The following is a 58522-nucleotide window of genomic DNA, read 5'->3' as shown; positions in this document are numbered from 1 at the left end:
AAAGGGTCGACAGTATGTTACCCAATATTTCAGAAGAAAAGGTGGGTTTGTAAGTAGGACTAAATTGTTAGTGTGACAATGATCGTAGCCTACGGTTTAAATATTTATTTACACAAATATTTAAACTAGTTTTAATGAAAATTCATGTAGTTTTAGTAAAAGTCAGGGAGCAGCAAGGCTTTGTGATTTATTTAGACAAAGTTATTGAATATGCAAATTTCAAAACGGTCAAAATGACGCCTTGTTCGTTCTAGTGTTAAAGATAATTACCCTAAGTTTAAATGTTGCGGTTAAAATGACTGCTGGTGGCCGTTCTAGTGTTAAAAGTGCATGATAAGGGAACTCAATTTTCTCCCCATGTTAGATCAAGAAAACGCTGGAAAAAATAACAATACACAGTTTTAATTAAACGTTCAATGCAATCAAACGCACTTTGTGAAAATCATGCCTCGTTCCAAACAGAGTCAAATGAACCAGCAGCAGCAACTAAAGACTCATTTATGTTATACGTTTATGCTATTCTTTGATATAATATACAGGTCCTTTTCAAAAAATTAGCATATTGTGAAAAAGTTCATTATTTTCTGTAATGTACTGATAAACATTAGACTTTCATATATTTTAGATTCATTACACATTGAAGCAGTCATTTCTGCAAAAGGATTCCCGACCAAGTATTGAGTGCATAACTGAACATAATTATTTGAAGGTTGACTTTTTTGGTATTAAAAACACTTTTCTTTTATTGGTCGGATGAAATATGCTATTTTTTTGAGACAGGAATTTTGGGTTTTTCATGAGCTGTATGCCAAAATCATCAATATTAAAACAATAAAAGGCTTGAACTACTTCAGTTGTGTGTAATGAATCTAAAATATATGAAAGTCTAATGTTTATCAGTACATTACAGAAAATAATGAACTTTTTCACAATATGCTAATTTTTTGAAAAGGACCTGTATTATGCAAGTTCTGCTTAAATTATTAGAAATTTTATATGGCCATTTTGTTTTATGTTGGTGTTTTCTTGTTGAGATTATTTTTTCCACCACTGTTTTTAAATTGAAGAGTTTTATTTTGAGATGTCAGTGTTCAATAATCAGTGTTGAAGCAAATAAATATTAATACATTTCATTGCATTAAGAGTGCTCAGTTTTTCCATTACATTTCAATTGTCATGTTAAAAATATTAGGTTAGATTAGATTAACTTTATTGTCATTGCCAGTGTACAGCACAAATATGTACAGTGCATACATACAAATATAAATATATGTGAATACACTATATGACACATGTACAGCTATGCACAGTATATACATTATACAGTACTGAAGTAGTGCAGTATTACAGAGGACAAATTACGGGTGTGGACATGGGATGGAGTTCAATTGTCTGATTGACTTAAATATATGAGAATGATAGTCAAAATACCATAAAAGTGCATGATTTTATGTAAATTAATATGAAAAAAGTCTCAGCTGTGTTGGGTGCCCTGTCAAGATTCTTTTCATGGGGCCCAAAATCCTCAGTAGTGCCCCTGCATGTATAGGTTCTGTCTTGCCATTCGTCTGGGACTACATTAAAGTCACCTGCAACATTTTCTGTCAACAACATTTTATGTGTGTTTCCATTTGTCAATATCAAATTTCAAATTGGGAAACCATATTTTGTTCCATGCCCTGTTGTTGAAACCATACACAGTTACCAAAATATATTTAGAAATATTTATGCCATAAACCACCATAAACCAATGTCCCTCATTGTCACCCTCATCAAATACCTTTCCATCCAGTTTATAAAATAGTGTCTGAATGTGAGGATCCATGACAAAAAAAAAGACTTCGCGACAACCCCACTGGGCCCTCCAAACATCAACATCATCATTCGTCGAGGACATCTCTTGCAGAAAAAATGATTAACCCTTGGTTGCTTCTTGCAGAAAATAAAAATTCCTTTGCGCTTAACAGAATTCCTCAAACCTCAAAAATTTAACAAGATAAAGATATGAATTAACTTGCTTGAAGATTTTGATCATTCATTAATGCAAATAAAATTTCTTCCTGCCGGACACATATAACCACTACCCTTCACATGTCATTAAAGTTGACAACCATCCATACTCAAATCAATCTGAACTAAATACTTTACCTGTCATGCCCGGCTCGTACGATCCTCGTGTGTGCCACGTCCTCCTGATTATCCACGTGTGCTTCCCTAACCATGCCCAGCTGTATCCTGTTGTTTTGCCCTGTCTTTGTTCTATACCAGACCACGTCTTGCCCTGCCTTTTGTCTGTCATTGATGTTACCTAATGTTAGTAATATTTGTTGGTTACCGTCTGCCCTGTCCACCCATTCCCGTATTAAATCCCGAATTCCCTGCCTGCCTGCCTGCTTGCCTCGTCTTTGCCCGCTTCCTGCTCGCCCGTCCAACCGGCAACCTGACATTACCTTGATTCAAAATGTATTAAACAAAAAGGTCCCTGAAAAACATGATCATAAAGTATCCATAATACTGAAAAAGAGTAGGAAAATTAACATTCAGAATTCCAAAAAAAAATAATTTTATCCACATTAGGGTACAACCCTACGACCGTCAATAACACATATCCATCTCAAACATAGACTTTTAACCACTTTTTTCTAGGTTCTTCTACCTTTGGACCAAAGATGGGTAGGGCCCCCTGGTCCTCCTTGCAAAAATCTTCCCTGAAGTGAATTTTACTGAATGCACAATATACCATTCTTGGAGATTTTCCAGATAAGATCATGAACTTGTTGCATAGAAAACTGGTCTGTTAGCCTCCACTTTCCACCCAAGCCGGTGAAAAGGGTCCACAGTATTATATAATTGTTCTAAGGGCAGGGGGACAACTTTGGCCAGGATCTGAATCGCTCCCTAATATTTTTTCCCTCCTGTTCAGGAACTCCATTAAGAAAAAGCTACCATCTCCTTTTATCTCCATTCTCTTTCTGTAATACACTCACTTGGTTTTTCAGAGCTTCCACATCAGTGGTAATGGCCTTCATAGCTGTTGTATTCGCCTCCACAGACTCCCTGTAAGACCTTGCAAACAGAGAATGAGGGAGAACAGGACTTTAATGAGGGAATCAGGTACACCAATAAACAAAGGGAGAGTCCAAAAGAGTGGTCGAGATGGAAGCTTGGGGTTGGGAATCGAGATGGGGTGACAACAAGACGGGAGAAACGATGAGGATGGGTCTGGAGGGCAGCACAGGGAAGGCAGGTCGGGTAGGCAGGGCAGGTGAGACAGGCACAAGACAAAATAACGGTCTGTAAGGCTCAAATACATGGCAACAATACTTCATAATATGTGAGACGTTACATCCGCTTTTTGTAGCAGAGCGATTAGTCGAAGATTGGTTGCAGCTGCCTTGCCCCGACCCTCTGCGCATGAGAGTACCCCCCCTGACGGCCGCCTCCCAGAGGCTGGGGAGGATGGCGTGGGCGACCCCGTGGCCGTGGTGCGGGCTTCTCAGTATCTAGGATTTCCTCCACCGGCACACATGATCGTTCCTCAGGACCGAATCCTTCCCAGTCCACAAGGTATTAGAGAGTCCTAGCATGTCGCCAGGAGTTGAAGAGTGCTCGAACCTGATAGACTTGACATCCACCCTGTAAGGTGCGAGGCGGCAGAATTGCCACATCTGGAGAGGGGTGTATAGGGCTGTACCGTATAGGTTTTAGGAGTGAGGTATGAAAGGTCAGGCAGTTACAGTCAGGTCCATAAATATTGGGACATCGACACAATTCTAATCTTTTTGGCTCTATACACCACCACAATGGAATTGAAGTGAAACGAACAAGATGTGCTTTAACTGCAGACTTTCAGCTTTAATTTGAGGGTACCTACATACAAATCAGGTGAACGGTGTAGGAATTACAGCAGTTTGTATATCTGCCACCCACTTTTTAAGGGACCAAAAGTAATGGGACAATTGGCTGCTCAGCTGTTCCATGGCCAAGTGTGTGTCATTCCCTCATTATCTAATTTACAAGGAGCAGATAAAAGGTCTAGAGTTCATTTCAAGTGTGCTATTTGCATTTGGAATCCGTTGCTGTCAACTCTCAATATGAGATGCAAAGACCTATCACTATCAGTGAAGCAAGCCGTCATTAGGCTGAAAAATAAAAACAAACCCATCAGCGAGATAGCAAATACATTAGGTGTAGCCAAATCAACTGTTTGGAACATTCTTAAAAAGAAAGATCGCACCGGTGAGCTCAGCAACACCAAAAGAGTTGCAAGACCACGGAAAACAACTGTGGTGGATGACCGAAGAAATCTTTCCCTGGTGAAGAAAAACCCCTTCAGAACAGTTGGCCAGATCAAGAACACTCTCCAGGAAGTAGGTGTATGTGTGTCAAGGTCAACAATCAAGAGAAGACTTCACCAGAGTGAATACAGAGGGTTCAACTAAAGATGTAAACCATTGGTGAGCCTCAAAAACAGGAAGGCCAGATTGCCAGTTTGCCAAACAATATCTAAAAAAGCCTTTGCAGTTCTGGAACAACATCCTATGGACAGATGAGACAAAGATCAACTTGTACCAGAGTGATGGGAAGAGAAGAGTATGGAGAAGGAAAGGAACTGCTCACGATCCAAAACATACCACATCATCAGTGAAGTATGGTGGTGGTTGTGTCATGGCGTGGGCATGTATGGCTGCCACTGGAACTGGTTCCCTTGTATTTATTGATCATGTGCCTGCTGACAAAAGCAGCAGGATGAATTCTGAACTGTTTCGGGCAATATTATCTGCTCATATTCAGCCAAATGCTTCAGAACTCATTGGACGGTGCTTCATAGTGCAGATGGACAATGACCTAAAGCATACTGCGAAAGCAACCAAAGAGTTTTTTAAGGCAAAGAAGTGGAATATTATGCAATGGCCAAGTCAATCACCTGACCTGAATCCGATTGAGTGTGTATTTCACTTGCTAAAGACAAAACTGAAGGGGAAATGCCCCAAGAACAAGCAGGAAAAGAAGACAGTTGCAGTAGAGGCCTGGCAGAGCATCACTAGGGATGTAACCCAGCGTTTGATGATGCCTGTGCATTCCGGACTTCAGGCTGTAATTGACTACAAAGGATTTGCAACCAAGTATTAAAAAGTGAAAGTTTGATTTATGATTGTTAATTTGTCCCATTACTTTTGGTCCCTTAAAAAGTGGGTGGCAGATATACAAACTGCTGTAATTCCTACACCGTTCACCTGATTTGTATGTAAATACCCTCAAATTAAAGCTGCAGTTAAAGCACATCTTGTTCATTCCATTTCAAATCCATTGAGGTGGTGTATAGAGCCAAAAAGATTAGAATTGTGTCGATGTCCCAATATTTATGGACCTGACTGTATATGCTTGGTAAAGAGAGACAAAAGGTGTTAGGACCCACTTGTCGAGATATCTTAAAAGGTCCAATGAACCGGGCAGACAACTTACAGCATGATGGGAATTTTAGATTATGGGTTGAGAGCCAGACCCGCTGACCCACTCGGAAATCCGGGGCAACTCGTCGATGTTTGTCCGCTTGGGTCTTCTGTCAGGACGTTTGGCCGTAGAGAGTGAGTTGCATCTTCGGCCAGACTTCTCTGGCCCTTTGGTACCTCCATGTGGGGAATGTCACACACCATCGAATCCCAGGGGAAAAGTTGAGATTGAAATCCTAAAACACACTGGAAGGGAGAAAGACGAGTGACAGGACTCACTCTGGTGTTACGTGCCGTAAAGTTAGGGGAGGGATTGCCCTGCAGATCCTGATCGTTGCCCAGCTCCCTTCGACTCCGCCTTCCGGACCTGGCCATGCCCCGAGCTTTGACGCTACTTCTGCATTTATGACTTAAAAAGCCGTGGCGGGAGAGTAGCGGCAGCTCTACTCTTGGTTGGTTTGTTGTTGGTTTGCTTGCGTTCTTTTGGTTTGATTGGTGTATGAGATTTTTGGTTTCCTGGTTTTCGTCTCTTGCTTTGCCCTTCTGTACCTTTGCTTTCTGGTTTTGATCTCTTGTCTTCTTACTGACTCCTCTCTTGCCTCGCCCCTCGGATACTGTGTTCGGCTTTGGTGTTTCCTGTATGTTCGTGTCTGTTAAATGTGTAAGGAGTGACTGCCCATTTGTTTATGCGTGTGGTTTACTGTATTGTTTGTTGAGGGAGTCAGAGTCAGTTTTGTCATTTTGTTTTCCCGTTTTCTTTTCGCTTAGAATTAGCTTAGTTTGGGACGTGTTCGGTAGTGCTGTTTTGTTTATTGTTTTGGCTGTGTCACTTCTGAAGTCTGTTGCCTTATTGTTTGTGAAAGTCTTTGTGAATAAATATTAAAAAAATACAAAAAAAGATCCCTTTGTTTCCCGTGTTCCCTTTTCCCATACCCTGGTTGTCTCATTTTCCCCTCTCCTTTCCCTTTACTGTACCTTTCTGACGGTCCTCAACCCTAGACTGAGGATCGTAACACTGGCGTTTAAAACGTATTCAGCCCAGACAAGATGCGTAGCCCATTCAGCAGGTTTGTCCTTGCAAAGCAATCAAAGTGCTTTAGACACCTCTTGATTGGTCCGTTCCGGGAGGCCATTTGACTAGGGATGATATGCCGAGGTGAGGCTGAGGTAGATACTGAGTTTCATACAGAATGACCTAAACTTAATTGTGGGCCCCAGTATGACACCACGTCCTCGAGGATGCCATAAAATCGAAATACCCATGTGATCAGAAGGTGCCAACTCTGTGGCACTCGGGAGTTTGGGAAGAGCAATCAGACGACATATTTTAGAAAATCGGTTTACAACAGTCAGGACAATGGTATTACCTCTGGGCAGGGGAAGATCAGTAATGAAATCCAGCGCTAAGTGGGACCAAGGGAGAGATGGGATTGGTAAGGGTTGGAGTAATCCAGCTGGAGGTTAGTGGGATGACTTGAGCTGCGAGCACACAGGGAAAGATGCGACATATTGTTCCACCTCCTCTCGCCAGCTGGGCCACCAGTATTGCTGCGACACCAACAGTGTGTCCCATGCTACGAGATGTATGTACCCATCGAATTACGGCAGATTGGAGTGGGTTGGGGACATACAACTTACCTGCGGGGCATCCGGCCTAGGGTGCAGTGCGTTCATTGGTGGTCTGGATCAGACCAGGAAATAGTGGCCGTGAAGCAGGCTGGTGCTAGGACAGATTCTGATCGGCCGATGGCTTCGGGGGGGATCATATTATCTAGATAGGGCATTGGCTTTCACATTCTTCTTTCCAGGTAGATAGGTTACCTTAAAATGAAAGCAGGCAAAGAACATAGCCCAGCAAGCTTGTCGGGAATGAAGTTGTTGTTTTGCGTTCTGCAAATACTCCAGGTTGTTGTGATCCGTGAACACCTGGAATGGACGGCGAGCCCCCTCGAGCCAGTGTCTCCATTCTTCAAGGGTTAGCTTAATGGCCAAGAGCTCCCAGTCCCCGACGTCAAAATTTCGCTCTGCGGAGGTAAGTTTTTTTAGGGAAATAGGCACACGGATGTCGGCGGCCAGTTACGTGATTCCTCTGAATGAGGATAGCTCCAACGCCTGCTTCTAGTCAGGATGTGGCTGTTGGAGAATAGGTGCTGCGGAGAAGGCTTGTTTTAAACATACAAATGCTGTCTCCGCTTCCGGGATCCAGCGTACTTGAGATCCTGATCCCCACATGAGGGAAGTCAGGGGTGCAGCTACGTGACTAAATTTCTTGATGAAGTGGTGGTAGAAATTAGCAAACTCCAGAAATCGTTGCAAACCCTTGGATATGCAGGGACAAAGCCACTGTTGGATCGCTGTCACCTTCTTCTCGTCCATCGCCACTGCCCCGGGTCGGATGACATAACCCAAAAACTGTACTTGGGTCAAATGAAACTAATATTTCTCCCCTTTCGCAAAAAGATGGAATTCACGTAGTCTCTGGAGTACTCGGCGAAAATGTTCCACATGTTGGGAAAGGGAAGGTGAGTAAATTAAAATGTCATCATTATAGACAATGATGAATCGGTTAATCATGTCACGGAACACAGAGTAAATGAAAGCCTGAAAGATAGAGGGGCTATTTGCCAAACCATAAGGCATAACCTAGTACTGGTATTGTCCGGTGCTGGTGATGAATGACGTTTTCTAGTCGTTCCCCCGTCTGATCCATACCAAATTGCAAGCACTGCAAAGGTCCAATTTGATGAAGAAATTTGCTTCCTGAAGTTGTTCTAGTGCTGACGGGATCATAGGTAAGGATTCACATCGTTTCACGGTGATGGCATTCAGGGCTCACCTCAATGTACATCTATACATGGGACAAAGAAGAATCCCGCTATCACCAGAGAGGTAGACAGACGGATGATACCTTGTGCGAGTCCCTCCTGAATGTATTTCTCAATAGCTGCTTCTTTGTTGATGGACAGAGGGTAGAGACGGCCCTTAGGGAGTGGCCCCCTCCAGGATTTTGATAGCACAATCGCACTCCTGGTGAGGGGGCAGCTGGACCGAAAGTTCTTTACTAAAAACATCCTGGAAGTCCGAATATTCAGGTGGAATGATGTATAGGTCCTCCAGATTCGGACTCTTCACTAGGGAAGCATAGCAAGGGATCGCCATACACAACTGAAAACACCGGGGCGGCCATGCAGTAAGCTCACCCGTTGACCAGTTGAATTGGGGGTTGTGAGTCTGCAGCCACAGGTGTCCCAAAATCACAGGATCCTTTGCGGTGGGTATTACTAGGAAATCTACTGATTCTGTATGAAGAACCCCTACTCGTAAAGTAACTGGTCTGGTTCGAAAGGTGACTTGTCCACCGGGTAGAGGCTCCCCATTAACGCCCAAGACAGCAATAGGCATGGACAGATTTTTCAGGGGGATCTGTAATTGTCTGGTGAGTAACATATCTATAAAAATCCCTGCTCCCCCCAGTTAATTAACCCTCTGTAGTCGACGGCATCGTCGGCAATACCGCATATCTTTCAGATCATAACTCACTGAAATCTAATTGTAGAAACATAAAAAATACCAACTAAATCCGTAATCTGTCTTCTTTTTAAAACGTCCATTGTCGGAAGTATTAAAGTCTTTAAAATTAGGTTAAATCGGCAAAAAACCATGTCACCTTTCTTTGTTTTACCTGTATCGGGGGCGTGTAGCACCGCCCCCACCTGAAGATCACTACTTGCATTATAAATAGTGGCATTCACATGGTAATTAGCTGAACAGCGTAGCGGTGAAAAGTGATCCAGATACATCCCCATCAGCACCATAAAAAGGGGGGGGATGTGGCCAGGTGTCAATGGCTCATTCATACACATAAAAGTTGCTACATATTCAATGAAAGGAGCCGAGAAATAGTGACATGAGTTCGGAGAGGAGCGTAGGACATGTCCCAAAGTTCCATAATAGAGACAGAGACCATGAGCTCAGTGGTGGTGTCATTCCTTGGTTGAGAGAGGGGAACGCACCTAACTGCATGGGCTCTGTTGGGTCCTCTGGTGCCGCTGGCTGAACAGGAGCAATGGTCGAGCGATGACATCTACAGATGTAGCCGCTTGAATTTTCCCCTGTTTCCATGATGGGACCTTGTCTGGTCCTTGGCTGGCCCCTGCTGGGTCCTGGATGGGACCTTGACTATAATGAGATCCCCCACGATGATGTAATGAACAAGGGGGCTGGCATGATCCTCCCCTTGCCTCTCTGTGTGTAAAGTACTTGTAATGATTTATCCATCCACCAGGGAGAGCAGTGATTATGAAAGCTGAAGTGACTTACCTGAAATCAGGTAGTACACCTGATTTCAGGTATGTTAACTTCACTACAAAAAAAAATGAAAATCTAAGTATAATTTTTTTATATGTAGATAAAATTCCAATTTCATTAATAAACTGACTACTGCAATAAATGGCCTGTGAAATTTAAGAAATGTTTCTGTTGTGAGGCAAAGATGGATCAAAATGTGTTTTAGTTAGTTTATTGATGAAATTAGGATTTTGTATTTTACTTCACCTTTTGGAGATGAGGCGGACCCAAGATGTGTGCAGTATAATTACAGACCTAAACAAAGTAATAAGATTGATATTGTCAAGCAATGAGGGACAGTGTGGTATATGAAAACTAAACATATTTAAAGCTTGTTTGGCACATGCTGAAATACTTCATCTGCAAGGAGGCCAAGCCAGGTACAAAGCAGCAGCGTGTCCAAGCAATAGAGTTATTTTGGGAGAGGAGAGTAACCCAAGATGTGTGTAACAGACTAATTACAGACCTAAACAAATTAATAATGTTAATTGTGGAGAATAAAGGTGGACAGCGTAGAAAATGAAAAATAAAAAAACATATGGTTCTGTACTATGCTTGAATAAAACAGACACATTCCTTGTGTTCTGTCTTTCTGTCTGGCTAACAGTCTGAAAGGCTGCTGATGGCTGCATATTCACAGGGTGGGGGTGGGGGGCAGTCACAATGACGTGTGAATGTGTCATTAACTTCTGTGCTTGGCCACAATGAAAAGAGATATGTTTGCAGGGGATCAGGGTGAGGTTGTTTTCTTAAGCTAAGAACACTGAACCAATGGTCAAACAGGGTGGTGTAGTATCATGCTGTTTTGCTGACAGTACTTTCCATCACTACATTGCACAAAGAGGATGAAATGATGAAGTAGTACTGGATAGATAGATTGGGAATTTTTTGTCATAGTACCAGACTCAAAAAGAGGAACATAAAAGAAACATAGCATAATAAGTATTTACTGTGACCCTTTGGAGTCTCTCACCCACTTTCAAAGTAGTCTGACATGCCTTAACATTTTACAGTTTTTCTGAATTGCTAAAACACATTTCCTAAAATCTCCTCTTCTTTAATCAAACCACTAAGCACAAACCCTACAATTCAAGCTAAACTTACAAAAAAATGAAAACACTACCAGTCAAAATATGTTTTGGCATGTAAATTAGAAACTGTAAGACTATAATAAAAAAAAGTATGGTCATCTACTATGACTGATAACTAATATGTAATGTTTGACGTATTCAGTACTCCAGAAAAGTTACTGTAAAGAACAAAGCCAAAAAATAAACAAATGAGAGGCATATTACAGTAAAATGTTGTGCAACTGCCTAAACAATATTTATCCCAAAGGGCTACAAATGCTTTTATTCAGCACAAACTCAGCACCAATAATCTGAGATCATTTTGAATGTGATTATTCTATTTTTTTGTTAAAATCTACTTTAAACATACACTTTTCGAAACCTATTTTCAGTGGTGCTGACAAATTGTAAAAAATCATATTATAAACATTTCTAGCTAAGACTTTTGAGCTCTGAAGCTTATAGACATAGGGGCTGGCTACACAAAGGTGAATGAGACATTCAAAGAATTGTGTGAGGTTTGATTACTAAAGTGTTACAACTTTGAAGTGACTTTGGAGTCACCACACCTTTGCATACTGTCAATGGCCCATCAGTCTGGAATGTCTGTCACTGCTCCTCACACTAATCAGTTTTGAAAGGCAATTACAAAAAATTACATATTTTTTCAATTTCTAAGACAGATACTGCAATACTGAAGTTGCTTTATCAAAACTCTTCATACAGTCACCACAACATCAGCTTATGTGGGCTTATGTTAAGCATTTTGCTTTGCTTTCATACAAAATGCAATCAATAACTACATGCTTCAAAAATCATTGTCTCACTCACAACAAAATTTTCAGAGGCCATTTTGCACATAAGTACATACTGACCCTAAAACTCCAAATAAAACAGTCAAAACTGAAATATGTCATTTTGCTGAATTACTATCAAGACCCTTTCTAAAATAGATAGCAAAAACCACATAAAATAAACAAATTATGTTAATTGACACAAGATCAAACAATGAATGCTGTATGCCAAGATATTTCTCCAGAGCAATGCAATGAGTATGTGAAGAGATAGTACCGTAGATTCTACTCTGTCTTAGCAATTGAAAAAAAACTGTAAGAAAAGACACAATACTAGCCTTTTTGCAGTTTATAACATGCAACAGATTAAATGATGATGTATAAAATGTGCAATCACATTATATTACAGGAATAATACAAAACAATAAATGAATGTTAGAACAACAAATTAGTTAGCTAGTAGTTGCTGAGCTATTAGTTAAGTTCTCCTCAAACGAGCTTGATGGGCCGAATGGCCTCCTCTCGTTTGTAAATTTCTTATGTTCTTGTGTTTTTATGTAAATTGTCACTCCTGATCAGGATGCCAAGCTTCAAAACAGTTGTGGGTTATGCTGAAAAGCCAGGTCCGTGCCAGGAACCCAACTAGTTTAAATTAACTAGAAATTCTGCAAAGAAGAGTGGTCAAATATTCAGCCAGAATTATGCCAGAGGCTTGCTAATGGCTACCAAAAGATTCTGGTTGATACCTGTTGTACTTGTGTATGTAAACTTGTGACCACAACTAAAATGTGTTTTTGTAAAGAAAGCGCCATCTCATGGTAACACCCTGCAAGTGAATAAATTGGCGGGTTTAGATGAGAATTTAGGCACACCCCCAGAAGGAGGGGGGCTACTCCCTTTGGCTGGCTTTTGGCAGGCAACGGGCAGGCAGCCGGCTTGCAGTTGGCTAGCAACCGGCAGGCAGCCGGCTGGGAGGGGAAAATTGAAGTGGCTGCATCTGTATGCTCAACCGTCGTAATGCCAGCTCTTTGTCTGCCTCAACTTCCACAGCCGTGAAACGGAGTAGCTGAGCCTGGTACTCTGGTCTCTTAATCTCAAGTTCGAGCTCCCTTAGCTTAATCGTAAGTAACAGGTCCTGGTTTAGCGTGGATCTCCAAGATCCATGTGGTGTCCAACCCCTAGATGTCCTCTGGCCTCTGGTGCAGCAGACAACCGAACCGGGGTGGCAGCAACACTCTGGGACCCACCCAACTCAGAAGATCGTCCTTACGGCACTCATTGAATTGTTCGAGTGTGGAGTAAAGGGTAAAAGCGGCGAGGTCGAACCGGGCCATCACTATAACTATGACCACTACAACATCCGCCCACACCAAAAAAATCCACCGGGCAGACCAGCGAAATTAAACAAGAACGAAGCTCCCAACTACCGGAAAGCAGCAGACAGAAAGACAACAGAAGCGAGGAAAGGAGGAGCCCAGAACTCTTGGAGTCACACGCACCGAAAAACAAAAAAGAAGAATGGACGAGCCCCCAATTTCTGCTACGATCCCCAGTCTAGGGTTGAGGACCAGCAGAGAGGTAAGGGAAAAGGAGAGGGGAAGATGAGACAACGAAGGGATGGGAAAAGGGAACATGGGAAACAAAGGGATCTTTTTTTGTATTTTTTTATATATGAGAAATTCTTCAGTAAAAGACTGCCATAGTGGTTCAAACACACCAAAGGACACTGTCCTCAAAACTGAAGATTGATGACTCTGTTGTTTGCCTCAAATTTGGTGGTAGTTCATTAGATTCAGGGTCTGCGTGCAGGCTCTGTAATGGGAAAATACAAGTCCAAGGAATAGTTGACAAACATAAGCACTAGGAAATTTGCATAAAATTAAGACTTGATAAAAATATAAAAGATGTGGCATATTGTATACAGGGTAAAAATAAGGCTTTGGTTAAATAAAAAAAAAAAACTAGGAAAGCAAACTAGTTTAAGTTTGAAGACATGAAAATCATATGTGAGATCATTGCCCTGTTAAAATTACTTATTGTAATGTCATCACTATCATGTACATCTTCAGATCTGTTGTCAAAGGAATCCTGATCCAGGTTCTGCTGTGTTAGAATAGAGAAGTCTTAAAGGACGTGCTGTCAGACATAGTCAAACACAGAAACCAGTAGATTAGTAGTAATAGTAGTTATTAGTAGCTTACTTAAACTAATCCCACCACCATCGTGTGCGTCTTCTGAGCCATTGTTAGAGTCAAGGTCAGAGGAATCCTGATCCAGGTTCTGTTGTGTAAGAACAGAGAACAGTTTTGTACAGTACGACAACCCTCCCAGATGGTGTTGTCCAGGGTGACAGACAGTCCGATGTAGTCCTCGAATGACAGTCTGGCTCTGCGAGACGTCAACTCATCTTGAATCTCGGGATGGAGTGCTGGGCGATTGAGGATCCTCAAATCTTCAGGCCAGCGTAGTCCTGCCGCTATTCCAACGAGAACTTGGTGACAGTTCGGGTTCTTGCTTGAGATCACAGAGACGCTCACCCAGACTACGCCCTACGGCGGGGTGATTGGAGATATCCTTGAACGCTTGCTGGAAGTCCCATGCCAAGTCCAGGAGGGGACTTTATTTCATCCACAATGCAGTTGCCCAATCATAGGCCCGGCAGGTGAGGAGAGAGATGACAAACCGCACCTGAGCAGTTTCTTCCATAAAGCGGTCCGGGTGGTCCTCGATGTACAGCCCGCACTGCATGAGAAATGCATGACAATGGTCAGGGTTCCCATCATATTTCTCAGGCATGGCTATGGGTACAGGAACTGACGTTCTGGGCGGAGAGGCTGAGAGGTTGCATCGGCCCTCTTGTCCCTCCCATCATCTGTGTGACGAGCGTAGTCAGCTGGTCTACTTGTTGTTGGAGTCTCTGGTTCTCTGCGGGGTCCATGTCACGCTGACGAAGTATTCTGTAAGACCTGATAAACAGAGAATGCGGGAGAATGGGACTTTAATGAGGGAATCAGGTATACCAATAACCAAGGGTACCACTCCAAAAGAGTGGTCGAGATGGAAGCTTGGGGTCGGGAACTGGTGAAGTCAGTCCTACGAACAATGAAGAGACGGGGCGACGACAAGATGGAAGAAACGATGAGGACGGGTCCGGAGGGCAGGATGGGGAAGGGAGGTCGGGTAGACAGGGCAGGCGAGACAGGTAGGGCAGGCGAGACAGGCACAAGACAAAATAACGCTCAGTAAGGCTCAAACACATGGCAACAATACTACGCAATATGTGAGGTGTCGCTACCGCTTTAAGCGGAGCGATTAGTCGAAGATTGGTTGTAGCTGGCGTGACACTCCCTGACTTTGACTATTGCCTCAGTGTTCTCTTTAAGTTGCCCTAAAAAGATTAGCCTGTTCATCAAATTTCCAAGTAAGGCTGTGAATGGTGTTTAGCAGGACACGGTTTGAAACTTCCTCCTTTGTCGTTCTTTTTGTCCTTTTCAGCGTCGGACTTTTCAAGGGAGTGTGCTGTGAGGCTGGCTTGACTCCGTGAATACGGGGAACACACCAGGCCACCAAGGAGCTACCGCCTCCCCTTGACGGGTACTCCTACCGGCCGGAGCAACTGGCCCACAAGGGGGCCAGCGCAGTGCGGGACGCTATTCAGCATGTGCTCCGGCCTCTTAAAGGGGCCACATCCGGTTCGCCTGCACTGGACTCGCCAGTCCCGCCACCTGCTGCAGCGCCCGAGCAGCCGCCTCTGCCTGCGGCTCCAGCGCCCGAGCAGCCGCACCTGCCTGCGGCTCCAGCGCCCACGCCCGAGGCGCTCCCTCTGCCTGCAGTTCCCGAGCAGCCGCACCTGCCTGCGGCTCCAGCACCCACGCCCGAAGCGCTCCCTCTGCCTGTAGCTCCCGAGCAGGCGCTCCCGCTGCCTGCAGCTCCTGCGCCCACGCCCAAGGCGCTCCCTCTGCCTGTAGCTCCCACGCCCACACCCGAGGCACTCCCTCCGCCTCTTCCCATGACTTTAGCCCCTGTGACTCCTGTCCCCAACTCCATCCCAGTCCCTTCCGCCCCAGTCCCCGAGAAGGTCCCAGACGACCCCACCACCGCTCCTCCCTTGGAGGTAGAGGAGCTTGAGTGGGACCCCTCGGGTGACCCCTCTGCCCTCACCCTGGTGAGCTGGACCCCGGCCAAGGACCCTCATGTCTGTATCCCGTAAGGGGAGAGGACACAGACGTAGGGCTGGGGTCCCTCCCACCCTGCCCCCTGGCTCGCCCTCCCTTGCCTGCGCAGGGGCTCAGTTGGCGCCTGCGGGTCCTGGCCCTCTGGGTCGGCTGTTGCCTATGGGTCCCCCTCCACAGCCTCGTCGCCCTGCCTCACTACATCCTCCGGCTCCTTGTCGGTCGCCTGTGGGCTCCCCGGACGCGGCTCCTCAGTCGCCTGTGGTTCCCCCCGCTCCAGCGCGTCGGAGGACGTCGCCACCTGCTGCAGCTCCCCCCCTCTCCTTGCCCTTGCCTGGGTCCCCTCCAGCTCCCTCGTCCCCTTTACCTGCTCTCCCATCTTTGTCCCTCCTCGTCCCTTTGTTCCTCCCGTTTCTGCTCCTCGTCCCCCAGTGTTCCACCCATTCACTCCTGGCCCTTTTGTTCCACCTGTTCCCTCTATGTCCCCATTCCTGATCTGTCTGTCTGCCTTCCCCGTTCTATGTCAGGTCCTGTCTTGGCTTATGCCCCTGTGCCTGTTCTGTCTGTCCGTCCTGTTCCTTGTGCCTCATTGATGGTTTTTTGTCTTGTTTTCCAGGTCCTGGTTCCCCAGTCTTGTCCTGTCCATCGCCTTCCCTGAGGCGCGCCCGGAGAGTGCGTCTTTGGGGGGGGGGGGGGGTTCTGTACTTCCCCGATCATACCAAACTGTGTCCACTTATTTTCGCCCAGTCCTGTCTATTTCAGTCCATGTCTTGCCTTCGTTCCTTGTCCGTCATTGATGTTAAGTCGATGTTCGTGCTTTTGTCCCATCCTGCCCTGCCCGTCCTGAATAAACCCCTAGTTTCCCCGACTTTTGCCTTCCTGCCTGATCCTTCCTGCCAGCCTGTCCGTGCTCTCACCGTTTCACCAGCGATACCCGCACGGATCGTGACAACAACAAAATTAAGGTTTTACTGGATTTAAGTTGAGCCACACAGTATATAGCCTTGCTTTAGACTGTCAAAATAGACCTAAATGTTCCACTGGGGGCTCCTGTGCAGATAATTTACATCAATCCCTGTCACAAGATTAAATGAGCTACAACATTAACCCTTTGAAGAAATCAGTAAACAGGAGTTAACAACTATAATAATTAAAACAAAACTGACCACTTGTCCACTGCACCCAATCCCCACTCAAATTCTTAAATAATCCCTTGGGTGTTCTGGGAAGACCTATAACTGCTATAATGAATATGTCCCTGTAATCAGGTGATGTGCCAGGCCAATTTAAAGTAGCAGTAATCAGACCACAACTGAAGAAACCAAGTTTGGATCCAGAGAAGCTCAGCAATTACTGACTTGTCTCTAATGTACTATTCTTGTCCAAAGTTCTGGTGAAGAAAGTCACTGCTCAACTTCAGGCATACTTGGAGGCACACAACATGCTGAATAGAATCCAGCTGGACTTCCACCCAAGACACAGCAGTAAAACTGCCTTAACTAAAGTTGTAAATGACATAACAATGGCAACTAATGCTGACAACATGACTGTGCTAATGCTTTGGGGCATTACAAAGACTTAAATTTGATGTTGGGTTATTTAGAATGGTATTGAAGTGGTTTAAATCCTATTTGACAAATCAATATCAATATGTTCAAGCGGAGAAAAACTGTACTCTAACGTCTGTCACCAGTCAAATATGGAGTACCACAGGGATCAGTTCTTGGTTTTTTATTCTTTTCTCTCTACATGCCACAATTGGGGTTAAATTATGAGAAAACATAATGTTAATTATCCCTCCTATGTCAACAACACCGAAATATATATTTATTTTACATATAATGACACTGCATCTATTGCCACTTTAGCTAATTGCTTTAACCTGGATGACTGAAAATGTTGTATCATTAAATATTCAGAAAAACGAAGTACTGTTGCTTGGAGGCATATCTGCAGAAAGTAATTATATAATCTCCTGACTCCACTCCAAGGAGCTGAATTTTTCGCTTGGCAGCTCAGCCCGTAACCTTAGCATCATCCTAGATACAATCCTCTCATTCAAATTGCATGTGGATGCAGTATCAAAGGTATGCCTTCTGCAGCTTCGTAACATTGCCAAACTACCATGATTCCTTACTATTCAAGACACTGAGAAATTGAGACATGCTTTTTTATACAGTAGGTTAGACAACTGTAGTCATACACCACACATTAAACACCTTGCAATGTGTTCAAAATGCAGCAGCTCGAATTATTCATACTCTTCACCAAGAGTATGAAGTCTGAACACATCCTGTTATTAATTCCCTGCTAGGTTTAGAACTGACTTCAAAGTTCTCCTACTTACATATAAGGCACTGAAATCAAAGGATGCGAGTTTCCTTGTTGTTCGTCATATAGATAAAGTGACAGTTCATGATAAAGCATTGTGCTACAGGACCCCTATATTGTGAAATGGTTTGCCAGCCTATGTTCTGGATGCCGATTCAGTCTCAGTCTTTAAATCTTGACGGAAGACCTATCATTTCAGTTTAGCCTACCCACAACTTAACATATAACACATCATTCACTATGGCTACTGGTGTAGTTGTACATGTCATTTTTATATACACTGTAAAAAATGACAGTAAATTTACAGCAAATATTCAACAGTATGGTACTGTAATATTGTTTTACGGTATTTTACAGTATTTTACAATGCATTGTGGGTATAAATGGTATTCAGAGTCCACTTACAGTAAAATCAGAGTTATACTGTAAAAATTGACAAGTACCTGTATTTTTCAAAATAGGTACGTATTCTTGCTAAATTCTGCATCACTTATTTTATTTAGTTTGAAATAAGACAAACATTTCAAACGTAATATTTCAACTGTTTTAACAGTTTTACATATTTTAAAATACAAATATTTTCATAGTGATCAGCTATATTTGATGCATTATCGTCAAGTAAGGTCAGTTTGGCGGTTAGAAGGCGTTGTGCTGTTTGAACTGAAACAGGCGCGAGGGAGCTATCTTTAGTTCGCCGTTGCTGGCACTGAGAAAAGCGACACAATTGGATGTCAAGGTGAGTAATACCATGTTTCTTGATTTATTTATTTTTTTGTCTGTTCAAGTGGTGGGCACTCAGTTATTTTTAAGAACTGAGTAGTGGTTATTATATATTTTAAGGTTTAAGGTATTGGAGCTTCATTGTTATTTGATAGTTATCGTTAGATGATATGATTAACATTATTATATTTTGGTCCTCTTGTTATCAGTATTACGTTAACTTGATATTGGTGCTTAATTAGTTTTTTGCTAGTGTGCTAGTTTTGCAAGTTAGGTGAAGCTAGCTGTGACCGCAGGAGAAAGAACATGTGATATTTGTGTAAAGTCTGTGTCATCAGATTTTGTCTCACAGTTGTTTTAACACAATCAGCTAAAAACGCGAAGAGTTTCAGTTTTCCTCGTTATTTCTTATAAGCAAATAAGCAAAATGCAGAAAATGCGAAATTATTTCAGGTGAATTCAGATTGTGGTGTGAAGTTTGATTCAGTTTTTAATAATCTCATTCATTTTCATGTCTGCCATGGGCTACCGCCTTGCATAAGGCATGATTTGTTTGAGGGCATTGTGTCTTCTGACCTTTCTTTATACATCAACCGGTTAGTTTCAGAGAAGAATTTTTCATACCAGCAGTTAAGTCGTCGCATTACTACCTTTAAGTATATAGTATTGTAGTTGAGTTGCTAATGGCACATTTTAAAGAAGAAAAACGGGACCTCATATTCCAGACAGAGGTAAGCATTTCAGTTTTAAAGATATGTATTTTCTTTAATGGTATATTACATTGCAAATGTATTCATTTACAACTGGACGTAGTTACCCTCTACTTTATTCTGAGTTTTATTTTTCTGTTTTGTACTTAAAGACAAAATATTTTTGTGTCTGACTAATTTTTGTCCACTGTGTTGTTATTTTACAGGAGACAATCACTGCAGCTGATATTGAGAGGACCTGCTGCCTGCCAGGGAGTCCAAGGCTGATAATTCTTGGTATAATCTTACTTTTCATCAGCTAAATTTCTTGTTCGGTAATACTTGTTAACATGTTTGAATAAATTTTGATGGTTGTAGGTGACGGCTCTAGTACACAGAAATGGATGATTGGAATTGAAGGCCAGGTGATTCGCCAAGGGGTGCAGCCAACCTTCATGTCTGGATTAGCAACACTCTTTGTGTGTTACTACAACTTCAACCTCCAATACCAAGATACACTCTTGAATACCTCTTGAATTTATACAAAGGTAACATTTTGTGACATTGACTTTTCAAAAGTGAATTACATTAGAAAATCCTTAGTTATAAAACTTATTAGCAACAACACTATGTTCATACTCACAGACACACTAAACTCAGACAAAACAACAGACACACATTCAAAGGCCTTCATAAATATACCACACACGTTTCCAGACCGACACAAATATACCATACACATTCACAAACAGAAAAACACTAACACACACAGACATACTAAGAAATACATTCACAGACCGACACAAATATATCACATACAGACACAATCATAGCATATACAGATAGAACAACACTTCACACCCACAGACTGACACACCAGGACATACATTCAGATAAACACAAAGATAAACAATTTTCCTTGTACAGACAGATTGATTGTGCATGTTTTTTTTCTTTCAGAAATTTCTTCAAAATCAGCCTAGAGAGAGGGTCAAAGGTAAGCAAAGGAAAAATGAAGAGCAAGAAGACGGGAAAGTTAGTCCAGAAGAAGTCTGTTGCCATCAACCCACACATTTGCTCACTAATTAGAAAGCTCACTGAGTTTGAATGGGACTTCATATAAGGTACCTGAAGCATTTTATTCATGCACATAAAGCACTATTTTAGGGTATTACATTCATTTATAGTTTTTTGTCTGTCTGAACTGATTTCAATAACTTGTTGAAATCTTAGAGTCGGAAGTGATGTGAAATTTACCTGTGAAACTAAAATGGTAAAATGGTAATGATACTGTTGATAACAGGGTTTATTTATTGCTTGTGTACTTCACTGTTTGTAGGGATTCTGCCGAACGTGACCACCTGGAATGATGGAATGTGAGGAAGTTTTTTTTTTTTTTTTTTTAAGACTTCAACCTGCTTCTGTTCCCTTCACATACTATTGCTCCTGTTAACTTTATGGTAGTTAGTTTATTCCTTATTTCGACAATTAGTTTTGCATTTTTGAAAATCACAATTTAAAAGATTTTAAAATTACATGATGGTGAAACGGGGCGGCATGGTGGTGCAGTGGTTAACACTGTCGCCTCACACCTTTAGGACCCGGGTTCGAGTCTCCACCTGGGTTACATGTGTGTGGAGTTTGCATGTTCTCCCCATGTCGTCGTGGGGTTTCCGCCCACAGTCCAAAGACATGCTGAGGCTAATTGGAGTTGCTAAATTGCCCTTAGGTGTGCATGTGTGAGTGAATGGTGTGTGAGTGTGCCCTACTATGGGCTGGCCCCCCATCCTGGGTTGTTCCCTGCCTCGTGCCCATTGCTTCCGGGATAGTCTCCAGACCCCCCCCCCCCCCCCCCCCCCGCGACCCAGTAGGATAAGCGGTTTTGAAAATGGATGGATGGATGATGGTGAAACATTGGAAATGTAAGAATTGTTGAACATTTTCCATTAACAATGTATGCATTGTTTCATTAATATGCCTTAACATAAGAAAACTATAGTAAATATAAACTGCACATAAAGGTATGCAAACTTTTACAATAAAAGGATCAAGTGTACTCTAGTATTACATTCATTCACATACTGTATATATACTGTATTGTTATATTGAAATATTACAGCAAATTACATTAAAATGAATACAGTAATGAACCGTAAATTAAATGTACATGAAAACATTACAGAAGTTTCTGTAGTTTTACAGTAATTTACAGTAGTTTAGGTATACTGTATTATACTGTGATTAAAGATATTACAGTAAATTACAATAAAAACAAAATGCAGTAATGAACTGTAAAATAAATATACAGTGGCCTACTGTAAAAAGTACTGGCGTCTGCTGCCAGTAATTTACTGTAAAATATATGGCAAAAATTTTTACAGTGTACAATACTTGTCTATAAATGTGTCAATGCATGTTCTGACCATCCATGCTCTCTACCTTCCTTCCCACATGTTCGGATGATGCCCGGGGCTGGCGTCCATAGAGAATTGACTCATTGATGGACATTGGCTTGAGTTAATTACAGTCTACACCTTGTTTTTAGCAAGCAAGTCCACTCTTCTTTTTCCAATAATGTTAGCATGTCCAGGGGGGTTGGGCAGCCAGTTGACATTAGACACCCAGAAATTTTTTATTCTCCCTACTTGGGAGTTTTTGGTTCTTCTCCTCTGTTGTCATCTGGCTTTCTTTTATTTCTTTGTCTTTCTATTCTTCTGTTTTTGTATAATTCTCAATCTATGACATTGCACTCATTACAACACACTCATGTAAAGCTTTGGGGCGACTCTGTTGTGAAAGGCACTATATAAATCCATCCATCCATTTTCCAATCCGCTTTTTCCTACTGGGTCGCGGGGGGTCCGGAGCCTATCCTGGAAGCAATGGGCACGAGGCAGGGAACAACCCAGGATGGGGGGCCCGCCCATCACAGGGCACACTCACACATGCACACCTATGGGCAATTTAGCAACTCCAATTAGCCTCAGCATGTTTTTGGACTGTGGGGGGAAAACGGAGTACCCGGAGGAAACCCCACGACGACATGGGGAGAACATGCAAACTCTGCACACATGTGACCCAGGCGGAGACTCGAACCTGGGTCCCAGAGGTGTGAGGCAACAGTGCTAACCACTGCACTATCATGCCGCCCCGCACTATATATATATTCAATTTATTATACTGAATTTGTATTTCATTATATAAAAGTATTACTAGTAAATTGTTATGCCCACAGTGTATAAAAGGTGCTATATCTCAAAGGAAATATATTTCATAGTTGTGGAAGGTATGTGCAATCCATCCATCCATTTTCCAAACCACTTATCCTACTGGGTCGCGGGGGGTCCGGAGCCTATCCCGGAAGCAATGGGCACGAGGCAGGGAACAACCCAGGATGGGGGGCCAGCCCATCGCAGGGGGTATGTGCAATTTACATGCTAAATAAAATCAAAAGCAAAAATGGTGACACAGAAGCCATTTCCATCTATCAATCCATTTTCCAAACCGCTTATCCTATTGGGTCGCGGGGAGTCCGGAGCCTATCCCGGTAGCAATGGGCACGAGGCAGGGAACAACCCAGGATGGGGGGCCAGCCCATCGCAGGGGGTATGTGCAATTTACATGCTAAATAAAATCAAAAGCAAAAATGGTGACACAGAAGCCATTTCCATCTATCAATCCATTTTCCAAACCGCTTATCCTATTGGGTCGCGGGGAGTCCGGAGCCTATCCCGGTAGCAATGGGCACGAGGCAGGGAACAACCCAGGATGGGGGGCCAGCCCATCGCAGGGGGTATGTGCAATTTACATGCTAAATAAAATCAAAAGCAAAAATGGTGATGCAGAAGCCATTTGTTAAACGAAAATGGGAGGACCCAGCACTTTTATTCATCAAAAGTCAGATTCCAAACCAAGCTAAGCTCCAGTATTTTTAAGTATGGCCTCATCATCATCTTCACTGATGGAAATGATCATTCCTTACCTTGTTGAAAGACAAGTTCAGATCTATTTTTCCTATCAAAAAAAATTACATTACCTTCAAAGTTACCCTCAGCATTTGAGTCATTTTCCACGCTTTCTACAATAGAATTCTAAATGTGTCACGTACAAGGCTGGAAATGGCTGTGTGCTTCAATGTGTGGAACAGGGATCACCAACATGGTGCCCCCAAGAACCATGAGTCCCCCGCGGACCTGTTCTAAAAATAGCACAACTCACGAGTTAGCAGCGTCTCACAAATTTTCATTTTTATCCTGTTTCTATTCTAGGGCCCTATGATTTTCAGGATGCGGAAAACACGGACGGAATCGCGGAATTCAACAAATATAATGGAATCCGTTGTAAAATGCGGAATGTCATATAATTCGCTGACATCAGTGTGGGACAAAGCGAAGCAATGGTTTCTAATAAATTTTGGCCACTGCAGCCCACTGTATGTGCTACCTGTTGAAGCAGGACTTTCCACACACACAAATGCACAGACAGGAAAAAAAAAGTCAATGGTCAACTATGGCGAAGCGGCTTGCTGAAACACTGAAATCCTCAAAAAAATTATGAAATTCTACTTAGTTCTAAGATTAGAGCAGAACAGTACCCAAACGATTTTTATGAATCGGGAGAATAACTCTTTCGTAAGTTTTGCCAGCACATGATGCACTGGACCCACAAAAACACATGTGACGACCACTTAAAGTCAAAGACTCAATTCTGAAAGAGACAAAAGGCAAAGTAGCGCTAGCCGCTCACTCCAGCAAAGTCTTGGTCATGCAAACAAATCAGCTGAAACAAGACGTGAGTTTACTGAAGATTTTGTTTCTCTGTGTGCCGAGTCAGACATTCCTTTAGAAAAAATGAAAAAGCTACATCCGTTTCTGGTCAAGCACTGTAAACAAGGAGGAGCGCTGCCAGAACATGAGAGTAGCCTCCGTCAAATCCACTTACCCCGTGTGTTCGAGCAGCATATGGATGCTGTGCGACAGAAGCTTTAAGGGAAAAAAATATCAGTCGTTGTCGACAAAACTACCGATGCAAGAGACTGCAGAGTTCTGAACATCGTCATTGGCGAGTGAATTAAGTACATAGCATTCACACCAGTAAATTAAAATGCATTATACTTATAAGAATGTAATGCGAATTACATGCATTACAATATTGCAATGCGTTTTAGTTATACCAATAAGTAAAAATGTGCATATTTCTTGTGAAATATTTTTTGTAAAAATGAACTGTATCTGAATGACTAATAATTATTAGGTGATTACTGGTGATTATCAATTGTTATTCTGATGCCAATTAAAATAAAGTTAACTAAAAATTCTTCATGTTTCTCTTATTTGTGCAGGTTTTGAAGGCCAGTACTTTCTGGTAGATGTAATTTTCATGGAGTGATGCAACTACTCAACCTTTGCCCAAGCAGTAATAGGCTCCCTCCACAACAAACTGGGCAGTGGTCACAGACTACGCTAATGTGAAATTCATAAGTTTCTTTTTTTGCATGAAAAATTAATGTTTATTTGTTATTTACAGGTAAATGTTTTACCAAAGCAGTAAAAGTTTTGCTGAAACCAGCACTTTGTTGAATAACAGTCATTAAATGTGAGATTTTTTCATATTGCATTGTTCTCTTTTCCCACCCATTCCATAATTAGACACTTTTAGGTAAATTAATATGATAATAACATAAAACATGGAATTCAGAAGAATAAAAATGGAAAAAAACAGAATTTAGGGAAAAACAAAACAGATTTCATAGGGCCCTACTATTCTTCTTCAATCACATTTGCATTCATATAGATTTGAAAATGACAATATTTAAAAAAGTATTTAAAACATGTTTATTATACATGATTTAAGAAGAGTGTATGAAACTGGTAGCCCTTCGTATGGCCCAGTACCCATGAAGTAGCTATCAGTTTCTAAAAGGTTGGTGATCCTTCGTGTAGAATCTCTTTGTCCTGTAGATTCCTTAACCTAATGGGCACCTGCCTCCTGAAGAAACTGGTCATGTGGTGTAGTGGGTAGCAGGCAGTCAACTGGCTCCAAGTAGCACGTCATCATTTTCAAGAAGACATGCAACATTGCCGGCATACAAATAACATATTTTCCTTCAATTGCATCATTATGTCCAGCCCATGGCAATCAAGAACAAAAACAAGACGTGCAATTTTAACAATACTGACTTCATACCAAGATTATAAACACAGGTCTCCGTATAACAATTAAGATAAAGTAGCAAGTGTCAATCTCTCATACGCGAGAGACTGCCCACCTCCCAGAAAACATAGTCAGGCTCCTCCAAAGATACAAAACACATTTAATCTTGGCCAGTGTACTCCATAGTAATTTTTCATAGAAACACATTTTATCTACTGAATGAGAGTCAAGCATTAAATCTCTACTCCAGCACCCTATGAGGATCTCCTACTTAACCCACTCATATTCTAATTTCCAAATAAAGCTAGAAACCTTAACACCCATGCTATTGTACACTCCCTCCAGATTAACACTGAAGAGGAACTGCAACCACGTAACTCCAGCCTTACCCATTAAATGGAATCACTGCACAAACCCCAGTTAGAAAAACCAGAATAGATATTGATATTTTTATCTCAATGGTATCTCGTTATATTACATTATTAATACCTTACTCGTAAAAACCTTACGATTTTTAAAATAATATTTTACCAATTCTTCAAAACAAATCGTACCACGTGTGAGAAAATGTGTTCAGTGTTTTCTGCTTCATTCTTAGTCACGTGACTTTTCTACCAGCCGCGTATTAGTAGAAATTACTGTATGGGCAGAAAAATGTTGCATTGTTTAACTTTCAACTTACAAATAAGCCTATCGTAGTGGTGACGTGCGGAAGAGGAAACGCAAGGTCTCCTGAGCGACCAGTCATGTTAACCATTGAAGCCTGCTAACGTACGCGCGTTACCAATCACGCGCCGGCGGGCGGGGCTCCAGGACATCCGCGTAACAGCTGAGGAGGGGGGATGTTCCTGGCGGCCATCTTGGATGTGAAGAGTGATTGTTTGGCGTAAAGAAATAATAAAATAAAAATTATTACTTGAAGATTTGTGGAATTAGTATACCAAAAGACGGATAATAAGACGAAGGAAAATCCAGAAAATTCAGGTAGCTTAACTGCTTTTCCGTTTAGAAAAACCACAATGAACTTCGAGTATTTTTTCTTTACCTATGTTTTGGCTTGCTTGGCTGATGCTAGCTGGCTAACTGTGTATATGGCTAGCTGGTTGAAAAGCCCAGCCAGGCATCACTCGTACCTTGCAAAAATACAGTGCCTACCTGCCAAGTCAGACAATAAGGGGCAAATAGTTATAACGGTAGATGTCGAATAATAATTGGAAGAAAACTGGAGCTGGAGCTCACAGTTTATAAGCACCCGTTCTGGCTGAACTGGCGCCGTATAGTTTCCAGTAACGTGGGGATTTGTTTTTACCGCTGAATGGCTTGCAAAATCTGGCCATTTTCAAACTACAATACGTACATTATTCATATTCTCACTTCAATGCAATGTACTTTACACAACTTTAGATACATAATATAAGGGAATCAGTTACGACGTAGCGAGCGATTTAAATACAGAATATGTCTATCGTCCATATCAGTAAACTAAGGTAATTCGGAACTTGTCAAATTAGTGCTTTGAGTGAATCTGCTCTTGCTTATTCGCGCTGAACTGATTATAAGCAGAATCTTTATTTCTAGATGTAACCACTAGACATGCTTGTCGATCAGAGTTATTCCTTTAATGTTTGAGCCCTGTCTGAAGCTCTATATGAAATCTTCAGCTGATTCCATATCTTAGTAGATGTGGTGATGTGAAAACGGATTTCCCGTGTACTGTTTATACGGTGAACATGCGGGATGATTTGCTTTTCATTTGTCTATTTAGCCTGACGTATCCTTTTGATCCCGGGCCCCTGATTTAATTAAGGCGAACGTAAGACTCGGGTGTTTGCCTGCAATATGCTTTACTTTTTATTTAAGTAAAGCCAAAGTCAAAAATATTTGATACGAACATTAAAAAGCTTATTTGATATAAACGTAAGCTTCATTTTTAAACTGTCATACATTTAAGTCTACATTTTTAGGAGTTAGTTTTGAAATGTTAAGAGTCTTGTGTCATGTCTTAGGGTATTATTTTATGTGGAACTTGTATGTTTCAGAATTTTGTGTGTATGCTGTGTTATGATGTGTTCTGTGTGTTATGATGTGTTCTGTGTGTTATGTCTGATTGACACATTAACACTACTTCAATGTTTTTGCTTGCGGAACTCATATTGCTCTGGTCATATCCCAACTGTCACTGAACCTACACTGTTGAAAACTCTTTTCATCTCACAGTGAAAGACGGTATGAAGACAGTATCATAGTCCTCAAGTCATGGCTGATAAAAGAAAATTACAAGGTAAATTCCATTTCAAGTATGTTCTTTTCTCTGAAATAACCAGTGCAATCTTACAATTTATTCCCTCTACTTTTTACTATGGTTAACCACTGTGTGGTTTGGTGCATCCATTGTATTTTACTCTTTGCCTCAGTAAAAGCCTGTTCCATGGAACTGAAACCTGTAATGCAGTTTTATTTAGTCATAAAATCAAGCTTATTGGCTAACATAAAAAGGTCTTTAGGTAGTAGAATTTTTCTTGTATTAAAGAATCTGAGGTTTGATGCAGAAAAGTTTGATTCCCCAGAATTAAATATACATCTTATTAATGTAAAAACTCATATTTAAGTGTAGCAGACATTTTTAAAGAAATTAAATTTACAATCAAAATTTTGTGAAGTTGGAATATAGTTCCTGCTTTATTAGTATAGCATTAGAAGTTCTAAACGGATGCTGTACAGTAGTATAATGTATAACTAGGTAGCTTTTTGAGTCTGCAAACAGATTAACTGACATTAGCCCTAATTTAACAAATATGATACAGATAAGTATTGGAGCTGGCTATGTTAAAGCTAATACTAGCCTCTGATATTGAGATGCACCTGAAGGGCCTGATTATCTGTATCAGGTGTGTTAAATTAGGGCTGCTCCTAAGCTCTGAAGGGTGGTAGATCTCCAGGAACAGGGTTAGTGACCACTGCCTTAAACTGAATCCAAATAAACTGTGACATGCAAATGAGAAAAAAGCAATTTTTTTTGCTACCATCCATCCCATCCAACCATCAGTTTTCTATTCCACTTATTCATTCAAGCATCATAGCAACAACCTAATATGAAAGTAATAAGCAAAACTGTATGAGTTGCATAACCAGTTAGCGTTATGTAGGTCAAACAGCAGTACAGATTCCTTTCAGCAAGAAAGAACAAACTTTGCAAGTAAAACATGACTAAATTGAAGATATTCGGAATTATTTGAGTCAAGTTGATGCAGCTGTATGTAACCATCATTAGATCATGCGACTGGTTTTCATTGGTTGTTGAGTCTTGAATGAGAGGAGTAATGCGAAGGAAATTGATCTGGAAATGCAACCAAAGCCTTTTCCAGAACAAACTTAGTTTTAGGACTCTGTCTCTATCATGGATAAAAAATGAATAGGGAAGTGAGATTCATGACACACAAGGGGATTACTGTATAAAAAATAAACAGCCAGAAAATATTTGACAGGTACAGCACTTCAGGGCTGTGAGGTATGATGGTTTTAGCTTTATTTTACCACAGTAAGTCAGTATGCTTGTTTTGCAGGTTGGATATTTAAAATATGTTCTGGAACTTGGTAGTTGTTACCCAGTGTATGGAAAAAATGTAGAAATGCATGATGGTTGTTTCAGTTGTATTGGTGTCTCATAAATTTATCAAAAATGTGTTTAAAGTTATTTAGTAATGACTTGCACACAGTTTTATTCTTAATGGTCCTGGAGTGTCCAAAATGCTGAAATTAACGTCGCAAGTCTTGCAAGACACTTGACTCCTTATTCCATGGTGATGAGCCAAGTCTCATTAAGATTGGACCATAAGGTCGAACACCTGCAAACAATATATTTGAAGATATTCACTTTAACCATGGTATCAGGATTTGGAGAGCAAATATTTGACCAAATCGTCTTGTAATCCTTCCTTGCTTTATTGTATGACTTGCCTCATTAAGGTAGTAATGAGCAGGTATGACAAGCGAATAATGCTTCTGTTATTCATTGGTTTTGGGGCCTATATGAAATTGTGACACCCTCCCCCTCCCCTTTTCTTCCCTGCCAGGTGAAATAGATCGATGTTTGAAAAAAGTAGGGGAGGGTGTAGAGCAGTTTGAAGACATCTGGCAGAAGGTGAGGAAAATAACTTTTACGTTGTTATTCATGTGTACGAACACCCAAAGCTGACAGTTAATACATGTATCATAACAGCATTGTGTGGAGACCTGTTTTATCCTTGATATTCCTAAATAATTTTTAGTCTTTAGTTGGAAAATCCTTTTTGGCTTACAATAGGGTTACATTTTCTGGGAACCTTTAACTCAGGCAATGTCTTTGTTTTGGTAGTATTTACAGATAATTCAGTGGCCAGTGCATTGCGTTTTACAATTTGAAAACATTATGCAATATGTCACTGTTAGATTTTGTGCAGTGGTATTGTCAAGCAATTGTTTTCAGCTCAGCCTTCATTGCAGTCGTCAGATTCTCAATGCTTTGGTCAAGCTTTTGAGATGCATACATGAGGGGAAGATGGCGCAGGAGGTAGTGCTATCGTTCGGCAACCGGAGGCTTGCATGTTCGAGCCCTGGTTCCTCCTGCCCCCATCAAAGTGTCCTTGAGCAAGACACTGAACCCTAAATTGCTCCTGGTGTGCAGCTTGGTGCCTTGCATGGCAGCCTCCACCACCGGTGTATGAATGTGTGTCTGGATGGGTGAATGTGAGGCATGAAATGTAAAGCGCTTTCAGTGCTCGTACGAGTAGAAAAGCGCTATATAAATGCAGTCCATTTACCATTTGTCTAAACAAATTAAATTTTTTCCTCCCCAAGTTAAGTTCTTACCTGACAGTCATTTCTTGTTGTTGTCCCTAGCTTCATAATGCAGCTAATGCAAATCAGAAAGAAAAATATGAAGCGGACCTCAAGAAAGAGATAAAAAAGTTGCAGGTGAGAAGCTGTTCTTGTGTCATTTCACCTTGCAAGCCACACTTTACTTAGGAAATGCTCTGCACAGAATTTCATGTGTTTTGAAGTTCATGAATGAAATCTGTTACCTTGGGACCTAATCTTTCACATACATATAAAATGACTGACTCTCCTCCTCTACCAGCGTCTTCGTGACCAAATAAAGACATGGGTTGCCTCCAATGAAATCAAAGACAAAAGGCAGTTGATTGAGAATAGAAAACTCATTGAGACGGTAAGCATGTATGGAGCATCTTTTAAATTCAGTGCTTAGGATAACAGGTCATTAACTGTATTTGCATCGGTCAGTGTAAGCAGAATTTGTACATTATGCTTGAGCAAGGCTGACACTTGATAAATGTATTCTTTGAAATGCATGCCATGCTCTCTGTCAAGTTGTTGAGTATTTTAATAATACAGATGTAGCTAGGCTGAGTTAACCTAATGATGCGTTCCATTTGAATTTGTAACTCAGACTTCCTAGTTGGAAATTTCAACTGGAATACCCACTGAAGTTGGAATTACGATTTAAACTCTTAGGAATCTACACAACCATGATCTCAGAAGTAAAGATGGCTGCACCCTTTATGAACAGATGTTAAAGCTGTAGTTTTATACTGTTTTTATTAGCACATGCTTTTTATTTTTGACTCATCTGTTGTACGTACAGTACTGCCCAGTCCCTAACTTGTTGCTATGATGTTTTATGTGCAAAATACAGCATGTGTTAACTGATATTGTTAGACCTGGGGCCTGCTATAGTTATCTGGTAAAGCAGGAAATCTTGCTTATTGAAATGGGTCCCTGGTATTGCTAAATGGCTTTCTGACTTGCTTCCTTGGAATACGGTTAACTGGTGTGTGACGACATTCACAATTCCAAGTACCGACCTCAGGAAGATAATGGCATGCAGAATAAGACCTGGTTCATAATTCCTGCAAACCGTGTCACGGCACGTGCTATAGTTTTCAACTGTCAGCAGTCTTGAATTTTCCTGCTACTTGTGTCAATACATCAGGCCAACCATGTATTTTGATGACAGTCGGGGGTAGCGCTGTAGTGCAAAGCTGTGTTAATGAAGTGCGGATGCAGGTTACATTTAAAATTTAAGAATGTTCCTAAAACTGAACATGTACTGTGTACTTACAGTCCGGGAGGCAGGGTAATCCATAATGGAAACATTTCTGCAAGCTGAAATTAAGATGTGAAAATCAACTATAAATCTAGAAATATTGAAAACTAACCAGATAATATTAACTATAGACAATTAAGAACATAAGAACTATACAAACGAGAGGAGGCCATTCGGCCCATCAAGCTCGCTTGGGGAGAACTAAACTAATAGCCGAGTCGTTAAAATCTTATCTAGCTCTGATTTAAAGGAACCCAAGGATTCAGCTTGCACTACATTATCAGGAAGACTATTCCATACTCTGACTACGCGCTGTGTAAAGAAGTGCTTCGTTAAATCCAGCTTGAAATGTTCTCCCGCTAATTTCCACCTATGGCCACGAGTTTGTGTATTTAAACTAATGCTGAAGTAACTATTTGGTTGGACAGCATCCAAACCTGTTAGAATCTTATATATCTGGATCATGTCCCCCCTCAGTCTCCTTTGCTTGAGACTGAACAGATTTAGCTCAAGTAAACCAGGAATCATTTTTGTGTCCCTACGCTGCACCTTTTCTAAGGCCACAATGTCCTTTGTAAGATATGGTGACCAAACCTGCACACAATATTCTAGGTGAGGTCTCACCAAGGAATTGTATAATCTTAGCATTACCTCCCTTGACTTAAACTCCACACACCTGGAGATATACCCCAACATCCTATTGGCCTTTTTTATTGCTTCCCCACACTGGCGAGAATGGGACATGGAAGCATCAACATACACACCAAGGTCTTTCTCATGATCAGCTACCTTTATTTCAGTGACACCCATGAAATACCTGTACTTTATATTTCTGCTCCCTAGATGGAGTACCTTACATTTATCGACGTTAAATTTCATCTGCCAGGTATCGGCCCAGTCACTAATTAAATCAAGATCCCGCTGTAGCTGCTGATCCGCTAATTCAGTATCTGCTACACCACCCACCTTGGTGTCATCTGCAAATTTCATCAGTTTACTGTATATATTGGTATCCATATTATTTATGTAAATTAGGAACAATAGTGGTCCTAAAATTGGCGGGGGGGGATAAAAGGCAAACGTCAAATCATTTTCATACTGTTTTTATACTATTCAGGCAAATTAATGATTTATCATCGGGCCTTTTTCGTGCAATGCACCTGAACCAATAACAAGCAGCACTACATTAAGATATTTTGTAGTAGTTGGCAAAGTCCTGCAAATTTGTCTATCCCTAGAATCTAACTTACTAAAACATATGTCTGTTTAGTTTATATCTTTCTGACTTTATCTAAATGAAAAATAAAGCTAAATCTTCAAATGAAAAGATTTGACAAAAATAACACTGACGCATTATAACGGGCCATCTGCGTGGTTTCTGTGAGTGGTACATGCTCTTGCTCACAGCCCCCTCTGTGGTTTCTGAGGCTGGCCCCTATAATGAAAATTCAGTGTGAAGTATGAACCAGGCTTAAACCTCAGTGTGTCTGTGCAGAAATTAAGGATTACCTGCAATTCACCTTTGAGTGATGTGGTGGAGGGTTGTAGTGGCTTGTTGTGAAGGAAATTTGTTCCCTCTGTTATTCCAAAATTTCATTCTCCCCATTAATGTAAGCCTTCCACAATTTTTAGGTATGTCCTTTGTAATGTTACTTGTGTGTGTGTGTGTGTGTGTGTGTGTGTGTGTTTTGAACGGGGGAATATTGTCCTAAGTTGTCACATTTACTAATTAGATGTCCCTAACAAGCTGGGAAAAGGCATATGCATTGTTACAACATATATGCTGTGGTTTCTTTTGTCACCGTCAAGTTTTAAAGTGGTGGATTACCTGTGTTGTAAATGTTTTTTAATTTTAACTTGCAGCAAATGGAGCGATTTAAGATTGTTGAGCGAGAGACAAAGACAAAGGCCTACTCCAAGGAGGGTTTGGGACTAGCACAGAAAGTGGACCCTGCTCAGCGGGAGAAGGAGGAGGTGGGACAGTGGCTTACGGTAAGTGTGTCCAGCCCTGCATCTTCTGTCAGATCCTGTCTAGGGTCATCACATACAGTTTTTATTGAGAGGTGTGATTTGGTAAGTGTTTTTTCTTACCTAGATTCTGCCTAACTTAATCCTCCTCATGTGGCTTAAGGTGTTTTAGATGGACATACTAAAACGTGGTGTTGTAAATCCTTAAACCCTTTTCTCCCTCATTGCTCTGTGCCCCTAAACAGAACACAATAGATACACTAAACATGCAGGTGGACCAGTTCGAGAGTGAGGTGGAGAGTCTTTCAGTCCAAACTCGAAAGAAGAAAGGAGACAAAGAGGTGAGTCTGTGCACTTGGCACTTGCTTTGAAGAGAGCTCTCACAGTACTGGCAGTAATGTCTCTTTCTCTGTTCCACAGAAGCAGGACCGCATTGAAGAGCTGAAGCGTTTTATTGAGAAGCACAGGTACCACATACGCATGTTGGAGACCATCCTGCGAATGCTGGACAATGATTCGGTGCAGGTGGATTCAATACGCAAGATCAAGGATGATGTGGAGTACTACCTCGACTCCTCTCAGGATCCCGATTTTGAGGAGAATGAGTTCCTCTATGACGATCTGGACCTCGAAGACATCCGTAAGTAGAGTACTGCTTATCCAAGAAGGTTGTTGGCCTCTGAATTGTACACTGGCATTTTATGGGGCTGTTTTGCTCTGTGTGTGTGTGGTTTTTAAATCACTGCCTGTCACATTGGTCCTCCAGTATTTCACATGGACCGCATGCATGATATGCAAGTGCAGTCATAACAAAATCAGTCTTCGACTTGTTTATGATTGCATTGTGTTGCCTAGGATCTGTTCGTAAGTCAGTGGTCGGGGAGCGCTTTTGACCTGAGGTGTGTGTGTGTGTGTGTGTGTGTGTGTGTGTGTGTGTGTGTGTGTGTGTGTGTGTGTGTGTGTGTGTGTGTGTGTGAGATTTTTTATTTTTTTTTTCCCTTCCATTTCTCCACTTATGCATTGCATAATGCATTAATTACTGTTTTTGTATCGTCACTACTGATTAAAACATACTTAGAAATGATTTAGTTTTTGGTGCAGAAGCCTTTTCTGTTACACTAAGGGCATTATAGGGTAAGAGGATGGGAGTCAAACTACACTTTGACAGCCACATAGGGGCAAGTCTGCCTCTACAGCTGGTAATTTGTGCAATACTTTAATTTGAAAAGCATTTACAACAGCTGTACTGTGTTTTGAGTCAATTCAGTCACTAAATAGCATCGCTGTCTTATCACCTTCATGTAATAAATATATACAAAAATCAATTGGATGGTAATGAATGGTGTGTGAGTGTGCCCTGCGATGGGCTGGCCCCCCATCCAGGGTTGTTCCCTGCCTCATGCCCATTGCTTCCGGGATAGGCTCCGGGCCCCCCGCGACCCAGTAGGATAAGCGGTTTGGAAAATGGATGGATGGAATTGGATGGTAATCTGCCTCAGGCGTAAAAGGAAAAAAGTTATGATCATCCGCTTATAAGGATCAATTTCACCAAGACAGACCTGATCACTCCAGTGCGAATGGTTTATGTTGTTTGCAAGAAATGGAAACACTTTTTCTGCTTTTCTTTACGAACTTGCTTTTTTCATTAAAACTGAAATGTGCCCTTTTTCTTAAGACATTTTCATTTCAAGTGATTTGTGCTTTGATTTCAACTGTTTGAAATGAATAACCATAAATGGTTCATCAGTGTGTTTCCTTCAATTATTTTAAAATCATACAGATAAAATATTCGTCATTATAAAAAAATTGCAGCTTTAATAGTTGAGCATATTTACAGTACAAACTTCGTCCATGAAATATGGACAATATAAAAATAAAATAGTTCATTAATTGAGGTAAAATGTTCAATTGTGAAACTGATTTGAGGTTGTATCACCCAGACCTAACAATAGCTTTTTTTTATTGGCAGACTTTTTAAAAATCATTCTGAACGTACTTGTAATGAATATAACAGAAAATCCGTCTGATGGAGGTGACTTCTCAGTGATGGACTTGATCAGAAGGCCGCCGGTTCGAGCTCAGCCTTGCCCTGTCTGTGGGTCCTTGAGCAAGGCCTTTAACCTCCAGCTCCCTGGGCGCCACAACAGGTGGCTGCCCTTTACGGCCAGCTCGCTCTCACTTAGAGAGCAAGTTGGAGGCGTAAAGAGAATTTTCCCACGGGGATCAATAAAGTATCTATCTAAGAAAAAAAAAAACATGATTACAAGATATTATTTCAAACATGAATCTATTTTTGGTTGTTTCAGATTTTAACAGAACCCTATATCAAAACCTTCAAAATATCTGATGGAGCTGGCATGTTGGAGTTCTCTTAATGCTAATGAAGCATTTTTAAACCGTAATTATTTAGTTAACAGGTAAACTGTGTAGCCCTTCTATGGTTGAGGGACACCTGGTTCAGTACTTCATGCATGTATCAAAAAACATGAATTTATTTAAATCACAAAAATCATATGATTTGTTGCACACCCCCACAATTCAGCAAGACCACTAGATCATACGACGTATTTCTTACATTGGTTGTGACACAATTGATATGTGATCAGGTGAATTTGCCAGTCTGTATAAAAATAGGAACAGGACTTTGAGGTCTTTCTGGCACCGTCCGAGCTTCATTGCAGAAGTGGTCACCTCTCTCTCTCTGTGTTCCTGTAGCCCCATCGTTAGTGGCCACCTCTCCACCTGGTCACTCCCACATGGAGGATGAGATCTTCCACCACTCCAGCAGCACTCCCACCTCTACCACCTCATCTTCCCCTATCCCTCCTTCTCCTGCCACTGGCACCACGGTAAACGGCTCTAACTCGCTTTGTCCATGAATGACATTTTCAAGTTGCTCTCATGATAGGACAGATATATGAACACAAAATAATTCACAGATTTTACTGTCTTTTCCAATCATTCGCCATTAGTGACATGATTATCTCCCATTCTGTTCCTCTTTACTGTAATACGTGTGGCATCAATGGCAAATCCATGATTTCCATGTGCATTCTGAGTTTACCCATACCCTATGGAGGTGCTTGATGGTGTCCATTTCTTCAGCATAATCCATTTTTGTGTTAACCCAACAATGTTGCATCCAATTTATTTGGTCTATGGATGGTTGACGTCCTGATTCAGGGCCGAGTCATGCCTCTTCTTTCCAAGCATAGTAACTATGGGAAAGTCATGCAGATTTAATCCTTTCCCATCTCCTGTGTGTCTGCAGCTTGATTTGAGCCACTAGTACGCAGTTTGTCATTAGCTTTCCAGCAGAGTATGAGGATGGGCAGGGCCCAAAGCTGCATTCAATCAGGGGGAGTCTGTTCTGTGTTAAGCCTTCAAACTAACTTTTGACCCTCAAGGACTGCAATGCCAGCCTGCTGTCATGCCTGTAGCAGAGAAGAATTGGTTTCCCTCTACAGCTTGGCTTGAAAGTCCATGAATATAAGTAATATATTTTGAATTGCCTTGGTCTTTATAGGAGACTTCAGAGGATGATAAGAAACGTGGAAGGTCTACAGACAGTGAGGTCAGCCAGGTAAGTTCAGAATCCCCCAGGCACCTGTTTTGACTGACCAGCGGGCTTATGACTGACGTACTGCAAGGAAATTTCCATGAACCATTTTCATGGGTGTGAGTAATTCGGTATGTGATCTTAAAGTAAGACATTCAGCCAGTAGATGCTTTTGAAGAGTCTTGTCTTTCTAAGAGTAGAGAAAACAATTCATTGCCTGATTTCCGTCCATCCTCAGTCTACATGATCGGAATGTGCACCATATTAACTCTGCTTTCTCTTTTACAGTCACCTGTAAAGAATGGAAACCCTTCGTCCTCCTTGTCCTCCTCATCATCATCATCTTCTTCTGGAACCTCTTCCTCCTCTCTTGTCTCCATGGCCAGCACTGCAGCAGGCAGCAGTAGCATGGCTGGGGGAAACTCTCTCTTGGGCAGTATGGGAGGCCTCCTGCCCAGCTCTGGCAGCTACAGCACAGTGACTCAGCAGCAGCAGTCAGCACAGCAGGCCCAGCAGCAGAATCAATCCCAGGCCAAGAACTCTGTCAGTTCTGTTTCTTCCAACAGCAACCCCAGTCCATCGAACCTCCTGCTTCCCACGTCTTCTGCCACTTCGCCTCCCAGTTCTAGTGCACCTGTTCCCCTTACACCAAATTCACAGTCCCAGGCTCCGTCAGGGCCTACCTCTGTTTCTGGCTTGGGACTTGGGCTTGGTCTGGGTTTAGGAAAAGCAGTGACAGGGGTTAGTGGAAGCAGCCAAGTCTCTGGCCTGGGGCTGTCTGGAATGCCATCTTCCCTCAGCATGGCTGGGATGCTCTCAGCTTCCACCCCTGCCCCGTATGCACAGGCTGCTGCTTCAGGGGCAGTAGGAAGTGGTCTGGGGGGTTCTGGTGGAAGTAGCACCAATAGCACTAGTACTAGTGGAGTTGGATCGGGCAGCAGTAACAATGGAAGTGGGTCATCTGCAAGTTTGCTGGGCTCCAGTCCTGCAGTCGCTGGTGTCAGCGGTGGGATCCTGGGCTTAGGTACAAATCACACTGTAGCCCAAGGCCCTCCACAGGGAGGTTCAAGTCCAGCAGGTGGGCTGGCACCTGGGAGTGGCTTGGGGGTGATTGGTGGCAATGGTGGAACCTCAGGTACTTCTGGAAATAGTGGAGTCGGAACAGGAAGTGGGATTACTGCCAGACCACCCAGTGGGCAGAAGCAGAATGGGACCACTAGTGAGTTTATATTGAAATTTAACGTGTTATGTTTGCATTCTTACTTGCTGTTTAACTGTTTCCTCTGTGTCTGCAGTGTAACTGAAATGTGGGCTTCAGCCTTGACTGAATGTATGGTTTTAGTTCTTGGAGGTTGGAAACCAATTCCATGTCTTCCTTAGGTTACAGTTCTGTAGTGGCTGACAGCAGTACAGACTCGCATAGTGCAGCCAACCAATCGCAAAGTGGACAGCCTTCGTCTGTCAATTCCACTGCAAATCCTCCGTAAGTTCTGTTGTAGCTGAATTTTGTTTTGTTGTAAATGAATCATTCTGGTTCTCTTCGCAGTATAGTTCTTGGTGGATCTGGGAACTGACTGCTTGTATGTTAAGGAAGTTCACTCTTCTCTTCAGTAAGGACAGTGGCTCAAGTCTGCTGGGGTCGATGACTTTGCCGCCCAGTTCCCCTTCGCCCTCCTATAGTGAGAACAAGTCAAACAGTGGAAATCTTCTGAACGGACCTCATTCCTATACACCAAGCTCAGAAGGCATGAAGGTTAGTTGTAGTACAAGTTAATTACAGTCAGTTCTTTGGCATCTGTATGTTTACTGTAACACTGCCATGGTGAGCTTGGGGATGGGCTAGTAAGTTGTCATGTTTGCTGGTCACATCTTGAGTAATAGCGTTTTAATACTATAAAGAGATGTAACAGGCTAGCTTTCTTGGTGACCTTCCTTGTTAAGTCCACCTTAGTCAAGTCTGAATAAAAGTCAAATCCAAGGGGGTAAGTCTGACACGAGATGGTTGTTACCAAATTCATTTATATATAAATTTTAAATTGAGTAATTATCAATGTTAGTATGACTGTGTATCCTGCTGAACACATTTACAGTTGATTACAATTTAGAGTTGTTTCTGGAACCAAATCATATGCATAAATCCCCCAGCTCCATGGGCAGCACCACTGCAGGTGGTTGCCAAGCTTGCCCTCTCTTACATGTGTGTCATGGAGTGCAAGATGGGATAGGTGAAAAGAATTTCCCCACAGGGATCGGTAATGTGTCCATTCATTCATTCATTCATTCTTTCATGCTTCTCAGAAAAACAAGTAGTGTGAACATTTTATGCCTTAAACATGCAATATGGGGTATCATGATAATGGGGTCACATTTTTACAGCTGTGTAGCTAGTACCTACCATCAGCAAGCATAACATCATTGATTTTAAATCTGCTCCAGTAACTTAATTGAAGCATATATATGACAATATGTAGCTGCCCAGTTTGTGTTTTAGTTGGAAGGTTTGGTGTTATTCAGTGGGTTAAAAGTATGGTCACACTGGAGTGAAAAGTTTCTAGTGTCTTTGCAAGAATTGAGTGAATTTTTATATTGAGTGTAACCCACCCCCACTAATATACTGCAATAACTTTGGTTTTGAAAATACTGTAAGGCAACATGCATGAGAAGCGATGTGCTAGAGACATACACACGCATGTTTTTCTTCCACAGTATTGTTAGGAAAACTTTCATAGCCATGCAAATGTGCCTAAAATATTCATCTGCACTGTTAACAGAAATTACAGCTAATACGAACTTGAGTACTGATTTAGGTAAAAAAAAAAATAATAAGTTATCGGAATTTTGTTTTGAGTCCTGTTTGAATTACTGCCAGCCAGGCCATGTTTCTCTGAAATTTTTATATGTAGGCACTTGCAGTCAAAAAGGACAGGGTACCCAGATAAAGCTACGATAATGAGGGAACTGAGGGGTCAACCCTGCCCATGCCACACCAAATTAGTTTAACTATGAGAATTGAACTGCAAGTGAAAACATTCTGCAAATTCACTTCACTACAGGAAGCAAATTTTCTGATGGTCACATTGAGCGGTTAGAATGGAACTGAATGAAAGGCATGCTAGTGCAATCGTACCATACAACTCCTGTGTATGAAATTGCTGGTTTGATTCTGCTCCCAGTAGATCAGTCATGCCACCATTAGGGCCTTGAGGGGCAGACTGGAGATAATTGTTGAACATGGTTGGTTGTGAAATGGACTTTTTGTTTTCGCAATAGCCCCTTTATTTACATGTGGACCCCATACTGAACTTGAGTAACTGTGTTGACCTCCTGATGCAATTTTTGCTGTCTGTCTGTCATCCCCTATCCCCCAGGCTCCAGAGCCACTCAGCTCTCTGAAGTCCATGGCAGAGCGTGCAGCCTTGACATCGGGACTGGATGGGGAGGTACCCACCTTGCATCTTACAGAAAGAGGTAAGAGTAGACAATGGGTTATTTAGAATGGTATCGACTGTTAGACATCATGTTAGTATGGTACTGTAGGGAATCGGAGTAAATGAACAGAGTTATTCTTAGATGTCCTGTCATACCTACCTTCCCTGTTTTTGATAGATATTTTCCCTGGTTCTACCACCTCGTCTGGCCCCCCTGCAGCCCCTCAGCCTTCTTTATCTGAGGTCAGCATCCCACCCTCGTTGGGTGTCTGCCCTCTGGGGCCTGTGCCCCTGTCCAAAGACCAGCTGTACCAACAAGCCATGCAGGAGTCTGCCTGGGCTCATATGCCTCACCCATCTGACTCGGAGAGGATCAGGTATTCCTTTACGGATTCTCTTTGTGCCTCTGTTTTGTTCACGTTAAATCTTTCAGACTTTGTGTTTTGAGCTTTTGGTTTCTGTCTGTCTTCATGTGTTTTGATGAAAGTTCTTCTTGGTTTCCTTCTTCCACCAGGCAGTATCTAATGAGGAATCCAAGTCCCACCTTGCCTTTCCACCACCAGGTGCCCCCTCCACATTCAGACTCTGTGGAGTTCTACCAGAGGCTTTCCACTGAGACACTGTTTTTCATATTCTACTACCTTGAGGTAACACTGGCCATATGTGCATATTCAGAGAACATGTGGGTGTGTTTGAGGGAGTTGCAGTTGTACTAACATTTGCGTTTCACCCTCCGTCAGGGAACCAAGGCTCAATATCTTGCAGCCAAAGCATTGAAGAAGCAGTCATGGCGATTCCATACGAAGTATATGATGTGGTTCCAGAGGCATGAGGAACCGAAGACGATCACAGATGAGTTTGAACAGGTACACATGGTAATCATGAGGATTACAGACCAAAGCAGACCCGTTGCTTTTAATTCCCATTTACAGGTCCTTTTAGTATGCTGTGAAAACTCTTTTGCCCATTGCCCATCCTATGGGCCTAGGTTTAATTTTGTAATTAAGTTCCTCAGTGGTACATTTAGTGTAAGATGGCAGACGTATTATTTAGCTTGTTTACTCTTGAGTTTTTTCTGCAGTTTGAGTTATAGCAGGAGGGGGCACCATAGCAGGAGGGGGGCGGCATGGTGGTGCAGTGGTTAGCACTGTTACCTCACACTTCTGGGACCCAGGTTCGAGTCTCCGCCTGGGTCTCACGTGTGTGGAGTTTTCATGTTCTCCCCACGTCATCGTGGGGTGTGGGGGGGTTTCCCCCACAGTCCAAAAACATGCTGAGGCTGATTGGACTTGCTAAATTGCCCGTAGGTGTGCATGCATGAGTGAATGGTGTGTGAGTGTGCCCTGCAATGGGCTGGCCCCCCATCCTGGGTTGTTCCCTGCCTCGTGCCCATTGCTTCCGGGATAGGCTCCGGCCACCCCGCGACCCAGTAGGATAAGCAGTTTGGAAAATGGATGGATTGAGTTGCAGCAGGAATAATTTTCTTTTTCTTTTTCTTTTTCTTTTTTTTTTTTTTTTAGGGGACATACATCTACTTTGACTATGAGAAATGGGGCCAAAGAAAGAAAGAAGGGTTCACATTTGAGTATAGGTACCTTGAAGACCGGGATCTACAGTGAGAGACTAATGATGGAAAAGGGTTTGATACTGTTGACATTCCTGGACTGAGCTGAGTACAGCAAGAAGACAGGTGCTGAATGGACTTTAATGCTTCATAAGAATGCATCTGAACCTTCTTCCTGGCCTGAGGCCCCCTCACCACCACACACCCACCATGTGAATGCATTTGAACCTCCTTCCTAGTTCAGTGCCCCCGCCCTCTCTCAACCTCAATCATTAGTTTGAAGCTCTTTGGGGACGAAATGAGCTAGAGGTCTGTATCGGAAATGAGTGTCTCTCTATGTATTTTGGTGTAGCTTGCAGCTCTGAGAACCAAAGATAATTGGGCATCGCTTCCATTTGGAAGTGTGGCAGTCGATAAAGTGTCAGGAGAAAAGTCAAGACAAAACTGTGGAGACATCCAGGACCATGACATTTGACAGCTCTTTTTTTTCTCCAGTTTTCAGTTTCCGAAGATGCAGCCTAAAAGCAAGCTTGTCTAAATTAGCACTCTTGCCAAAAGAACATTTGTAGACCTGCTCTATCACAGCCCATAAGACATCTCATATCTCTGTCAAACCTGCACAGAGCCAACAACTATGCAACAAAGCCCAGCTTCATCGCTGTTACCAAATCTAAACTATGGGGGTTACTGTGAAATTTGAGCAGTGCTGAGGCTTAAGTGCGACAGGATTCTGCTAAGCTCAGGAGTTGACAGCGTTTCCCATTTTGGCAAGCGTAAAACTGCATTCTGAGTAATACATTCAGAGTAGCACTTCAATAAGACACTAAAATCAGGGCCCCTTATGAATTAACACTTTGAAGCACCTTCTTCTGGAATAGAAGAAGTAATAATAATAATGGGTATTATAAAAAATAGTGGGTATTAGCCAAAATTTTTTTATATGAATACTTTCTGGCTTTGCAAGAACGCAAAATTTGGTAAACACTCATTCTTCTGTCTGAGGTCCCTTTTTTCTTAGTCATGCTTTAATTTTTTATGTGGGAGTGCATTCTTGAATGAAGTAAAAGTATTACATTATCTGAGGGATGGAGCGGAATCAAAATCAAGACTTTATGCCCCATTAATTGAATGCCCAGTTTCATTATTATGTTTACTTTTGGTGAGAGAAGGGAATTGAAGAATACAGAGATAAAATGTGAAATTCTCTCATAGTGTTGTATAGACTTTACATGCTTATTTGTTGTCATCTAGACAGCATGGTAATTAACACTTCAAGTGAAGCAGAAAAATATCCATGAAAAGAATTGTAAAATATTAATAAAATTACTTTTCAGAAAAGTTGTCTGCACATGGTATGCCTTAATGCATTTATGTATGATTAATTTACAAAGTTCTGGTTTTACGTTCATGGAACGCGTATACATTAAAATGAGTCTGGGCTTATTTGTGTTTCTGTGTAAGTGGAGAATGTGCACAGTGGGAGCCTTTTAGCTGTCACTGTCTCCACTTTGCTTTGCTAAAGGGATGTTCAGTGGTTTTTATACTGTTAAGTCTGTTACTGTATGAGTCATTAATTTACAGCTAAACATATTTCTCTTGTAAAAGGCCATAACTTACAATGTTAAACTTTTCTGATTTACATTCAATTTCATTTGTGCATTTTCACACCATTAACTTAATGAATATAATGTCACCAAAATGTGACATTAAACATGACAATCAAAATGCTAATGAATAGTCAATGGGATAGGATACCCTTGTTTTCTTTACCTCATCTTTCGTGACACTGATAAAATTACCCCCATAATCATAATACCATATAATATCCCTGTAAAATACATTTTAAATGTGTATATATAGCTAACTGAATAGTATCAGTGTCAACTCATGCCACACGAACACCAATCTCAACAAAATGCAAAACAAAAAAAAACTGGCATTACATGATATAACCTTGAAGTACATTAGGAAGTAGAGAACAAAAAAAATAGCAAATTAACTCAGTGAATGTATGCTGACTCCAATCTGGCTACGGAAGTTCATCCACCTCACACCTGATATTAAATTTTGCTATCCCGCGAGGCAAATATTTTATTGGCCTGATTTTCATTGGAGCCACTCCTTGAGGTACGGAGACTGGACAGTGGCCAGATCTCTGTTGATGGGTATACCTATTCGTCTAGTTGCTCTAATGGCTTCTATACTCTGAGTCATTGCTGTGGCTAGATCCTGGTTTCAGCATCCTAAGTTGCATCATTGCCCTTGGTACTTCAATAATGGTAGTGCGGTGAAGGAGATAAATTACATTCTTGTGAGCATGTGCAGGAGGTTTCTACAGAACTGCAGGGTCTACAGAAGTGCCCAGTTTGTGAATTCTGACCACGGACTTGTTTCTGCTCTGAAGATTCTGCTTAGTTCCAGTACACTACCACTTATTAGAATATGGCTGGACCAAGCCAGACTCCAAGATCAGGCTGATTCTTAAGATTTTTTGCAGTGTGTATGTGGATCTTGCAAACTTGGGTGCAACTGCTGAGTCTAATGTGATGTGGGATACCTTCTGTGATAACGCTTTGAAGGTGTTTTAGGGTTAAGTTGATGTTGCTGCTGTTTCCAGAAGAAGGCGCTTCATCTCGCAGGGCACCCTGGATATTATCGAGACAAGTTAGTGTGTGGTTCGATGGCAGCTCTGGTCTGTAATGGGAACTGAGAGGTACGGCTGTGTGGGCTCTTAGAGCAGATGAGGCATTTGTTAGAGGAATCTGAGCAAGTGGAACAGGAACGATCCTTACAATTGACACTGAAGTTGTGACCCAGTGGGCTGGCTTTGAGCAGCTGCTTAAGGCTGATGATAAGATGTTGATATCTCTGGGTTCACGGTTCTTGAGGCTGATTTTCCAACTAGTTATGAACCACCCAGAGGGGGGGACTAGACCACATGTTGGCCTGGGGGGGTCACCAACCAGGATCCTGAAATGTTTCGTCATGTGGTGGGTACACCGACATGCTGTACAAGTGCATGCCCCCTGACCAGACCTGACCTAATGATTAATGATCTGAGTTGCAGTGAATTTTTTGAGTCTCATAATGGGATTGCTGTAAGCTCCATTCATCCATTCATGCATCAATCCATCCATACATCTACACTCTCAGAAAAAAAGGGTAAAAAATGTACCTTTGCTTGTGACTGGGGCTGTACACTGAATGATCTACCAATTGTACCCTTAGCTGTTGGTAATTGAACCTTTTAAGGTGCAGAAATGGACTCGGGTACATTGATGATACATTAATGCTGTTTGTACCTTTGGGTTTTGCTCTAGGGTTGTTAGACAAAGAGGAGCCTTGTCAAGGCAGTGTCTGGGTGACTCTACGTTAAAATATTAACAAGACATGACAGGCACAACCACAATCGTCGCAAATGCAGTTGAAAATATGACACTGAAACTATAACCCCATCAATAGAGATATGAAGACATATTTATTGCTTACTTTTTTGATTGAAATTAAAAATTTGTAATATCTAATTGAAAAAGCTTTAACTGTAAGATTTAATGAAATAATGTATACAAGAATTCAAATGCTTTTGAAGTCAACATACTGTATATATGATTGTGTTCTTAAGCTAATTCTCTAAAAGCAACAGTTTTCCAGTTTAGTGACTTACTTAGCCTGAATAACTGTGTATTTGGTTTTTATCTCATACAGTTAAGAAGTCTCTGCTTAGAATGGTGTGGAGAGCGATATCTGCAGGGGACCAAGGACATATAGGGAGGCTCTGTGTGTACCAAAGTTAACCTATTGACGCAGGCTGTAGTGACAGTTGCTAGGCAAAAGAGAACAACATGATGTACCAGATAAGGCGAAATTGCCAGAAAGTGGAAAAGTACGGACAGGGGCGGGGGCTGCTTGTAGAGGGGTATAAGACACACATGAATACAGTCGAACCTCGTTACTACGTACACCGGATACAACGTTTTCACCTTTTCAACGTACAGGTTTCTAATTCCCGTTTTTAGCCTATGCATTATTCCAATAGCAGCCATTGTTTACAGCGTACACCCTTACAGCGTAAACTTCGATACAACATCCAAATTTCTAGAGAAAATACGAAAACTAACCACCGTTACAACTCTCCCCGCCCACCACAACTTGTGTCCCTACATCTACCTGTATCTACCTGATCTTCGCCCGACAATGCACATTTGTCTATTGCGTTGCTTGGCTATTGCGTTGATTTAATTTGACCAATATTTCATTAATATTTTCAGGCCAAATGCCAATTTGGATGCGAATGTTTATTTTAAAAATCCATTTTGACCAGCCGTTGTGTATTTTCGCTGCCGTTTATCGCCGGCCGGCACTAAGTAATCGTGAGTAATTTAAGGAAAATTTCAAGGATCCAAATGAGCTTTGTTGAATTATTTAACAAGTAATAATGTATTCGTTTGTTTGTAGTCAACTTAAGGGTCTGTTCTATTAAAGTTTTATCATTTACATGGCTATTTCGTGAGTTCTTTCATCCATCTTGCACTAAGTGGTTACAACGTTCTATGCTTATAACGTACATGTTTTTGATATCCCGTCTTGTACGTAGTAACGAAGTTCGACTGTATTAAGGAAGTCGAATTCTGCTGGGATACGGTGTGTCGCAGGGTTCCCAGATCGATCTGATGGAATAAAAAATGGAATAAAAGATGGAGTAAAAGGTTATTGGACAACTCATCCACGCCTCCGGGTGATCTATTCTCATCTAAGGACCCGGTGGAGTCGGCGTACTCCAACAATGGTAAACTATGTTAAGTTCTCACCTTGCATTTTATAACCACTCTTCACAAATTTTCTAAAATAAAACTCCAGGTTACCACTGTTTATCAGATATATATTTCAGCTAGATGTCACAGAAGGGTGCACATTTATCAACATAGTGTGCTGCATCACAGACTCATAACTAAATTTCATGTGTGCCTTGACATTTTCATTTTATTTATCAGATGCTTATTCAAATTGACCATCCATCCAACCATCCAGCTACCATCTAGGGTCAAATAGTCCCTGGAGCAATTGGGGTTAAGGATTTTGTTCAAGTTTTCTCCAGGTTCCCCCAACAGTCCAAAAACATGCTGAGATGAATTGGAATTACTAAATTGCCCATAAGTGTGAAAGTGTAAGTAACTGGTATGCAGGGGCGCCGCTAAGGGGGGGAAAGTTGGGACAATTCTAAGGGCCCACGCCCTTTAGGGGCCCCCAGAGATCTGAATGGGAACCTCATATTTTGTCATAGGGCCCAAAATTGCTAGCGGCGCCCCTGCTGGTATGTGTGCCCTGTGAGCCCCTCCTGGGTTAATCCCTGCCTTGCATCCACTTCTGGGATAGGATCCAAACCCCAAGCTAGCCTGCATAAAACTTTTAGGTATAGAAAATATATGGATGGATTTTGGTCAAGGGCCCACTGGTGATATAATTCTGCTGAACCTGGGATTTAAATTAGCAATTGCAAGCACATCAACCCAGCCCAGTGAGAAACAAACCCCATGGATTTGGTCAACTTGAAACTCAAACTTGGGTCCTAAGGCCCACCAGTAGTTGATCTTAAAGCTGCTGAGTTATCCAGCTAATATCACACATTTAGAGTTTATTGTAGGACAAAAAAACATAATAGTCACAATGTTATAACCTATGCAGTGCATACTGAGAACAAATTTAGAAGTCAAAGAAGGACAATACGAGCTGCCGAATGCATTTATCCAACATCCACTTTTGAACTTTGTCTTAAATGAATAGGACTTTCATTATTTTGGTCTCACGTTAAAAGTATTTTGTCTAATGCTGCTGAGTTTGGCTGTGTAGGCAAACTGTCCTAATTGGCAGTACTGTCTGCTATATACCAAAAAAGCAGTACATTACCTGGTCAGCCAATAGGAACAAAGGTTCATAATCATTTAAAATATATATATGAAGAGTACTCGGGTCATGTTCCAATTATTTTTAAGTATATAAGCTATTCCATTAAAATATTATAATAAGAGTCAGGTAAAGTAGGACACCAAGTTAACTGGGACAGTGTTAATGGGACAGTTGCAAAAAACTGAATCTGTTTCTGACACCTGTTTTAAACCTAAACATTAGTCCACTGCATTGATGTTAATAATCAAGGTAATTTGGTGCATCAGTTACTTTATGTTAAATTTAGTTAAAAAATAAAAATTTTGTTCATTCAATACTGCATCCGTCTTACACTTGCTTATCCTAGTGATGGACATGGACTGATGCTAGGGCACTTACACTCTATGTGCAATTCAGAGACGTTGACTTCACTGCATGTCTTTAGATTGTGAGAGGAGCCCAAGGTACCCAGAGGAACCCTGAATTGCACATGGGGATCTGCAATCTCCACACAGACAGAGCGGAGGTGCAATTCACAATCCCAGCCCTACAGATTTAGGGCAATACACAGAGCTACCTTCCTTCAAAATTCTATAATTCTTGAGATCCCCATATCAATTATACCTAGCCTGAACAGTCATCATTATTGTAAAACTTGACCAGCACAGATCATATGCAGATCTGGGGGTGGCAATGGGTGACTGTGGTCACCCCATTGGCCACCGCTGTCATATCTGTATTTTGGTGAAATTAGACTCTGATTTAAAAAAAAAAAACTCCTTTTATTACATAACTGTTTCTCTGTGTCCCTGATAATACACTGATAAAGAATGAGCTCATTGTGCATCTGATGTGAACATGTGCTATCAGCACAGTAGTAATGCAAAAGTTTGGGTATCTTGTACTTGGTGTAAGCTTGATACCATAGCTGTGAGAAATTGATACATTGAATATGTACTTGATAATGCACCACTGCCTGAATTATAAACAATGTAGAGTTATAGCATTTAGGTGCCTTAAACATTGCCTTATTTCCTAAATGACTTATTTTCATATAATTTACTTTTACTTTGGTCCCCCCACTGAAAACATTTCTATCACTGGCACAAATGCATGAAGTACTTCTGTGACTCAAGCTACACATTATATTACACATACATACTGTATGCATAAATTAAATTAAATTACTTCTACTAGAAGGGTGGCATGGTGGTGCAGTGGTTAGCACTATTGCCTCACACCTCTGGGTCCCAGGTTCGAGTCTCCGCCTGGGTTACATGTGTGCAGAGTTTGCATGTTCTCCCCATGTCATTGTGATGTTTCCTCCGGGTACTCTGGTTTCCCCCCACAGTCCAAAGACATGCTGAAGCTAATTGGAGTTCCTAAATTGCCCGTGTGAGTGAATGGTATGTGAGTGTGCCCTGCAATGGGCTGGCCCCCCATCCTGGGTTGTTCCCTGCCTCGTGCTCATTGCTTCCGGGATAGGCTCCGGACTCCCCACGACCCAACGGGATAAGTGGTTTGGAAAATGGATGGATGGACTTCTACTGGGTAATATGTAATAGGTTATAAGTACTGAGTAAGGTGTATCAGTTTATAAGTATAAAATTAGAATAAAATGGATTTATAGATATAATGGAGATATTTATTATATATACTCAGCAAAAAGGGGTGGCATGGTGGTGCAGTGGTTAGCACTGTTGCCTCACACCTCTGGGACCCGGGTTCAAATCTCCGCCTGGGTCACATGTGTGTGGAGTTTGCATGTTCTCCCCATGCCGTCGTGGGGTTTCCTCCGGGTACTCCGGTTTCCCCCCACAGTCCAAAAACATGCTGAGGCTACTTGGAGTTACAAAAAATTGCCCATAGGTGTGCATGTGTGAGTGAATGGTGTGTGAGTGTGCCCTGCGATGGGCTGGCCCCCCATCCTGGGTTGTTCCCTGCCTCGTGCCCATTGCTTCCGGGATAGGCTCCGGACCCCCCGCGACCCAGTCGGATAAGCGGTTAAGAAAATGGATGGATGGATGGATACTCAGCAAAAAAAGAAACGTCCCTTTTTCAGGACTGTGTATTTCAACAATAATGTTGTAAAAATCCAAATAACTTTACAGCTCTTCATTGTAAAGGGTTTAAACAATGTTTTCCATGCATGTTCAATTAACCATAATCAATTAATTAACATGCACCTGTGGAATGGTCGTTAAGACCTTAACAGCTTACAGAAAGTAGGCATTTAAGGTCACAGTTCTAAAAACGCAGGACACTAAAGAGACTTGTCTACCGACTGTGAAAAACACCCAAAGAAAGATGCCCAGGGTCCCTGCTCATCTGCGTGAACGTGCATTAGGCATGCTGCAGGGAGGCATGAGGACTGCTGATGTGGCTAGGGCAAGAAATTGCAATGTGCGCACTGTGAGACGCCTAAGACAGCGCTACAGGGAGACAGGAAGGACAGCTGATCATCCTCGCAGTGGAAGACCACATGTAACAACACCTGCACAGGATCGGTACATCCGAATATCACACCTGCGTGACAGGTACAGGATGGCCACAACAACTGCCCGAGTCACACCAGGAACACACAATCCCTCTATCAGTGCTCAGACTGTCCGCAATAGGCTGAGAGAGGCTGTACTGAGGGCTTGTAGGCCTGTTGTAAGGCAGGTCCTTACCAGACATCACCAGCAACAACGCCGCCTATGGGCACAAACCCACCTTCGCTGGACCAGAGAGGAGTGGCAAAAAGTGCTCTTCACTGATGAGTCACGGTTTTGTCTCACCAGGGGTGATGGATGGATTCGTGTTTATCGTCGAAGGAATGAGCGTTACACCGAGGCCTGTACCCTGGAGCGGGATAGATTTGGAGGTGGGGGGTCTGTCATGGTCTGGGGCGGTATATCACATCACCATCGGACTGAGCTTGTTGTCATTGCAGGCAATCTCAATGCCTTGCGGTACAGGGAAGACATCCTCCTCCCTCATGTGGTACCCTTCATGCATGCTCATCCGGACATGATCCTCCAGCAGGACAATGCCACCAGCCATACTGCTCGTTCTGTGCGTGAGTTTCAGCATGACAGCAATGTCAGTGTTCTGCCATGGCCAGCGAAGAGCCCGGATCTCAATCCCATTGAGCATGTCTGGGACCTGTTGGATCGCAGGGTGAGGGCTAGGGCCATTCCCCCCAGAAATGTCCAGGAACTTGCAGGTGCCTTGGTGGAAGAATGGGGTAACATCTCACAGCAAGAACTGACAAATCTGGTCCAGTCCATGAGGAGGAGATGCACTGCAATACTTCAAGCAGCTGGTGGCCACACCAGATACTGACTGGTGCTTTTGATTTTTGAGCCTCCCTTCATTCAGGGACACATTGTGAAACATTTTTAGTTTATGTCTTATGGTGTTGACTCTTTTAGTGTTCATACAAATAAATTTATTTACACATTAAGTTTACTGAAAGTAAAAACAGTTGAAAGTTGGACGTTTCTTTTTTTGCTGAGTTTATATCCGTAGATTCAAAGTGGGGATTTATTTTTATTTCAGGAAACTCTGATGCATCTGGAACTGCAACTGAACCACAGTATATCATTAAGGGAGAAGGGAACCAGAAATGCAATGAATAGTGGCAGTGGAGGTGAGATAAATGTGCAGCAGCAAATGTGTAATTTGCTAAAACGGGTTAGAGGAGTTGGCCACAAGTGAGTATCTATAGAAATACGACTGAGATTAATGAATTCCCACAGCCATTTTTAAATGCTGCAAAGAAAGGAGTGATTTCTGAGATGTACTCAAGGCAGTTAGATTAATCGAAGCCCTAAAAGTTGGCAGCGCCTGTTTTTGCTGTGCAGCTTGGATAATTCTGTTTCCATCAATGTCCGCCAGGAACCAGGGGATAGATGACCAGCTATCCTCTGCTGATCACATAGCACTCTCCCGATCTTGCTAAAATCAGCTAAATATGGTCTTATGTTTCACCCCAGTCCTTGTCTCTCTTCACTGGCTCTCTATAGGCACTCGCATCATATTGAAGTACATGGTGCTGTCTTTCATAGCTGTTAACGAACAGGCACCGGTCTCCATCAAAAGGCTCCTCAAGATGTCCCATCTTGGTCTTTTCAGTCAGCAAACCAATGCTACTTGGAGAGCCCTCTGCAATGTGAACAGTCTTATTCTAGACATTTCTCATGTGTGGCTGAACCACATCTAGTTATCAGATTCCCATTCTGCCTTGAAGAAACGCCTCAAGACCCATCTGTTCCATGAATTCCTTTACTAGCCTGATGCCACTCTGTTTCCTGAGTTTGCTAAATGTTAAACTTCTTGTGCCGTAAGTGTTTGCAGGAGGTCCTGGCAGATTCTCCGGACCCTCGTCGCCATTCGCCGGTTGCTCCTTTCGGCTCCGCCTCCCGGACCTGGCCTCGCCCCTTGCCTTCGGCGCCACTTCCGGGTCCTGCGAAGCTAGTAGCCTCGAGAGCTTTTGCTCGTTGCTTGGATTTATTATTGGATTGTTTGGTTTAATTACGTCTGTATGACTATTCTTTTGGTTTTCAGATTCTAATTTCTCGCGTTGCCCTCTTGTACTTTCGCTCTGGTTTGATTTCCTGGTTTCTTTGATCTCTCGCGTGACTCCTGACTACTCTTTTGCTCGCCCCTTTGGACACTGTCGTTTTGGCTTTTGTGTTTTCTGTGTGTTTGTGCTGTGGTGCGTACGGAGTGGCTGCTATTTTTGTTCTGCGTGACGGGTTGCTTAATAGTTGGTTTGTTTAGGGAGATAGGACTTAATATGATCGTTTTTGTTTTTTTTTTTTTCACGTAGGATTAGCTTAGATTGGGGGATCGTTCGGTAGTGGTGTTTTAATGCTTTGGCCCATGTAACACCCAATGTCTGTTGCACCTATTGTTGTGAAAGTGTGTATAAAATATAAAAACTAAAAAAAGATCCCTTTCTGTGCCGTGTTCCCTTTTCTCCTCCCCTGGTTGTCCTGTCCATTTCCTTTCTGCTACGCTCCAACCCTATACTGCACCGTAACATCTTGTCATTGTAAAGTTTTAAATTCTCGCTTTGTTTGAAGATATTTTTGTAGTTTTCTCCATTACTATGGAAGATTATAAGCACAAAAATTCAAATGGCAATTCATTTTGCAATTGTCAATTCAATATTCAACCAGAGCATGCATTTGTCATTTCAATATTTAATCTGTGCATGTAATTTGAAAATACATTTTGCAATCGGCAATTCAATGTGCAAAGTGCTTATGCAATCCTTAATTCATTTCATAATGTTTTGAATAAAAAATAGAATGACAATTCACTGAATTGCATTTCGTTTTGCCATGGGCTTTTTGCCTCTTTATTCAAATGGCAATTCATTTGGCAATTGTCAATTCAATATTCAATCAGAGCATGCATTTGTCATTTCAATATTTAATCTGTGCATGTAATTTGAAAATACATTTTGCAATCGGCAATTCAATGTGCAAAGTGCTTATGCAATCCTTAATTCATTTCATAATGTTTTGAATAAAAAATAGAATGACAATTCACTGAATTGCATTTCGTTTTGCCATGGGCTTTTTGCCTCTTTATTCAAATGGCAATGGCGTCCCCGGGAATTGCATTGCATGTTGGGGAGAAAACTCAATTTGCAATTCCCAACTGTCAGACCGCTCATCAAGGTGGACCTTCATTAACGACGTCACTTCCTTGTTAATGGTATTAACTTTGCCCTTTGACCGCTCTGTCATGCTTTGTTTTGACTGAACTGGTGTCAGATTCTGCTACACTTTCATCTCTCATATCTTCATCACTACCATCTGATCCCTCTTCATTAGCCACTCCCCTGGGACTCCTTTCTTCACTACTGTCATCATCTTCCTCCCCTAACTGCTCCAGGTCACTTGAATTTCCATCAATTAGTATATTCAAGACATCTTCTACACTGTACGTTTTTGCCATCTAAATGTGTAAATCAAAATAATACACACAATACAGCGTTACATTTACAAACATATTGACTATTTGGGCAGCATAGTGGTGCAGTGGTTAGCACTGTTGTCTAGGTTCTCTGGGACCCAGGTTCGAGTCTCCACCTGGGTTACATGTGTGCGGAGTTTGCATGTCTTCCTCATGTTCTCGTGGGGTTTCCTCTGATTTCTTTACATAGTCCAAAAACAGGCTGAGTCTAATTGGAGTTATTAAATTGCCCGTAGGTGTGCATGTATGAGTGAATGGTGTGTGAGTGTGCCCTGCAATGGGCTTTGTACCCATTGCTTCCGGAATAGTCTCTGGACTCCCTGACGGATAAGCGGTTTGGGAAATGGATGGATGGATATTGACTATTCACAATTGGCATAAATTTGAAAATAATTTTTCAAAATGAATACTAGAAGAAATAATCAAGCTTAAATTGAGTAATATATTAATTGTTGTTTGGTGTATAAACAGTACAAATTTAATCAAGAAATTGACTAAAACAACACCCAATGCACTGACAAATATAATACATTTACATACCTGTAGTATCATATTTGATACACACATTTTCATCACGTTTTTCTATAAAATATTTCATGATATATTAAGTTATTACGAATTAGTTCATATTAATAAAGGCTCATTTTGAAATATAATTAATTTTCGCTACATTGCGATTACTGTAACTGCTCCAAAAATAGGACTTCTTATCCCGTGAAAATCCTGCCGGCTACAACTTGCGTGCAGCCGTCTTTGATTCTTAAAAAAAAAAAGACGTTTTCCACCTGTAGTACATAGGTCATCCAATAGAGGACCTAGAATACAGGCATAGTATTATATACAACGGGTTTTTGAGGAAAGGGGTAATCCTATTACTGACGTAGAGGTCTTAGAGATATTGGTATCAAATATGATACATGTGGCGTTATAGGGTTAATAACGACCCACTGCTTCCTGTCTGTTATCCAGTTTTCAATCCAAGCTGCTACAGTTCCTAAAATCCCTGCAGCTTTGAGCTTTAGCAGGAGCTGTTTGTGGGGGACAACATCAACATTCAGACATGTTGACGTAGTACATACTGCCATTATTTTACAATTGTTCCTAATTGTTTGTGCTTGCAGTTTTACAACCCCAATTCCAAAAAAGTTGGGACATTGTGAAAATTGTAAAAAACAACAGAATGCAATGATATAGAAATCTCATAAACTCATATTTTATTCACAACAGAACATTTAAAACAAATAAAATGTTTAAAATGAGACATTTTGCTATTTCATGAAAAATATTAGCTCACTTTTGAATTTCATGACAGAAACACATCTCAAAAAAGTTGGGATGGGGGCAATAATTCCAGTTAAAACTGTATCATTCAAAGAAGAAGCCGTATTTGAACATGATCCAGAATCACCAACGTTTTCTCTGGGCCAAAGCTCATTTAAAATGGATTGTGGCTAAGTGGAAAACTGTACTGTGGTCAGACCAATATAAATTTTAAACTCTTTTTGGAAACCAGGGATGCTGTATCATCCGGACTAAGGAAGAGAAGGCCACCCAGCATGTTATCTGCACTCAGTTCAAAAGCCAGCATCTCTGATGGTATGGAGGTGCATTATACCTATGGCATGGGCAGCTTGCATATCTGGAAAGGCACCATTAATGCTGAAAGGTATATCAAGCTTCTAGAGCAACATGTGCTCCTATCCAGATGACATTTCTTTCAGAGAAGACCTTGCATTTTCAGTGACAATGCCAAACCACACACTGCATCAATCACAACATAATGGATTCATAGAAGAAGGGCCCGGGTACTGAACTGGCCTGCCAGTGGTCCAAATCTTTTACCCATTGAGAACATTTGGCACATCATAAAATTTACAACACAGAAGACCTAGGATAATTGAGTAACTACAATCCTGTATCAGACAACAATGGGACAACATTCCTCTCCCAAAACTTGAGCAACTGATCTCCTCAGTCCTCAGACATTTACAGATTGTTGTTAAAAAAAGAGTAACAAGTGGTAAACATGGCCTTGTCATAACTTTTTTGCGACGAGTTGCTGCTACGACATTCAAAATTACCTTATTTTTTCCTTAAAATGGTATATTTACTCAGTTTAAACATTTGATATGTTTTGTATGTTTTGTAATGAATAAAATATGGGTTTATGAGATTTCCATATCATTGCATTCTGTTTTTATTTACAATTTACACAACATCCCAACTTTTTTTGGAATTGGGGTTGTAGTAATAAATCATTTCAACACAAATTTAGTTTTCCTTGCTGTACAAAAATTGCACCAAACTGTGAACCCAAAACTGAGGTTTTAACCAAAAGCAAATTTTGTGTAACGTTTAACTGGAATTTTGGACTACACTTCTTTTTCCAACTGCTCCTGGTGTCTCAGATTTCAGGGGCGACCTTCTCCCAACTGCTGTTTTGAGATCTCTCCACAGCTGTACTATAGTATTGAGACTGGAACTTACTTATGGCCACTCTGCCACTGTCTCGCTGGAAGACTCATGACTTCTGACAGAGATCCAGGTTTCCAACATTGGGTTCTACGTTGCACTCCAAAATTCTTTGGTAGTCTACATATTTCATGATAACATGCACACAGTCCAGGCATCCAATGCCAGAAGCAGCAAAGAAACATCAAAATATTTGTGCCATGTTTGACTGTAGGGACCATATTCTTTTCTTTGAAGACCTCATTTTGTTTTCTGTAAATGATACAATAATGTAATTTAGGAAGAGGCTGTATTTTGCTCTTTTTTGTACATTGAACATTCTCCCAAAAGTATATTGGCTTCCTCAGGTAGGTTTTGACAAACTCTAGCCTTTTTATGTATTTTTGTCAGTAATGGGCTTCTCCTGGGTCTCCTGCCATAACATCCAGTGAATGGGGATGCTGTTGTACTATGTCGTCAGGGTGGCTTGAATTGGTTTGGAAGTGTGGAGGTTAGCTACAGTGCCATGGACTGTAAACTTCTTAATGATGTTGCGCACAGTGGACACAGGAACATTAAGATCTCTGACTTTTAGACTTAAGATTGTTCATGCTTTTCCACTGTTTGGGTTCTTAAATCCTTGGTCCATTCTTTGCTCTTCCCTTTTTTTCAATGCTCAGTGTGGTACATGCAGAATCAAAGGTTGAGTCAACCTTTTCAAACCGTTTGAAATCCAGTTATGTCTTAGACTTTTAAAAATGTGCTAATAGTTTTGTCCAGTCTGTTTCTGGAAAATGATGTGTGAAATGATAATATATTTGACTTTTTCTTTTCTTTTTTGTGTTGTTCCAATGAAAACAAAATAAATAGACATATTGATACCAAAGGAGTAGTAATTGCAATAGTTTTCTGGGAGAAGTGGTGCATTTTCTGAAGGGAGTACAGTCAATATTTTACGCCACGAGTATATGTGCTGTGTGAGAACATTTCATGTGTTAAATTTACGGTGGAAGGGTACTGAACTCAATTTCTTAGTGGATCTTAGTGGAGTCAATGGAGGCTCTGATTGGGGCTCTTGAGAGACTGAACGAGTAGTTTGAGTGTCTGGGATTGTGAGTGTCCTGGGTAAAGACCAAGATCCAAGCATTTAATGACTTCTTAGGTACAGCTATCAGTAGTGCAGGGAGAATGTCATCCTTGTTGAGAGATTTGGCAGTGACATTCGTGTCTCTCGTGACTCTTCCTGTGAAGTCAGCAGATGGATTGGAAGAGCAGGGGGTTCATGAGGTTTTTGGAAAGGGGTTTGTGGTGCTCCCGAAGAGGACGAAGGTCCAAGTCTTTAGAGTCCTGGTGCTCCCTGTCTTGTTGTATGACTGAGAGACATGGATACTATCCAGTGAGTTGAGACAGGGACTGGACTCCTTTGGTATTGTGTCTCTTCGGAGAATCCTTGGGTACCACTGGTTTGAATTTGTGTCGATTGAGCGTTTGCTAGAGGAGCCCCAAATGAGGCACGTTACATGCATTGTGAAGGAACGTCAGTTACGGCACTATGGCTATGTGGCACATTTCCTTGAGGGTGATCGGGCTCGCAGGATCCCCATTGCTGGGTACACAAGCAGCTGGACCAGGTCAGGGGGACGCCCATGTAAAACCTGTGTGTGGCAGATGGATGGCCATTTGCGGATGGTGGGACTGGACTGTGTGTCTGCCTGGGAGATCACTGGCCAGGATCCCAAGGAGTTTCACCGTGTGGTGAGTTCACTGCAGGCACACTAGCAGATGAGTGGGGTAGCCCTCAGAAGGAATCTCTTGAGGTTGCACACACATTACAGTGGCGCCTCAACAAGGACTTGGATGGACA

The 58522-nt window shown here is 41.7% G+C and overlaps 1 protein-coding gene across 4 annotated transcripts; it reads left to right on the top strand.

Annotated features, from left to right (window-relative positions):
* The first annotated feature begins 26561 nt into the window (after nucleotides 1-26561).
* LOC125718941 (CCR4-NOT transcription complex subunit 3-like) lies at nucleotides 26562-43689 on the top strand. Of its 4 annotated transcripts, none has more exons than XM_048993264.1 (18): nucleotides 26562-26713; nucleotides 27947-28010; nucleotides 29803-29870; nucleotides 30608-30682; nucleotides 30846-30935; nucleotides 33696-33824; nucleotides 34046-34141; nucleotides 34221-34440; nucleotides 36516-36649; nucleotides 37327-37383; nucleotides 37648-38578; nucleotides 38740-38842; nucleotides 38971-39112; nucleotides 40728-40827; nucleotides 41008-41164; nucleotides 41302-41434; nucleotides 41528-41653; nucleotides 42308-43689. In XM_048993264.1, the coding sequence occupies exons 2-18, from the start codon at nucleotides 27986-27988 to the stop codon at nucleotides 42404-42406; spliced, it is 2685 nt and encodes an 894-aa protein (XP_048849221.1). In that variant the 5' UTR covers nucleotides 26562-26713; nucleotides 27947-27985; the 3' UTR covers nucleotides 42407-43689. The 4 variants fall into 4 exon arrangements, with proteins under 4 accessions (XP_048849221.1, XP_048849219.1, XP_048849220.1 ...); XM_048993262.1 differs by having other exon boundaries at nucleotides 40966-41164; XM_048993263.1 differs by lacking the exon at nucleotides 26562-26713 and adding an exon at nucleotides 27305-27646 and having other exon boundaries at nucleotides 40966-41164.
* Nucleotides 43690-58522: the final 14833 nt, after the last annotated feature.

Source organism: Brienomyrus brachyistius, chromosome 23, assembly GCF_023856365.1.
Source record: "Brienomyrus brachyistius isolate T26 chromosome 23, BBRACH_0.4, whole genome shotgun sequence".
NCBI classification, from domain to species: domain Eukaryota; kingdom Metazoa; phylum Chordata; class Actinopteri; order Osteoglossiformes; family Mormyridae; genus Brienomyrus; species Brienomyrus brachyistius.
This window is presented reverse-complemented; position numbering and strand designations above follow the sequence as displayed.

Bases quoted from the DNA above. Each gene is read 5' to 3' on its own strand.
- LOC125718941 (XM_048993262.1), top strand. From the start codon at position 27,986: ATGGCTGATAAAAGAAAATTACAAG. The intron at 33,825-34,045 runs GTAAGTGTGTCC...GCCCCTAAACAG, and splicing joins AGGTGGGACAGTGGCTTACG to AACACAATAGATACACTAAA. The intron at 41,165-41,301 runs GTATTCCTTTAC...TTCTTCCACCAG, and splicing joins TCTGACTCGGAGAGGATCAG to GCAGTATCTAATGAGGAATC.